The sequence below is a fragment of the Ranitomeya variabilis genome, chromosome 3, assembly GCF_051348905.1.
Source record: "Ranitomeya variabilis isolate aRanVar5 chromosome 3, aRanVar5.hap1, whole genome shotgun sequence".
Lineage (NCBI taxonomy): Eukaryota > Metazoa > Chordata > Amphibia > Anura > Dendrobatidae > Ranitomeya > Ranitomeya variabilis.
The window spans coordinates 633,517,615-633,589,703 of NC_135234.1; the positions used below are offsets into that span (position 1 = coordinate 633,517,615).

Below are 72,089 nucleotides of genomic sequence, written 5' to 3' on the forward strand. Positions count from 1 at the left end.
GGGCGACCCTCAGGATTGGGCTTTCTCGCTGGCGCCAGGAGATCCGGCATTGGCTGATATTGATGCGTTTTTTCTGGCGCTCGGTTTGCTTTATGAGGAACCCAATCTTGAGATTCAGGCAGAAAAAGCCTTGCTGGCTATGTCTCAGGGTCAGGACGAGGCTGAAGTGTATTGCCAAAAATTTCGGAAATGGTCCGTGCTGACCCAGTGGAACGAGTGTGCATTGGCTGCAAATTTTAGAAATGGCCTTTCTGAAGCCATTAAGAATGTGATGGTGGGTTTTCCCATTCCCACAGGTCTGAATGATTCCATGGCCCTGGCAATTCAAATTGACCGGCGGTTGCGGGAGCGCAAAACCGCAAATTCCCTCATGGTGTTATCTGAACAGGCACCTGATTTAATGCAATGTGATAGAATCCTGACTAGAAATGAGCGGAAAATTCATAGACGCCAGAATGGCTTGTGTTACTACTGTGGTGATCCTACACATGTTATCTCAGCATGCTCTAAGCGTCTTACTAAGGTTGTTAGTCCTGTCGCCATTGGTAATTTGCAACCTAAGTTTATTCTATCTGTAACTTTGATTTGCTCACTGTCATCGTATCCTGTCATGGCGTTTGTGGATTCAGGTGCTGCCCTGAGTCTTATGGATCTGTCATTTGCCAAGCGCTGCGGTTTTGTTCTTGAGCCATTAGAAAATCCTATCCCTCTTAGGGGTATTGATGCTACGCCATTGGCAGAAAATAAACCGCAGTTTTGGACACGGGTTACCATGTGCATGACTCCTGAACATCGGGAGGTGATACGTTTTCTTGTTCTGCATAAGATGCATGATTTGGTTGTTTTGGGTTTGCCATGGTTACAGACCCATAATCCAGTCTTGGACTGGAAGGCAATGTCAGTGTCAAGTTGGGGCTGTCATGGAATTCATGGAGATTCCCTGCCCGTGTCTATTGCTACTTCTACGCCTTCGGAAGTTCCGGCGTATTTGTCTGATTATCAGGATGTCTTCAGCGAGTCTAGGTCAAGTGCATTGCCTCCTCATAGGGAATGTGACTGTGCAATAGATTTGATTCCAGGCAGTAAGTTTCCTAAGGGAAGACTGTTTAATCTGTCGGTACCTGAACATACCGCGATGCGTTCATATATCAAGGAGTCTCTGGAGAAGGGGCATATCCGTCCTTCTTCTTCCCCTCTTGGTGCGGGATTCTTTTTTGTGGCCAAAAAGGACGGATCTTTGAGGCCTTGTATTGACTATCGGCTTTTAAATAAGATCACTGTCAAATTTCAGTATCCTTTGCCGCTGTTGTCAGACTTGTTTGCCCGGATTAAAGGTGCCAAGTGGTTCACCAAGATAGACCTTCGTGGTGCGTACAACCTTGTGCGCATTAAGCAAGGAGATGAATGGAAAACCGCATTCAATACGCCCGAAGGTCATTTTGAGTACTTGGTGATGCCATTTGGGCTCTCTAATGCACCTTCAGTTTTTCAGTCCTTTATGCATGACATTTTCCGGAAGTATCTGGATAAATTTTTGATCATTTATCTGGATGATATTCTGTTTTTTTCTGATGATTGGGACTCGCATGTGGAGCAGGTCAGGATGGTTTTCAAGATTTTGCGTGAAAATTCTTTGTTTGTTAAAGGCTCAAAGTGTCTCTTTGGTGTACAGAAGGTTCCCTTTTTAGGGTTCATTTTTTCCCCTTCTGCTGTGGAGATGGACCCAGTCAAGGTCCGAGCTATTCATGATTGGACTCAACCCTCGTCAGTTAAGAGTCTTCAGAAGTTCTTGGGTTTTGCTAACTTCTACCGTCGTTTTATCGCTAATTTTTCTAGCGTTGTTAAACCGTTGACGGATATGACCAAGAAAGGCTCTGATGTGGCTAACTGGGCTCCTGCTGCCGTGGAGGCTTTCCAGGAGTTGAAAAGCTGGTTTACTTCGGCGCCTGTTTTGTGCCAGCCTGACATCTCACTTCCCTTTCAGGTTGAGGTGGATGCTTCGGAGATTGGGGCAGGGGCCGTTTTGTCGCAGAGAGGTCCTGGTTGTTCTACTATGAGACCTTGTGCCTTTTTCTCTAGGAAGTTTTCGCCGGCAGAGCGAAATTATGATGTGGGCAATCGGGAGTTGTTGGCCATGAAGTGGGCATTTGAGGAGTGGCGTCGTTGGCTCGAGGGTGCTAAGCATCGTGTGGTGGTCTTGACTGATCACAAAAATCTGATGTACCTAGAGTCTGCTAAACGCCTGAATCCTAGACAGGCCCGCTGGTCATTGTTTTTCTCCCGTTTTGACTTTGTGGTCTCGTATTTACCAGGTTCTAAGAATGTGAAGGCCGATGCTCTGTCTAGGAGCTTTGTGCCTGATGCTCCTGGAGTCGCTGAACCTGAGGGTATTCTTAAGGAATGAGTTATCTTGTCAGCTATTTCTCCAGATCTGCGACGTGTGTTGCAGAGATTTCAGGCTGGTAGGCCTGACTCTTGTCCACCTGACAGATTGTTTGTGCCTGCTAAATGGACCAGCAGAGTCATTTCCGAGGTTCATTCCTCAGTGTTGGCAGGGCACCCGGGAATTTTTGGCACCAGAGATCTGGTGGCCAGGTCCTTTTGGTGGCCTTCCTTGTCAAGGGATGTGCGGTCATTTGTGCAGTCCTGTGGTACTTGTGCTCGAGCTAAGCCTTGCTGTTCTCGTGCCAGCGGGTTGCTCTTGCCCTTGCCTGTCCCGAAGAGACCTTGGACACACATCTCTATGGATTTCATTTCGGATCTTCCGGTGTCTAAGGGCATGTCTGTCATCTGGGTGATATGTGATCGTTTCTCCAAGATGGTCCATCTGGTTCCTTTGCCTAAGCTGCCTTCCTCTTCTGATCTGGTTCCTGTGTTCTTCCAGAACGTGGTTCGTTTGCACGGCATTCCTGAGAATATTGTGTCGGACAGAGGATCCCAGTTTGTTTCCAGGTTCTGGCGATCCTTTTGTGGTAGGATGGGCATTGATTTGTCGTTTTCGTCCGCGTTTCATCCACAGACTAACGGACAAACGGAACGAACTAATCAGACTCTGGAGGCGTATTTGAGGTGTTTTGTCTCTTCTGATCAGGATGATTGGGTGACCTTCTTGCCGTTGGCTGAATTTGCCCTTAATAATCGGGCTAGTTCTGCCACCTTGGTTTCGCCATTTTTCTGCAACTCCGGTTTCCATCCTCGTTTTTCCTCGGGACATGTGGAGCCTTCTGACTGTCCTGGAGTGGATTCTGTGGTGGATAGGTTGCAGCGGATCTGGAATCATGTGGTGGACAACTTGAAGTTGTCACAGGAGAAGGCTCAGCATTTTGCCAACCGCCACCGCGGTGTGGGTCCCCGACTTCGTGTTGGGGATTTGGTATGGCTGTCTTCTCGATTTGTTCCTATGAAGGTCTCCTCTCCCAAATTTAAGCCTCGCTTCATTGGTCCTTACAAGATATTGGAAATCATTAATCCTGTATCCTTTCGCCTGGATCTTCCGGTGTCGTTTGCCATTCACAACGTATTTCATAGGTCCTTGTTGCGGCGGTACGTTGTGCCTGTGGTTCCTTCTGCTGAGCCTCCTGCTCCGGTGTTGGTTGAGGGCGAGTTGGAGTACGTGGTGGAGAAGATCTTAGATTCTCGTCTCTCCAGGCGGAGGCTTCAGTACCTGGTCAAGTGGAAGGGCTATGGTCAGGAGGATAATTCCTGGGTGGTCGCCTCTGATGTGCATGCGGCCGATTTAGTTCGTGCCTTTCACGCCGCTCATCCTGATCGCCCTGGTGGTCTTGGTGAGGGTTCGGTGACCCCTCACTAAGGGGGGGGTACTGTTGTGAATTTACCTTTTGGCTCCCTCTAGTGGCTACTAGTGATTTGACTCTGGGTATGTCATTCATCCCTTGTATTCTCACCTGGGTCGTTAGGTCAGGGGTGTTGCTATATAAGCTCCCTGGACCTTCAGTTCAATGCCTGGCAACGTTGATATCAGAGCTAATCTGTAGTGCTCTTGTCTACTGATCCTGGTTCCTGCTTGATTAAGCTAAGTCTTCTTTCTTGCTTTTTGCTATTCGTTTTTGTTTGCATTTTTTGTCCAGCTTGTATATAATCTGTATCCTGACCTTGCTGGAAGCTCTAGGGTGGCTGGTGTTCTCCCCCTGGGCCGTTAGACGGTTCGGGGGTTCTTGAATCTCCAGCGTGGATTTTTGATAGGGTTTTTGTTGACCATATAAGTTATCTTACTACATTCTGCTATTAGTAAGTGGGCCTCTCTTTGCTAAACCTAGTTCATCTCTGTGTTTGTCATTTCCTCTTACCTCACCGTTATTATTTGTGGGGGGCTTGTATCCAACTTTTGGGGTCTTTTCTCTGGAGGCAAGAGAGGTCTTTGTTTTCCTCTTCTAGGGGTAGTTAGCTCTCCGGCTGGCGCGAGACATCTAGCGACCAACGTAGGCATGTTCCCCGGCTACTTCTAGTGTTGGCGTTAGGAGTAGATATATGGTCAACCCAGTTACCACTGCCCTATGAGCTGGATTTTTGTACTTCGCAGACTTGCTGATATCTCTGAGACCCTCGCCATTGGGGTCATAACAGGATAGCACAGTGTTTCAGTGGAAAAAATTGAATTTTTTGTTTGCACCACTAAATGTTATAAACTTTTGTGAATCACTGGTGGGTTATAAATACTCAATGCACTACTAGATGAATTCTTTGAAGGGTCTAGTTTCCAAAATGGGGTCACTTATGGGGGATTTCTGCTCGTTTGATATGTCAGGGGTTCTGCAAATGCTTCATGGCATTCACAGTGTATTGCAGACAAATTTACGCTCCAAAAATCAAACAGCTATTTTTTGTGCCCGGCCACGTGCCCAAACAGCAGTTTTTAGCTAGTTGGGGGAGCTGGGACTGCAACATTATGAGAGTTACACCAAAATAATCCGTATACGTCACTTCAGTTTAGGGCTCAAACTTGCGAGCAAAACGGACGAGTGCAATCAGATAAAAAATCAGATGTGCCAATGTTATTCAATAGGTGACATCTCATTTGCAATTTTTTTTCTCAGCCTAAATCGGACTGAGAAAAAAAATCACAGCATGCTGCGTATTGCTTCAAGTCTCAGAGTCGCCAATGCAAGTCAATGGGTGCGAGAAAAAAACCGCACGGAATACGGACCATCTGTTTTCCGCCCGTTTTTTACAGATACCTTACCATTCTGTGGCATAGAACACTGTAAATGGTCCTGTAAATGATTGTAAAAAAATGGAGAAAAAAACGCATTGCAGACGGAAGTCATACGGATGTAAAACGGATGGTGCAATTAAAAATCGCATTGAATTCGCATGACAATCGCATACTTTGCATCCAATTTTTTCGTTCCAGATTACGGACCGTTTTTTTATCTCGTGAGTATGAGCCCTTAAAAAAATTACAGACACCGTAAAATTGTGTACGTGCAGGACAAGGGCAGCATTTTTCGGGACTGTCCTGGAATTTGTGAACAGTTGGCAGCCCTGAGCACTGACCCCTACAGCCACCCGCGACCATGTGAGCGATGTCCGTCTCACTGGTCCGTAGCATCGGGCAGGCGATAGAGGTTGCAGAGTACTACAGACTGCTGGAGCCGGCGCAGCTGCGCAGTGCGGGGTAGCCCGGCTCCCTCAGTTTCCCGCCCTCCTCCCGCCTTCCCTGACGCTAGCAGCGGCATAGCCAATCACAAATCACCACGGAGTCACGCGCGTCTGAGCCGACACAGCGGGCTATGTGACTGGACATGTGACAGGACCGTGGACTCGCTAACAGCAGGAGTCCAGTAACCTGCGTTACTCCATACTGCACTGTCTGTGACTGTACTGGTAGTCACCAGTGACTGGCAGCTCGGTCTTTCTGACAAGGGGCCGCGCCTACTGCACATTTTTGCGCATGCGTCCTATTGTCAGTCATATTGCTAGAGGAACTATAAGGAGAAACGTTACCCCTTAGGAACTACTACAGTTAGACTAAGTAGTAATGAATAAGGAAAGGTCATTCCCCTGCCCCTCGTAAGATGGCGTCCGTACGTCTGCGTGCCGACACAGGTGACGTCATTAGACAGGGGGCGGGGTTCAAATCCTCCTTTTCAACCTTGTCCCGGCTCCGGCCTTCCAGGCGCCTTCAACTCAGCCATTCTCTGTCAGACGCTGCCAGTGCTCCGGGCCCAGACACGGCCTCCGCCTTCCCCGGGAAAAGCTCCAAACGCCAGCCGCCCTCACAATGTCTCTCATCACCGCCGGACGCCTGTGCGCTCGTATTCTGGGGGCTAAGGTGAGTATAATAGTCCTGGGCTACAGCCGCCATAATCGCACAGTAACCGGGAGTCCCGTAGTTTGTGCGGCCGCCCTCCCCCTGTGCCATCATTACAGCCGGAGCTGTCACCACGGGGCACGTCCGTTACCGAGCACTGGTGGCGGCGGTGTACGGGGAGCCGCAGGGAGCTCACGTGTGACGGCTCCGGCAGCCCTGATCATGGAGGTCACACAGGGCGGCTCTGCAGCTCCGGTGTGGGGGAGTTTGCCCTGCAGCCCCTGAGTGCACTGTGTGGGGAGAGTCAGTGGAAATCATAATTTTGCTCAGCACATAAAGTTATGAAACTCTGCCATTTGCTTTATTGGGGGTTTTGTCTAATTCATGTAGCACTCCCCAGTCTGTGCCTGTATTGAGGTGAGGGGTCTCCTTTGGAGCACAGATGATGGTAGTGAGGGTCCGCACCTGTGTCCATATACCTGTCTGATGGCAGGAGACAGGCGCGGACCCATCACTGCCACATCTGTACCCTAAAGTGTATGTACTGATATCAGTACGGCTGGGGACAAATAGTATGAGGAAAAGCTGCATCTTTACTTACATGAATGAAGACAAATCCTGTAATAAAGCAATTGTGCCATAACTTTACAAATCACTCATAGAAAACAAAATGAAGGTTTAGTTACTCTCTAAATGGAGTCTGTCACTCACAAAACTATTTTTAAACTAGTTATATGGAGGGCTGTGGTCCCGTGGAGGGCTTGTCCCCTGTGAAGACATGTATGAAGTCCAACTTTTTTTTTTTTGCTCCGAAAATGCTCTTTCTTCCATATACTAATTAGCGTTGTCAGCGCCCCGTTCTGCTCTCCACCTTGTGGATATATGGTGAGCAGCCATAGCTGACAGGATGATTGTGCTCGGCTCCTGCGCTGCCTGTGTTGGTGTATGCGCTCTAGGCCGAATAGTTGGTGCAGGCAGCGCTCACCCAGGGCCGCCGAGCGCTGTCAGGCAGCATGGAGAGGCGCTAAGGACTGGGAGTGCTCTGCATCACATCGGCTTCTGGATAACGGTCATGGAGGGCTACACTAAGGTGTGGTTCTTATAGTGGCTGGATTTTATTAGTCTCCTTTTATGACCATTATCTTAGTACAAATTGCATTTTGGGTGTGACATTTCACTCTTTATTGTACATGTATGTGACTGTTTTAACTTCACAGGGAACCGATCTGTTTTCTGTTGGTGCAGCATCTTGCCTTCAGTATTGGTTCAGAGCTGAAATCTCTGGTCATTGAAACGGAAAGACCAGAGACTTTATCTAGCCATACGGACCAGACAAATGTCACCTGAAGATGCAGATTGCGACAGGGCAGACCGCCATCTATTGTGTGCGAGGTGGTCTGATTTTCTCCTGACCTCAAATGTTGGGGGGGGGGGGGGAGGAGTATTGGACTGTTGGAGGTTACTATACCTGCCCACTATGTTCTCAGGGGAGATGAGCACCTGACATGTCTGGCCGCGCCTGTTTGCTCTCTCCCAAGCCAAGTATGGGTTTGGGAGTTGGTGGGTTTGGGCATTGTGTGGTCTAGATGAAGGCTATATAATCTGTCCCACCATCTTTCCACAGTTCCTGCTGCTGGGCACATGAGATTTTGTAGATACTTCAGCATAACTGTTAAGGCCCCGTCACACACAGCGACGCTGCAGTGATACAGACAACGATGCTGATCGCTGCAGCGTCGCTGTTTTGTCGCTGTGTGGTCGCTGGGGAGCTGTCACACAGACCGCTCTCCAGCAACCAACGATGCCGAGGTCCCCGGGTAACCAGGGTAAACATCGGGTTGCTAAGCGCAGGGCCGCGCTTAGTAACCCGATGTTTACCCTGGTTACCAGTGTAAAATGTAAAATAACAAACAGTACATACTCACCTTCGCGTCCCCCGGCGTCCGCTTCCTGCACTGACTGAGCGCCGGCCCTAACAGCAGAGCGGTGACGTCACCGCTGTGCTGTACTTTCACTTTCCGGCCGGCAGTTAGTCAGTGCGGGAAGCAGACGGCAAGGGACCTGACGGACACCGGAATGTGAGTATGTACTGTTTGGTTTTTTTTTTTTACATTTACGATGGTAACCAGGGTAAACATCGGGTTACTAAGCGCGGCCCTGCGCTTAGTAACCCGATGTTTACCCTGGTTACCAGTGAAGACATCGCTGAATCCGTGTCACACACACCGGTTCAGCTATGTCAGCGGGACCTCAACGACCAAAAAAAGGTCCCAGCCATTCCGACACGACCAGTGATCTCACAGCAGGGGCCGGGTCGCTGGTACGTGTCAAACATAGCGAGATCGCTACTGAGGTCGCTGTTGCGTCACAAAACTTGTGACTCAGCAGCGATCTCGCTATGTGAGACGGGGCCTTTACATGCGATTCCTTCACTCCGTAGGTCAGATGTCACTTGATTAATCATAGTGTACTCAGTGCACTTTCACAGTGGAGTCTCTACTTGGTATAAAGATAAAAATGATGAGTCCTGAGCAGCTGATACCTTTTAATGGTTAACTGATATCATAACGACAAATTGTAAACTTTACAGACGGCTGTGGATTTCTTCATCTGCTTTGGTTTAGGCGAGAATAATAAATCCTGAAGAAAACATTTGCTTTACTGCATAGTGTATTTGGCCTTCATAGGTCAGTAGAGGTGAGGTAGACGTGTGCAGTGCGACCTTTCCAAGGGGACAGGATCCTACAGGTTATCCTATGAAATGGCTATGGTCAGCACATGATGCATGTCCACAGCTGGGCACCTCATACATAGGTTATAAATAATGACATGTAATATCCTGAGCTGCCCATGTTCTGGCAGCAGTGTCCCGAGTGTTCCTGGGCAGAAGCAGCCGCTCCTTCCATCTGTCAGGTTTGATGCCACAGGGTTTGATCAGTCCCACTCTGTACAGCATTCCTAAGGGAAGTATTTGCATCTTGTCACACTCTTGCTGATATCTTGTGTATTCCATATACCATTAATTATCCTAACCTTACAAGAAGAGTTAAGGCCCCGTCTCACATAGCGAGATCGCTAGCGAGATCGCTGCTGAGTCACAAGTTTTGTGACGCAACAGCGACCTCAGTAGCGATCTCACTATGTGTGACACGTACCAGCGATCAGGCCCCTGCTGCGAGATCGCTGGTCGTGTCGGAATGGCCTGGACCTTTTTTTGGTCGTTGAGGTCCCGCTGACATCGCTGAATCGGTGTGTGTGACACCGATCCAGCGATGTCTTCACTGTTAACCAGGGTAAACATCGGGTTACTAAGCGCAGGGCCGCGCTTAGTAACCCGATGTTTACCCTGGTTACCAGCGTAAATGTAAAAAAAAAAAAAACAGTACATACTCACCATCTGTTGCCCGTCAGGTCCCTTGGCGTCTGCTTCCTGCTCTGACTGCCGCCGTAAAGTGAGAGCACAGCAGTGACGTCACTGCTGCGCTCTGCTCACTGTACAGCGGCTCAGTCAGAGCAGGAAGCAGACGGCAAGGGACCTGACGGGCAACAGATGGTGAGTATGTAGTGTTTGTTTTTTTTGGTAACCAGGGTAAACATCGGGTTACTAAGCGCGGCCCTGCGCTTAGTAACCCGATGTTTACCCTGGTTACCCGGGTGCTGCAGGGGGACTTCGGCATCGTTGAAGACAGTTTCAACGATGCCGAAGTCGTTCCCCTGATCGTTGGTCGCTGGAGAGAGCTGTCTGTGTGACAGCTCCCCAGCGACCACACAGCGACAAAACAGCGACGCTGCAGCGATCAGCATCGTTGTCTGTATCGCTGCAGCGTCGCTGTGTGAGACGGGGCCTTTAGATGGGTCCCCACTGCAAATCTGCAGCAATGTACAGTACAATACAGGTAAATGGGGTTTTAAAAATCCCATTTATACGACGTACATTGAGGAAAATAATTTGCAGGAAAATGAAAGTATGGTGCGGATTTGAAATCTAATTATTAAGGGTCATATTTATCTGCATTTAAATCAGACTAGTGTAATCTGATAAAAAGTCGTATTGCACTCTGACTAATGTTACTCACCGAATCAATGGTCATCTGCAGTTTTTTTTTCTCAGATCATAGTGAGAAAAAATCTCAGCATGCTGCAATTGTCCTTGTACCTCGGATGAGACTCGCCAATGCACGTCAGTGGGAGCCAGAAAAAAATTACCGTATATACTCGAGTATAAGCCGAGATTTTCAGCCCAAATTTTTGGGCTGAAAGTGCCCTCTCGGCTTATACTCGAGTCATGATCGGTGGTGGGGTCGGCGGGTGAGCACTGTCATATACTTACCTAGTCCCGGCGATCCTGGCGCTCCCCCTGCCTGTCACACTGTCTTCGGTGCCGCAGCCTCTTCCCCTGAGCGGTCACGTGGGACCGCTCATTAGAGAAATGAATAGGCGGCTCCACCTCCCATAGGGGCGGAGCCGCCTATTCATTTCTCTAATGAAGCGGTGCCGGTGACCGCTGATAGAGAAAGAGGCTGCGGCACCGAAGACAGGCAGGGGGAAGGAGCGGGACGCCGGGAGCAGGTAAGTATTACATATTCACCTGTCCTCGTTCCACACGCCGGGCGCTGTCTCCATCTTCCCGGCGTCTCTCTCTCTCCGCTCTGACTGTTCAGGCAGAGGGCGCGATGACGCATATAGTGTGCGCGGCGCCCTCTGCCTGATCAGTCAGTGCGGAGAGACGCCGGGAAGATGGCGCCGAGGAGCTGCAAGCAAGAGAGGTGAGTATGTTTTTTTTTTTTTTTTATTGCAGCAGCAGCAGCACAGCTATGGGGCAATAATGGACGGTGCAGAGCACTATATGGCACAGCTATGGGGCAATAATGGACGGTGCAGAGCACTATATGGCATAGCTATGGGGCAACGGTGCAGAGCACTATATGGCACAGCTATGGGGCAATGGTGCAGAGCACTATATGGCACAGCTATGGGGCAATGGTGCAGAGCACTATATGGCACAGCTATGGGGCAACGGTGCAGAGCACTATATGGCACAGCTATGGGGCAATAATGGACGGTGCAGAGCACTATATGGCACAGCTATGGGGCAATGGTGCAGAGCACTATATGGCACAGCTATGGGGCAATAATGGTGCAGAGCACTATATGGCACAGCTATGGGGCAATAATGGACGGTGCAGAGCACTATATGGCACAGCTATCGGGCAATGGTGCAGAGCACTATATGGCACAGCTATGGGGCAACGGTGCAGAGCACTATATGGCACAGCTATGGGGCAATAATGGTGCAGAGCACTATATGGCCCAGCTATGGGGCAATAATGGACGGTGCAGAGCACTATATGGCACAGCTATGGGGCAATAATGGACGGTGCAGAGCACTATATGGCATAGCTATGGGGCAACGGTGCAGAGCACTATATGGCACAGCTATGGGGCAATGGTGCAGAGCACTATATGGCACAGCTATGGGGCAACGGTGCAGAGCACTATATGGCACAGCTATGGGGCAACGGTGCAGAGCACTATATGGCACAGCTATGGGGCAACGGTGCAGAGCACTATATGGCACAGCTATGGGGCAATAATGGACGGTGCAGAGCACTATATGGCACAGCTATGGGGCAATGGTGCAGAGCACTATATGGCACAGCTATGGGGCAATAATGGTGCAGAGCACTATATGGCACAGCTATGGGGCAATAATGGACGGTGCAGAGCTCTATATGGCACAGCTATGGGGCAATGGTGCAGAGCACTATATGGCACAGCTATGGGGCAACGGTGCAGAGCACTATATGGCACAGCTATGGGGCAATAATGGTGCAGAGCACTATATGGCCCAGCTATGGGGCAATAATGGACGGTGCAGAGCACTATATGGCACAGCTATGGGGCAATGGTGCAGAGCACTATATGGCAGAGTTATGGGGCAACGGTGCAGAGCACTATATGGCACAGCTATGGGGCAACGGTGCAGAGCACTATATGGCACAGCTATGGGGCAATAATGGTGCAGAGCACTATATGGCACAGCTATGGGGCAATAATGGACGGTGCAGAGCACTATATGGCACAGCTATGGGGCAATGGTGCAGAGCACTATATGGCACAGCTATGGGGCAATGGTGCAGAGCACTATATGGCACAGCTATGGGGCAATGGTGCAGAGCACTATATGGCACAGCTATGGGGCTATGGTGCAGAGCACTATATGGCACAGCTATGGGGCTATGGTGCAGAGCACTATATGGCACAGCTATGGGGCAATGGTGCAGAGCACTATATGGCACAGCTATGGGGCAATGGTGCAGAGCACTATATGGCACAGCTATGGGGCAACGGTGCAGAGCATTATATATATGGCACAGCTATGGGGCAACGGTGCAGAGCATTATATATATGGCACAGCTATGGGGCAACGGTGCAGAGCATTATATATATGGCACAGCTATGGGGCAACGGTGCAGAGCATTGTATATATGGCACAGCTTTATGTGAAGTATCTATGGGGCAATGGTGCAGAGCATTGTATATATGGCACAGCTTTATGTGGAGCATCTATGGGGCCATAATGAACGGTATGGAGTATCTATTTTTAATTTTGAAATTCACCGGTACCTGCTGCATTTTCCACCCTAGGCTTATACTCGAGTCAATAAGTTTTCCCAGTTTTTTGTGGCAAAATTAGGGGGGTCGGCTTATACTCGGGTCGGCTTATACTCGAGTATATACGGTACATACGCCACACAGACCATCCGTATGGCGTCTGATATTTTCAGATACATTACCATTCTGTAGCATAGAGCACTGTAAATGATTGTAGAGTAATAGTTGCAGATAAGAAAATGCATTGCACTGTGATGCTGGCTGTCAGTCAGGGCCAGGGACACTGTCTGTATTCTCAGCGGTGAATGAACCCACGCCCTGACTGACAGCCAGCCTTAAAGGGCACCTGACACCCCGTTTTTTCCGTATGAGATAAAAATACTGTTAAATAGGGCCTGAGCTGTGCATTACAACAGTGTATTTTGTGGACCCCGATTCCCCACCTATGCTGCCAAAATACGTTACCAAAGTAGCCGTTTTTGCCTGTCAATCAGGCTGGTCTGGTCAAAAGGGCGTGGTGTCTTCCCCCAGATCTTGCTTAGTTTTCCGTTGGTGGCGTAGTGGTTTGCGCATGCCCAAGGTCCCAAATCCACTGCACAGGGGAGAGAAAAGAGCGAGATGTGCGTTATTTCCCTGTTGATCGGTGGGGGCGGCCATCTTCCTTTGGCCGCGCGTGCGCAGATGGAGCGCTCTGCTGCCCGCGGCTTCAGGAAAATGGCCGCGGGATGCCGCGCGCAGATGGAGATCGCGGCGGCCATTTTCCTGAAGCCGAGATGCGAATTCTGCTTCAGGAAAATGGCCGCCGCGATCTCCATCTGCGCACGCGCGGCATCCCGCGGCCATTTTCCTGAAGCCGCGGGCAGTAGAGCGCTCCATCTGCGCACGCGCGGCCAAAGGAAGATGGCCGCCCCCACCGATCAACAGGGAAATAACGCACATCTCGCTCTTTTCTCTCCCCTGTGCAGTGGATTTGGGACCTTGGGCATGCGCAAACCACTACGCCACCAACGGAAAACTAAGCAAGATCTGGGGGAAGACACCACGCCCTTTTGACCAGACCAGCCTGATTGACAGGCGAAAACGGCTACTTTGGTAACGTATTTTGGCAGCATAGGTGGGGAATCGGGGTCCACAAAATACACTGTTGTAATGCACAGCTCAGGCCCTATTTAACAGTATTTTTATCTCATACGGAAAAAACGGGGTGACAGGTGCCCTTTAATGCAGAGCCAGTGTCCGTGCCAGGTGTGCTGTTTCAGTTATGGGGGCCAGCGTAATAACACTACTAACATGCAGGATAACAGCGTTTTTTTTCTTGTCAAAGGCTCTCTTTAAATGGAGTGGGGTAAAATCCACAGCCTAACACATGCAAATTCATTGCGGATTTCTAACCAAATTCATCTGTAGCATGAGACTTCTTTCTCTGCCGAATTGACCAGTTGTCATAAAAATTTTGGATTTTGAGGTAAAATCTGTGCTCTGTGAAGACGGCTGCTACTGAAGAGATTTCTATGTACCGTAGGTGGGAGTGAGGAGCTGTTTAGATAGAACCTTATCAGTAGCCACTGGCATTGCCTATCTCTGTAAGGACATTCACATGTCCAGTAAGAAATGTGAACGCAGCCTAATGGGAGAGTCTGTCTAGTCTGAATACAGATTTTTTTTTTTTTTTTTCCCCAGAATTATAATATGCAAATTATCTCTTCAGAGAGGAAGAGGGCTAGAACTCTATAGCGCCACCTGTTGGAAGCAGCAATCCTACAAGTCGTTACCAACCCTTTAATATGACTTAGGATAAAAGCCAAATCAGAATTTCAATTTGCATCCATGATGTTTCGTGGTAATACCCCTCATCAGTGCAAAGTATGAATTGAGAATTTTAATAATGACCAATTCTGGCAGAGAGAAGCAGATTTCTCTGATAAGGCATCTTACAAAGTTGCTTATTTTCACTTGTACTATTGATTCATGAAATAAAAAGTAAAACGACGGTTACATTTTAACGTATCTTACCCCATAGGACCCTCCTGTATGTGCCCTCACTGAGGCTGTGCAGCCAACAAAGGTCACTTTCTGGCACATGGCTCCTAACAGGAAGTGTCAACTTGCTTTGGGTGTGGTGTGGGGATGGGCAAGGGAGCTTTTGCACAAAGGAAATCAATTTTGCTATATGGGAAAAATGGCCAAATATGAACTATAGAGAAGAATAAAGCTGCTAGACCTTGATGCAGAGCTCCAGATGAGACTTGTTTATGGGGAAAATCCAGTTCTGGAGCACATGCAACCATTCACATGGCTTCCATACATAACCTATTCATGAAAAGTGAAGGCTGAAATATACGGTAATTCATGTTGTAATTGTGACTTATTTTTTAGAATAGTTTTGATGCACATGGCTCTTGCTATAATGTAAATTTTAAAAAATCGGTGTAGGGTGAGCTTGGCCCGTTGACAACTTCTGAGCAGAAGGCATTGCAGTGCTGCGTCATGTCCCCTAGGAGCTGTCACTGGAGATGCACAAGGGTGCAGTGGTAGAGAGGGGTCAGGAATATGCGGTGATGACAATTTGTGACTAGCTCTGTGATTACAGAGTCCTCAGTGACTGGGACATATCCAATACTGTAAAAAGGCAAATGGTAGGGAGTAGAAGTTATGAGCTGACTGGTGATGAGGATGGATGTTCCCTATAAGTCAATAGCCCCTTTGTAGAATCCTCCGGTCAGACTAGTCTCAGCCGGACATGGTCTCTGGCAAACAATAGACTGAATATATCCATTTAATTTTTTAATCTGCAGAGAAACTTTCACGCATTTCCATTTCTCTGCAGACACGGAGATTTTCATGACCTAACAGTTGCAGCCTTAGTTTTGGACTTTTTTTGCTGACAGCATAGACAAATCTTTTCATAGGATTTGCTTGAAGCTTATTTGTTAGCGGTCTGATGTATGAAACCTTTTTCTACCGAATACTATAATTTATTTTGATTCCTTCTCATTTTTTTTTTAAAGATTTAATTATAAGTGAAAAAAAAATTGGGCTATGTGATGAATCATATGACAGAGTTTACAAGGATGCATTGTGACATGGCAAGTGATGATTGTAACTGTTGCAAAATGTGACTGCGATGCAATAGCTCCAAAAATGTCAAATCTGCTAGGTTGGTGGTGCAAACTGATTGTGACTGCTCAGGTATGGATTTAAAGGGAATTTGTCAGCAGCATTTTAACCCACAAACTTATTTTTCTGCACATGTACCGTATTTTCCGGACTATAAGATGCACCAGACTAGAAGACGCAGCCAGGTTTTAGAGTTGGGAAAATAGGGAAAAAAATTAGTCAAAAAAATGTGTTAAAACATTTAATAACATAAATAACATACTATTATATGTGGTGTTATTATATAATAGTATGTTATTATGTTGGAAGCTGCGGGTAGAAGATGGTGCTGCGGGACCAGTGTGTGGTGTAAAGTACTATATGAAGACGCTGGAGGGTGAGTATAAGAATGGGGGCACAGGGCTTATATTTAAAGCACCACTCCAGCACTGAAAAATAACACGAGTGCTGCCTTAAGAACCCATGGGAGAACTATAACTCCCAGCCTGTCCTGCAGATCCTATGACATGTTGGGAGTTATAGTTCACCACAAGAGTGGTGGAGTGCTTTATTGTGTGTTGTATTGACTAACCTTTAAAGTATTTCTTAGTTGTTCAGGCTGTGAGCAACCCATGGCCGCACAGAGCCCTCCCTCTTGTTGCCTTTCCACAGCACAGGTCATAAGAGGAAGCGTGCAGATTCTAGTGTAGTGTCTGAAGGACCTGTGATGACATCAGAAGAGGGAGGGCTCTGTGCTGTCATGTGATGCTCCAGCGCGCCCTCTTCATGACATCACACAGGTCCTTATGCACTCAGCATCCAGCACAGCCCAGGCAGATATGCAACGATCTTGTCCCCTCTGGCCCCTGCTGCCTCCTCCACCAGACACACAGATCTCCCCAGCTGCTGCAGGAATCGGGCACTGGGGAAACCATGTGTGTCCCTGTTTAAGTGAAGGGGTATTCATTTGCTGCTCCCCCCTCACTGCTCAGCACTGACAGGTGGGCGGGGAAGCGGCTAATGAATATTCACTGCACTTTAATCATCGTGATTAGGGTTGAGCGACCTTTAGTTTTTTAGGGTCGAGTCGGGTTTTGTGAAACCCGACTGTCTTAAAAGTCGAGTCGAGTGAAATCGGCCGACCACAGTGAAAAGTCGGGTTTCGGCCGAAACACGAAACCCAGTGAAGATATATATTTTTTTTTAAATCTCTCTCGATAACATGACGATAGGCGTTCACTCCCCTAACTCCTATGTCATCACTCTGCCCACGCTCATTCATTGGCTGAAAAAATGGCGCTAATCGCGTCATACGAAACGCGACTTTGGCGCCAAGATCGCGTACCGCATGGCCGACAAGCACAGGGGTCGGATCGGGTTTCATGAGACGCCGACTTAGCCAAAAGTCGGCGACTTTTGAAAATGATCGACCCGTTTCGCTCAACCCTAATCGTGATCACTTGGTTTCCCCAGAGCTGCAGCCAGGCGGCTGGGACATTTTTCTGCCTCCTGTGAGTGGGATCACAGTGGATACCACTCGCCGCTGCCCCCCTCTGCACGTTACATCCGGACCATAAGACGCAACCACACTTTCCTCCCAAATTTGGAGGAAAAAGTGTCTTATGGTCCGAAAAATACAGTAACTCCACCAATACCTTTACATGGCTTGTGCTTTCTTCCTGGGAAATCGGCATTTCATGTGTAAACAAGTCTGTAGATCTGAAACCTGTCGCTCCAGCTTTATTTCCTGCCCAGTGCCGCTGCCTCCTGCTTGCCTGACATCACACAGCATAGAGGCTGTCAGTCTCTCACTGGTAACTCCTCCTTTAATTTAAAATAACCTCTGGAGGCAAATTATTGGGGAGATCTATGTCCCGCCCATAGATTTTTCTCATTTTCACATTAAGAAAAACATGAATTTCTTTGGAATAAGACAGTACATTGCAGATATTGAGGTATCATTTTATCAAGCTTCCTATGACCCGCATGCCCACATAGTCAGTGTAGGAGGGCTGATCCTGCTGACAGATTCCCTTATAAAGAGGTTGTCTGAGACCAAACAATCGCTGACCTATTTTCTGCTTTAGCACTGCCAGAGCTGATTTCAGATGATTATTGCGGTTCTGGGCATTAGGTCATCGACATAAGATTGTGGGGTTTATCGGGTCCATTTTTTAGACCAGGACATTTCCTTTAACTGTGCAGCAGCATCATTTAAAGTCCGCGGAACTATAGATGATGAGCACATTGCCTCTCCATGTAAAATCCTCCACACTGCAGCAGTGTTTTTCCAGGAGGGATAGGCGGCTAAGGACTCTGGCCCAGATGACTTCTAAGCACAGCATACAGACATTTATTCTTTCCTATGGATAGATAATAAATGGCAGTTTTGGGAAACCCTTTTTGGATGTTTTCACATATTGCAGAAAATTCTCCTTCTGAAAATTGGTTACATTTGTTTGCATGGAGTTGTTTCAGATAAATAGGACAGTCTGAAAATGAATCATTCTGTTGGCAGTGATCGCTCCCATACACAAAAGCACTTGTTCAGTTGAGCTCTGCTATGTTATCTGTCTGGTGGCAGTTTGTCTGGCTGCTGGATTGAAGGTGCGCCTCCCGGGAGGAAACTAACTTTGTCTCCCAGGAGCTCCCGGCTTCAGTCATAAAGGCATGCTGGTGAGGCTACAGCCCAGCACTGGAATCCTACACTGGCACTGTGCATTGATGCAGAGCTGGCTGTCAGTCAGTGCTGTAAGTGGTACCTACCGTAGTTGCCTGTACACCTCTATGACTGAAAGCTGGTGCCTCCTGGGAGGAATGAAGTTCATTTTCTGATTGCCACATTTTCAGTTTAGCGGCTGGGCACCTAATGATAGTAACCTGCCGATTAACCCTACACCTGCAGCTAATAGCTTTATCAGATGTAATGAATGCAGTGACATAGAAAACGTTATAATGGCAATATACAACAGTGTGACCGTGCACAACTACTGAACGTCATAATGGAGTCTCATGGTTTGCACCAGTGTTATACACAAATGTTGTTTGTATATTTTTTGGTGCAAACAAGATTTGAGTATTTTTTTTTTGTATGCAGTAAGTGGGCTAGGGTCGTACCAGACGTGACTCTTTATGCCGCATATTCACCTGGTTACTCAAGATGCTGCAGCTTATTTGACTGATGTGCCCTTGGCCCTTAAGGTCGGGCTGCAGATCAATCAGTGTGTTGTTGGATAAGGGAGTCATGTGGCTCATTTGTTATGGAACACGAGGGCAATGTCGGCATCTCCGCAGTATTGAACACTTAGCTCCTGTGCACATATCCAGTATTCACTTCTGCAGGTTTCAGTAATGCAGCAGTCGTGTTGGTATGAGGACCTTGGCTGTATACATTACGTATGGTCAGAATATATACGGACATTTCCCGGGAGCACTTCTGGTCATATGATGCTAAGGAGCATGTGTGAATGTTGTAAGACCCCTCTCTCCTTGGTGTTGCATAATATAGAATAGCAGGTAATATAGGGTACAGAGAAGACTTTTCCACTACAAATTCCATGCTGGCTTTTGCCTCAAATCTGAACAATTCTAGTGACCCCTTCATCCCAGTAAGGCAGGTTGGGTTGTGTGGATGCTGGATTATTGGGATTGTACAGTAATTTCTATTAAACCAATGTAACCTCTTTGTGCTCGGATGACCAGGAGGCTGAGCGAGGTCGCTCTGAGCAGATTAACTGTGTGAAGTTGGATATTCTGAGTGTTAGTGGTGCGAGTGATTGGAAATGTTATAGTTGTCTGAACTAGTTAATAAGTGTATTGGATGGGTGTTGTCTTGTGCCGCCTTTGTTACAAACCTTTAGTTTCTAGGTCAGTGGGTGTGTGTGTGAATAACGTGTTGCATTTGTCACCACTTTGATTTGGGGAATGTTACCAGTATAAAGCCTCTGTGCTCCTGAGCTAGTCACTTCTAGTTACACAATTTTACATTTGGCTATTTTTTTACACTTTCTAAATGATTTCCTGTGTACATAGGTATAACGGGTGAGGATTGGTACCTTATACTATCCCTTATGCTAGTTCTGTAGTGCAGTGGTACACACCCAATCTAAGCTGGCAGAGATGGTCAGTGTCCCCTACAGCAGCCCTCTGTATGCCAGTGCTTAATTGGAGATAAAGTTTCGCAACAGCTTGAGAGCCCCGGGGTTGGGAACGGTGCCCTAAGGCTATGTGCACACGTTGCGGATTAGGCTTAGGAATTTCTGGTGCGGATTCTGCCTCTCCTGGCAGAAAAAGGCACCTGCGTTTTTTTGTGCGGTTCCGCAGCGTTTTTTTTGTGCGTTTTTGCTGCGGTTTTCTTGCGGATTTGCTGCGGTTTTTACCCCTGCAGTTTTCTATAATGGAGTGGGTACAAAAACGCTGCAGATTCACAAAAAAGTGACATGCTACTTCTTTTAAACCGCAGCGTTTCCGCAGCGGATTTTCCGCAAAGTGTGCACAGCATTTTTTTTTTCTCATTGATTTTCATTGTACTGTTAATCAATTGCGGATCTGCAGCGTTTCTGCACCTCAAAAAACGCTGCGGATCGGCAGCAAGGCCGCAACGTGTGCACATACCCTACCCTAAAGCTCCTCGTGTACATACAGATATCAATTCATGGTCACTTTTATACTTGGTGACATCCTTATTGGTTCATGTGTGTAGTAAAATGATTATCTGCTTCTCTTACTTTCTGATACTTTTTTTGCTCATTTTATAATCTGGAAGCTTCATTGTAAAGAGAGATTATACAGGGGGCCATGCACCTTGGATAGCTGGTAGCTGTTACACCTTCTCCTCCCATCCATCCAAACTTGTAGATGTAAATAACTGCTGCCAGACTCCTCAGGTACCAATTTATTTTCCTTGTAGAACCAGAGATCGGGCATAGTGAAATCCAACATGCCCAACCCCTTAGGAAAGAGTCCGTACCCTCCCATACAATGTAGATGTGGCCGACATTCTTGTGGGGCCACCTTATTGATGGTCGAGATGGGAAGATCTCGTGACATGGCGGCAGGATTCTGGAAGTGGTCAATCAGTTTCCGCTAATGTGCCCGAAGCTCCTGTTAAAGTGAATGAGCTACTCTTTCCTATATCGTTCTATGGAAGTTACAGAAATGGCAAAGTACATAGTCATGACTGTTGTCCCAAAGCCGCCCTTCTGTGGCTGATGTAGGGAGACGGAGGGAATAACTATGGTCCTGTTACGACATTAGTGCCCATCAGCTGCCATAGTATGAATACGGCATGTATATGTGTGTGTACAGGTGAGCATGTTTCCTATTCGTAGTATATGGACTGATGAGTAAATAGTGGCTGTCTAAGAACTGACATTACTTTGTCATTGTTGTGAAATATCTAAAGGTTGTGCTGATAAAGTACTTTGGAAGATGAAACTGTAAAGTGACAGGTTCGGTTTCAGACCTGCACGATGCTGCAGTCATTTAGTGGTCAGGGATCGGGTCAGTTGGATGGAGGAGGAATGCTATTTTTCTAGCACACTCAGCCCATACGTACAATAGAAGGAAAGGGCGGAAAACCCCTTTTTGGTGTGTTCAAAGAAAGCATTTTCCACCATGAATTGGCACCAGTGTGCAGTAAAATCTGTATTGCAGGCGGATTTGTCCTGGATATAGATGGCGTTTACTACATATTTCATCTTCGGTATTGCAAAAAATTTGAAATCTGCAGTGAATATTTACTGCATAAACTGATTTTCTGCAGAATGAAAATTTGCACTGAAATTTGCCTTCTGCAGCATGGTTTGTTTCCAATATGTAGGTGAGATTTGGTGAATTGCAAATTGGTAAATCCACTTGCCAATCCATTTGGAAAATGTGCAGTGTATCCTTCCTGTGTCATGTACTTTAAATGTTAGCTAACGTATAGGGAAACTACAATATCCTCTTCCTGGGACTCGAATGCTTGATAATGAGAAGTGCTGCCTTTCCTACCTCTTACTTACGGTGTATTTACATGTGCAGTAGTAGCCATTAAAGCATAAAGCCAACAGATGGACAGATACCTCTACTGTACTAGATGCCCCCACTAGGTGTGACAGGCACGTTTCTTCTTTTTACACATTAGTTCATCAGCTCCAACACTAACACGTAAATGTGTGGACGGTGCCCTCGTCCAAAATCCTTAATGTGCTCTGTATAAAGGTCAATTGTCATAGTATATGTATAAACCAATCTGTGGTATGCAAATGACTTTTTTTAAATTAATATTTCTTCATCTTATTCATCAGATTTATAATAACATTTTAAGCTGTAAATGTCCTAAGAAGAAAATAAGAAATCTCTAGATGATATAAAGGGATGCCCTATACTATTAAATATATTACCGTACTATTTATTGTAGAGATCATTCTCTGCTTCCAGAAGGGGAAGGAGACGGATTCTGGCCAGAGCCCAGGCCTAGTCACAAAGATTAGCAATAGCACAAACAAAATGATGCTAGAAGCCCAGCAAATTATTTTCTTTATGAAATTGCTCATCTATAAATATGAAGTTGTCCTTTACACCGCCATAATACTGCTGTGCATCAGGCCCAAAGTGGAGGAGGCTGTGTAATGCACTCTGTGCTGAGGTCATCTCTTAGCTACAGGCTGCACTGCGCTCATTTCTGACACCACATGTTATGTCTGCAGAGACGTTATACATCTCATACTAATCCTGGAATCACAGAAAGAGGCCATAGTCACTGATACAAGCGGTACATCCACCCACCCACCCCAGCAGTGACTATGGCCTATGTGTATATTATATATGTGTGTCCCAGTGTGCTATAATGCTGTCATGTTGGTATGGTGCATACAAAGAGTCTGGATATGTGGCAGCTCTGGATATGTGGCAGCTCTGGGTGTGTGATCAGATAAAGCTGCCGTACTCCTGCTCCCATGCTGGCTATTGCGGATAAAACCAGATTGGCTTTTACTAAGCCAGTTTTTGTTTTTTTTTCTCTAGGAAAAGCATGTGGTATTTCAGGTACTCAGTATCCAGTCCTTGCTAGGCGTTCTGTGCCGAGTGTTAGGCTTCATCAGTCTCATTTAGGCCTATTGTAAAGGAGTCCTCACTCTAAAGGGTTCTGTAAATGTGTAAACTATGTATGGACTGAAACAGATCTCTGATTTCCAGGAGATGCGGTGAGATGTAGGCTGAAACAACTTATCTGCTTTCTTACATAATGGTATGTTGGTTTGAGGAAAAAGACCCAATTACTGCAATATTCTGTTTGTCAGGGTATGCCCGTCTGCTGTTTTTCTTTGCTGTTGATGTCACTTTGACAGCACTGCAGACAGTCAGAGAGCTCAGTGGGTTGTGCTGTCTACAGGGGCAGTGTGGCTGAATCCATTAACTTCAGAGACCTAAGCAATGGAGGAGGGTAAGAAATACTTGTGGTGGGTTTTGTGGGTTTTTTTTTTTATAGGTAAAACTGCCTATGTGAACGTTTTCTAAAAAGAGACAGCACACTAGTATCACAGTGCTGTCCTATAGAAGATTTTCACCAAAGGGCTTTTACCACGGTTAGAAATTATGGCATCTTACTTGGCTACGTAATACCTTCCTAAGGGCTCTTTTTTATATGCATTTTTGGCCTGTGTCTGTTTTTGCCATCAATGCGAGATCAATTTTTCTAGTGTGCAAAACAAAAAAATCAATCTTCTGTCTATTGGGCCTCCTTCAGACATTTATGAATCACGTACGTGCATGGAAATCACGAATGAAACTGATAGTAAAAACTGACACACTGAGGAAAAACACACACTTGGACCATTTTTTGCATATGGGTTAAATCACTGTCATGTGAATGAGATGTATATTATATACAAAAACAAATCTGCACTATATCGTGCTAAAGCATGTCAATGTGAAATATGAATAGCAATACTGCTTCTGAATACCTGGAAAAAATAAGATGCTTTGCACATAATGTGGCTAATTCATGCATGCCCATCAACCAACGTCAAGGTGGTCTCAAAACTGATGGATCCCTACATAGGTAGGATCCTGCTGTAATTAAAACCATCACATGTTGAAGGGCAGAGTGCTCAGACAGAGAGCGAACATAGATTTTACATTGACATTCTGTAGCACGATAGAGTGCAACTTTTTTTTGTATATTTTATATGGAGGTGGCTACTTCTAGTATGCACCTATTCACACACTAGCTTGGATGTGCCAGTCAGTCTTTGTATGTTCGCTCTCTGACCAAGCACGATGCCCTTCGACATGTGGTGGTATTAATTACAGCAGAATCCTACCTACCCATAAATGCAGGCATTGCTGAGAGGTGTCCACATTCACCCAGGAATTCATACATCAGTCTAAGAGAGGTATTCACATTTATACGTAGTGACCCATCAGTTTTGAGACTACCTTGACATTGGTTGATGGGCAGGTATGAATTGGTCAAATTATTTGCAAAGCATCTAATTTTTTCCTAATATTCAGAAGCAGTATTTCTATTCATTTCTTAAATTTCACGTTGACATGCTTTAGCACCATAGAGTGCAACTTTTTTATATTTTATATAGAGGTGGCTGCTAGTATTCACCTATTCACGCTAGCTTGGAAGTGCCATCAGTCTTCTGTTATGTCATGTGAATGAAGCCATAATCCATTTTTTTTTCACAAGTTCCTTGATCTCAGTAGTTTGATCCTTGACTATTGTATACTCAGTCCATAAAGAAACATGGATATATGAACAGCCCCATAGATCATAGTCTGAATATATGCTCTCCTGACGTTCAGTTACTGTTGGTGTACTCTACATACTCTGGGTCATGGGACACATACGCTGACAGTAGATTGGCGTACTTACGCTAAAAGTCCGTTTTAGTTGCATACCTGGATGTTCCGCACCCTCCCCTAGCCTCCAGTTCCAGCATTTGTATGTAGCAAGTTTAACAAGTTGTCTTCTGGTTTCATATGTGGTGCTGGGTGAAACCTACAGGTGTCTTCCATGGTTACCTGTGTTGCCTTCAGCTCAGGTTTCCTTCTATGAACCCCAAAGCAGATGGGAGGTGGCTTTTTAGGTCCATATTGTGTGAATGAAATTAGAGACTTGGAAGTGCTGCAGTTGAGCTGCAGGTATTGCTAATTCCTCAGAGAATGGTTACGTATTTGTGTATGGAGGCTACTCCATCCCTTGGGTTTCCTAGACTGCTTTTTATAATCACATTGGCAGGCAACAGCATGTTATTTTCATTCTCCGCAGTCCAAACAGCTGAATAATGGGCACAATCTCTTCTTTCTTCTCCAAACAGAAATCCCCTTGTGTTTTGGTTGCCACTCGCCATGCCAGCTCTTCCACGGTAAGCTCTGGGTCTTTTGTTTCTTTGTTGGGTTGATCTTGGGCACATTATTTAGTGTGATTGGTAACTCCCATTTGGTAAATGGCCAGGATTTCCTGCTTGGTTTCTTTTAACTTTTGTTTCTTGTTTCCATAAAGAATCTTAAAGATGTCCTGTCAGACCTCATTCCAAAAGAGCAAGCAAGAATTAAGAACTTTAGGCAACAACATGGGAAGACCGTCATTGGCCAAATCACCGTTGACATGGTAAGCCGGAAAAGTATCTGCACAGATTTTAATTTGGGCTAATGGGGACAGATCCATTGGGGACAGATTTATGCAATTCGTTTTTTTTTTCTTTTTTTTTTTTGTGATAACCCACTTAGTGCAAAACTTTACAGTGTGCCTGTCATCAGGTTTTCCCTTTTTAATCTATAACCTGTCACTACATTATTTGCATCTTAATGCCCATCTTTTTGTCCTCTTTATATCGTAACAGTAGCACAGAATACCTTTTCAAAGGGGCAAATATTAAGATGCAGATAAGGTGTTTTCAGCAGTTTATAAAGGGGGATACCTTTAACATGGGACATGCATTTGCCATATACTTTGTGGTTATTTTATAGTACAGAGTGGGCCTTGTTCACATCACATTTACAGCCCACATTGGAGGCTTCTGTTGGAAGTATTTCTTGACATATTCTTGAGACAGAAGACTGGGACATATTCACAGTGAAACATAAGAAAACTTGGCACTAAAAATATGCAATCCAACAGTAAAGGGTCATAACCTTTCTGTTCTACATTAGTCCTTTCTCAGTGTGCCTATTATTATTGAAACTATATAAGATTGTTTTTTTTTTTTTGTTTGTTTTTTTTTTTTTAATCCCCTGGGCCAGAGGCGGCAGTGGAGCCTGGTCTCAGGAAGCAGAAGTAGGGTCACATTTGTGTAATTTTACAGCAGGAGGAAGGTGGGGTCTCCCAGCGATGTACGGCAGGAGCTGCGCACATTGATCTCCCAGCAGTCTTCAGTAAAATGGTGAAGGCGGCGCATGCACAGATTGAGATCTCATTATTGAGCGGAGATCTAAATCTGTGCATGTGCAGACAACTGGTGTGTGCATTGAGTACTAGTCTCCTGCCTCTCGCCAACAGGACACCCCCTTCTAGCCCAGGGCTCGCAGCATTGCCCCACTCCTGCCGCTGCCAGCTTCCTACTGTGGCTACCCTACTCCTGCCTCATGTGACCCCCGCTTCACCACCGCCCTCCCGGTAAGCTACATTTTGATTATAAGACACCCCCTCCATTTTCCTCCAAAATTTATGGGGGGGGAAAGTGGGTCTTGTAATCTGAAAAATATGGTATGTTTTGCCCTATTAGACTGTTCTTAGTTTATACTGTCAGTTTTCAGGGTGACAGGGAAAAGGGAACCTGTCACCATGAAAAGGCACCATGTTATAGGGCGGGGGAGCCAAGCAGATTGATATATACCGTATTTTTCCGACCATAAGATGCACTTTTTTTCTTCCAAATTTGGAAGGAAAGTGTGGGTGCGTCTTATGGTTGCAATGTAGCATGTGGGGAGGGGACAGCAGTGAGTGGGATCGCACTGTGATCCCACTTTCAGGAGGCAGAAAAATGTCCCTGCTGCTGGAATCCAGCACTGGGGAAACCATGTGATCCCCATGATTAAAGTGCAGTGAATATTCCTTAGCCGCTTCCCCGCCCACCTATCAGCTGAGCAGTGAATAGTCCTTCACTGAAACACGCATGGTTTCCCCCGCACTGGATTCCTGCAGCAGCTGGGGAGATCTGTACCCAGTCAGTTAAAGAGGGGGCAGCAGCAGGGGGCCAGAGGGGACAAGATCGCTGCACACCTGGCTGGGCTGAATGCTGAGGCATAAGGACTTGTGTGATGTCATGAAGAGGGCACAGAGCCCTCCCTCTTCTGATGTCATCACAGGTCCTTCAGACTCCCCACTGGAATCTGCTGGCTTCCTCTTATGACCTGTGCTGTGGAGAGGCAGGGAGAGCTCTGTGTGTGCAGTCATGGGATGCTCCATGTGGCTGGCTGGCACAATTAAAAGGTTAGTCTTTACAACACACAATAAAGCACTCTGCCACTCCTGTGGTGAACTATTACTCCCAGCATGCCATAGGATCTGCAGGACATGCTGGGAGTTATAGTTCTCCCAATGGGAACTTAAAGCAGCACTCCAGTGTTATTTTTCAGTGCTGGAGTGGTGCTTTAAATATAAGCCCTGTGCCCCCATTCTTATACTCACCCTTCAGCGTCTACATATAGTACTTCAGACACCACACTGGTCCCGCAGCGCTATAGTCTACCCGCTGCTTCCGACATAATAACATACTATTATATATAATAACACCACAATAGTATGTTATTAAATTTTACCACATTTTATTTTTTTGCGTCAAATATTTTTTTCCCTATTTTCCACCTCTAAAACCTGGGTGCGTCTTATAGTCCGAAAAATATGGTAGTTTTGTGAGTAAATATTTAATATAACGTTTTTAATACTTTTATCCTTTGCTCTTTCAGGGATTTTCAGTCACTGATGGGCCTGCTCACTGGACTGAAAATCCGTGAAACTGCAAAGGATAAAATGATGGAAATACAAGTTATAAACAGTATCTTTTTTCACAAAACTATATCAATCTACTCTCCCCCTCCCCCCTTCCTTGCTCTATAACAGGGTGTCTACAGATTAAACTGCATTTTCATGGTGACAGGTTCCCTTTAAATCTTTTCCTCCTCAGCAATTTTTTTTATTTATTTTTTTTATAGCCATAACATTTTTTTTTTTTCTTTAAACACTGATCTAGACATGAGGACTTGATTTTTGCAGACTCCTAAAATAGTTAACAAATTGGGTGCAGTAGTACAGTGCAGGATGTGCTGTAAATGTTTCCATAAGAATATGGGAAAGTTATGAAATGTCCTGTAAATGTCTGTTTTGTTCCTGATCTGAGGATCTCTGCTTTTAGTTGAAAGGAATCTGTGCTGCACTTTGTCCATGCTCAGTAGTGACCAGTGCTGTGGGGGTCGGAGTCAGGGAAATTGAGGAGTCAGAGGTTTGGCTTACCGACTCCACAGCCCTGCTACATACAGCTGTATATAGTGAAAATTACAGTCTCCTGTGATGCCCAAACACAGGCTGGATGTCAAAGAAAAAAAATCACATTACCGATACAAGGGGCATTCAGCCAGCCCCATTTGTCATGGCAACCTATCGGCGATCACGGTGCAGGGGGAGCTGATGGGCCACTGTCGGTGATTGACAGAGCATTTTAATAGGTTGACAGCAGCAATCATTGGGAGCGCCGGTCGCTGCTGTTAAAGGCAGATGCTAGCTACTTACTACAACCCCTGTCACAAATTATGGAATCACCGGCCTTGGAGGATGTTCATTCAGTTGTTTAATTTTGTAGAAAAAAAGCCGATCACAGACATGGCACAAAACTAAAGTCATTTCAAATGGCAACTTTCTGGCTTTAAGAAACACTAAAAGAAATCAAGAACAAAAAAATGTGGTAGTCAGTAATGGTTACTTTTTTTAACCAAGCATAGGGGAAAAATTATGGAATCACTCAATTCTGAGGAAAAAAATTATGGAATCATGAAAACCAAATAAAAACCACTCCAACACATCACTAGTATTTTGTTGCACCACCTCTGGCTTTTATAACCGCTTGCAGTCTGAGGCATGGACTTAATGAGTGTCAAACAGTACTCTTCATTAGTGATGAGTGAGTATACTTGGTACTCGAGATTTCCCGAGCATGCTCGGGGGTCCTCCAAGTATTTTTTAGTGCTCGGAGATTTAGTTTTCATCGCCGCAGCTGAATGATTTACATCTGTTATCCATCATAAGTACATGTGGGGGTTGCCTGGTTGCTAGGGAATCCCCACATGTAATCAAGCTGGCTAACAGATGTAAATCATTCAGCTGCGGCGATGAAAACTAAATCTCCGAGCACTACAAAATACTCAGAGGACCCCCGAGCATGCTCGAGAAATCTTGAGTAACGAGTATATTCGCTCATCAATAGAAATGACTGTTGTTTTGTGCCATGTCTGTGATCTGCTTTTTTTCTACAAAATTAAACAACTGAATGAACATCCTCCAAGGCCAGTGATTCCATAATTTTTGCCAGTGGCTGTATAACCAGCATCAGGCCTGTGTGCGGCTGACATTTTTTCTGTTCAGTGTTCAAATTCCATGGGCGTTAAGAAGTTAAATTAAATCGTAAAAAAATTCTTCAAATAAGCTTATTCAATGAAGACCTCTGTACACCTGTTTGTCTTTGTGTCTCTTCTCTAGGTATATGGAGGCATGAGAGGCATGAAAGGATTAGTGTACGAAACATCTGTGCTTGATGCTGATGAGGTAAGATCTACAGACAAAGTGAGTTACACCATTGTGCTTCATTTCTAGAACTCAGAATGCCATATTTGTTTCTAGGGCATCCGCTTCCGTGGTTACAGTATCCCTGAATGCCAGAAGCTGCTGCCCAAGGCACCAGGAGGCGCGGAGCCCCTACCTGAGGGACTTTTCTGGCTCCTGGTCACCGGGGAGGTGCCCTCACAAGAACAGGTGAGCTTCTTGTAGAAACCTTCCTGTAATCTGTTGATCGTGCCATTAATGAGAGCTTCGCCTATATGACAATACTAGTGCTCCAGCCTGCACATGCTTTACTGCCATTTCTCACTGTTGGGTATTTTCTGATTTACAGGTTAATTGGCTCTCTAAAGAGTGGGCAAAGAGAGCTGCTCTCCCCTCACACGTCGTAACCATGTTGGACAACTTTCCCACCAATCTGCACCCCATGTCCCAGTTCAGCGCTGCAATCACCACCCTAAACAGTGAGAGCAACTTTGCTCGGGCTTATGCTGAAGGTGTTAACAAGGCCAAGTACTGGGAGGTAAGAATCTGGCCAGACATGGCTGAATGCCGTGCACACAGACCATAGTGCTCCCGACACTCACTCTTATGCTGTGCACATACTGCATTTTACACTTTAATTTCAAGGAAATTGTCAGTCATTCATGGAGTATAAGTATTTTTAAAACGATGATATTTTGTAGCGTTATTGGACTATTAAATTCTAACTTTGGAGTCATTATAATTAAGTGTTTGAAAGCATGTTGTATCTCGAACATCCTTTAGGGGCAGCCTATTCCTAAATGAAGCGTGCATTCTTCACTCTATTTCTGCTAAACTTTCCCACATATAAACCATTAGCCAAGGGGGGGGGGTCTTACTACAGCCCTCATCTTTTAGCATAAAAAAGTTTAGATTAGCGGGGTATACTTGTGGCCAAAAACTTTAAGATTGTGCATACCAATGTTTGTGTCAGTTTGGTGCTTCAGTGTTCGTACAGCTTTAGTCAGCTGCTTCTATAGTTCTATAGTTATTGTAAGGCCATGTTCACACAGTGCGTTTTTTACTGCAGAACCGCAGCGGTTTTGCCGCTGCGGTTCCGCAGCTGTTTTCCATGCAGGGTACATTACAATGTACCCCTATGGAAAACAGGAACCGCTGTGCACACGGTCCTGAATTTCCCTTAAAAAGCCGCGATGAATCGGTGCGGGAAAAAAGAAGGAGCATGTCACTTCTTTCCCCGAAACTGCAGCGGTTCTGCACCCATAGACCTCCATTGTGAGGTCAAACCCGCAGTAAAACCCGCAGATCAAAAATATATCTGCGGGTTTTATTGCGGTTTGTGGTGCAGAACCGCTGCAGCCGGAAGTGCGGGGAAGCGGCCGGAAGTGCGTGGGCGGAAGTGCTTGGGCGGAGAGACATGGAGGCATACCGTCGCATGGGGATCGTGTCGGCCGTTTGATTGAATTGGTATGTGTGTGTGTGTGTGTGTGTGCGTGTGTGTGCGTGTGTGTGTGTGTGTGTGTGTGTCCCCATGCGACGCTAGTGCCACCATTGTGCTAAGTCGCCGTATGGGACTACTACTCCCATCCGGTATTAGGATGGGAGAGTTGTCCCTGTGTCCGGCGACTTAGCACAGTTGTAAAGTTACACAAAACACCTACACACAATACACATACATGACACACAGTACAGTACATACAACACATAACACAGAGTATATACTCACCAACAGCACACTTGTAGGCGAAGCCCTCGATCCTCCAGGAAAAAATCACAAAATAAAAAATCAAATTCATACTCCCTGTCCGCAGAATCCATAAAACGAGTGTCCCACGCCGATCGGCTGCTCTCCGGCGATACACTGCCAGGAGCGAAGCTCCTGGCAGTGTATCGCGTACTGTTCCGGAGTTCAATGACTCCGGCGTCTCGGTTAACGGCAGTACAGCTGCGTTGAACTTTCCCATGCAGCACTGCCGTTAAGCGAGAGTGCCGGGGTCAATGACCGCCGGTAAACTCGCTCGCGCATGCGCAGTGACACACCGACAGGAACTATGGCTCCTGTCAGTGTGTTGCTGCAGCCGTGGAGAGCAGACATGTCTCTGGATGTGTCTGTTCTCCATGGAAAATCTTCGTGGGATACGTGGCACTTAAATACGTGGCAATTAAATACGTGACACGTGGCACTTATACGTGATACGTGTCACTTAAATACGTGATACGTGTCACTTAAATATGTGGCACGTGGCACTGAAATACGTGATACGTGGCACTGAAATACGTGGCACTTAAATACATGGCACTTAAATACGTGGCACGTGGCACTTAAATACGTGGCACGTGGCACTGAAATACGTGATATGTGGCACTGAAATACGTGATACTGAAATACGTGGCACTTAAATACGTGGCACGTGGCACTTAAATACGTGGCACGTGGCACTGAAATACGTGATACGTGGCACTGAAATACGTGGCACTTAAATACATGGCACTTAAATACGTGGCACGTGGCACTTAAATACGTGGCACGTGGCACTGAAATACGTGGCACTTAAATACGTGGCACTTAAATACGTGGCACGTGGCACTTAAATACGTGATACGTGGCACTGAAATACGTGGCACTTAAATACATGGCACTTAAATACATGGCACTTAAATACGTGGCACGTGGCACTTAAATACGTGATACGTGGCACTGAAATACGTGATACGTGGCACTTAAATACGTGGCACTTAGGCTATGTTCACATTTGCGTTGTGCGCCGTGGCACTGAAATACGTGGCACTTAAATACATGGCACTTAAATACGTGGCACGTGGCACTTAAATACGTGGCACGTGGCACTTAAATACGTGGCACGTGGCACTTAAATACGTGGCACTTAAATACGTGGCACGTGGCACTTAAATACGTGATACGTGGCACTGAAATACGTGATACGTGGCACTTAAATACGTGGCACTTAGGCTATGTTCACATTTGCGTTGTGCGCCGCAGCGTCGGCGCCGCAACACACAACGCAAACAAAAACGCAGCAAAACGCATGCACAACGCTGCGTTTTGCGCCGCATGCGTCCTTTTTTTGATTGATTTTGGACGCAGCAAAAATGCAACTTGCTGCGTCCTCTGCGCCCGGATGCGTGCGCTGCAGTGACGCATGCGGCGCAAAACGCAAGTGCGACGCATGTCCATGCGCCCCCATGTTAAATATAGGGGCGCATGACGCATAGCTGGATAGAGCTGGATCCGCGGGCTGTGATCTGGCCTACGCTCCGCACTCTGCGGAGCGCTGTCATTCAAAACACGTCCACTCATTTTGGTGTTTAGTCCCAAAATGGAGGATGGAAGAAGAAAAGGGTTGGACAAGGAAATGACATCATTTCTTTTTTTTTTTCCCCCCACTGCAGTTAAAGCTTTATTTGTGTCAAACACAGACAATCTGCAGAGAAAACTGCATAAAAAACCGCATCAAAAACGCGCCAAAAACGCACCAAAAACGCACCTGCGTTTTCTGCCAAGAGCTGTGGTTTTTGTCCTGAAAAAAAAAGGATTGAAATCAGGATCGTGTGAACATACCCTAAGGGTTTCAGACGTTTTTTGACTTCGATAGAGAAATAGATGAAGTTCAGGTAGAGACTGAATATTTACAGTGCTGACACTTATTCTTAAAGAATTCTGCAGCTCACCCTGACAGCTGGATATCGGTTTTTGGGCTAAGTCCTGATTGATGGCAACCCATTCTTGACAAATCAGTGCTTAGTTTATCACAATTTTTGTGTATTTTTGTCCATCTGGTTTTTGAGGATTAACCACAGGTTCTCAATTGGATTAGTTATCTAGCCAGTTAGTGATCGCTTTTCCCTTGTGATATGGTATCATCATGCTAGAAAAAGCATCGTTCGTCACCAAATTGTTCCTGGATCATAATTACAGGCTGCTCTTAGAGGATGTGTAGATCACTTTATTTATTCATGGCAGTGGTTTTAGGCAAAATTGTGAATGAGCACACAGTATCGGATGAAAAACACCCGCACATGAATAGTTGCTTTACCGGGATGCTTTACTGTTAGTATGACACAAGATTTACAGTAGAGCTCACCATTGTTTCTCCTGATATTCTTCCAGATGTCCCAAACAGCCTTAGGGGGGCTTCATCAGTCCGGTACTACCTGCAAAGTTACTTTATCCCAGGAAGCTCTCATCTGACTGGGACATCTAGAAGTTTGCAGAAGTCGTTAAGGGTCTACACTGTAAATATTGAGTCTTTGCATAAATCTTACGAATTTGTCAAAGTATAAAAACCTTATGAAATGCTTACAATTGTACTTCAGTAACCACAGAAACATCTGACTAAAGATCTACAAACACTGAAGCAGCAAACTTTGCAACAGAGAAATTTTTTGGTTTTCACAATTTTTAGCCAGGACTATAGTTTGCAGGGCACGTGTCCTGTAATTGGATTGCACACTTCAGTTTGGAAAAATCACTTGGTGAAACTGAAAATGGAATAATGTGTATGGGGGAGTTGGGCAAGATAGTTGCTGGCCAAACAATCGACTGAACAATTGTTTGGCTGACAGCTATATAATTTCAGAAACTCCTTATTACCCAGACAGTTCTTAAGTGCCCAATTCCTGCCATTACAGTTTTGTGCATGAATGACATGTAGCACATTCTCCAACATTTGTTTCTTTACCAGATATGATGGGTTGTGAATGCATCCTGGATATCACACACATTGTAATGTTTAGACTGAAACCTAGCAGGCCATTGGATTTAGGGAAGCTATTGTGGCTGAATTCTTTCATCCATCTTATGCCCACAGTTCTAGCCTGAGCACTGGGCTCAGAATCGGTGGCAATATGAAGTATGTTTGGGTAATTAGTAATGAGCGAACTTGCCCAGATATTATGTCAAAGTCCATTCCCCCCCCGCCACATGATTCGTGGCTGCAACATATGCGGGGATTGCCTGACCTATACCGTATTTTCCGGCGTATAAGAGGACTTTTTAACCCCTAAAAATTGTCCCAAAAGTCGAGGGTCGTCTTATATGCCGGGTACGGCATGTGCAGGGAGCGTTCCTGGATGGTGCCCAGGGTCTGGAGGAGAGGAGACTCTCCTTCAGGCCCTGGGATCCATATTTGTGTAAAAATAAAAAATATGGATATACTTACCTTCCGACGGCCCCCGGAGTTCTCCCAGCCGTCAGCGGTGCATGCGGCGGCTTCCGTTCCCAAGGATGCATTGCATCTTCTTTTACATGAAGATGGATCCCAGGGCCTGAAGGAGAGTCTCCTCTCACCCAGACCCTGGGAACCATCCGGAACCGCTGCCTTCACACGCCGTATAAGATGACCCGTGAAAAGTTGGGGGTCTTGTACGCCAAAAAATACGGTAGTCGATCCCCGCTTGTGTTGAGGCTAACAGCCACAAAACATGCAGCCAAACGGACTCGGTCATATTATCCGAGCACGCCCAAGATACTGGGATAGCACGCTATTTATCCGAGCATGCTCGCTCATCACTGGTAATGAGAACTGCTACCATGTCTGGAATTGCAGCTATAATTCTAGTGAGAAAGCACAGCCACCGTAATATTGCAACCCTTCTTAGAGATTTCAGCACCCCACACTGCAGACGATGCCTCTCAAAGGAAATGCACACATTGCAGATTCACATTTGGGAAACCTGAAGCATAATACAGCACAGGTCAGTAGATGCGGGAAACCCCGTGTGTTACTGATTATGGGTTTGCACAGTGATGTGCCAGGTAAATCTACAGCTAATATGCCTGTGTACATTTACCCTTAGGCTATGTGCACCCGTAGGAAATGTGGTGCAGAATTTTCTGCACTAAATCTGCATCTCCTGGCAGAATCCGCAGGTGCAGATTTTGTGCAGTTTTTACCACTGCGGATTTTTATCATGGAGGGGTGCAGAAACGCTGCGGAACTGCACAAAAGTGACATGCACTTCTTTTAAATCTGCAGCAATTCCGCACTGATTTTTCTGCACCATCTGCACAGCTTTTTTTTTTTTTTTTTTTTTTTTTTTTTTACCATTGATTTACATTGTACTGTAAATCACAGTGCGGAACGGCACCTTTTCTGCGCAGAAAAATCCGCTGCAGTTCTGCAGGAAATCTGCATCGTGTGCACACATCCTTAAAGTCTGCACTGATCAGATTTGTTGCAAGGTTTTTTTTTCTGTAGGATGCGTGACGCTTCCCCATTCACCTGAAAGAGCTGCAGCAGCAAACATTACTAGAGCTGATCTTCAGTTGTATGCATTATTTTGCATCCCCTCTGCTTCATGATCATGTAGGCCTAGGCTTTCTTTTCCTCTAACTCTTTACGTTTCTACTCCACAAGGTCACACACATGTCCTTGCATTACCTTCTACAATGCTGTAATGTTTATGAAGGAGGTGCTTGAAGTTTCCATGAGTGTCTCCTCTCCACCCATCAATGTCCTTGGCTTTGTGACAGATCTGTGATGCACAGAGCTGCGGGGTTCTGGGACAGTAGCGCTCTGCTGGAATAGGTGGAGATCCCTGTGCTCCGCTTGCTTTGGCTTTCTGTTCTATAAATGCAGAGCTGAGTTGGCAGAGGAAACCCTTTGTTAGGTGAACCAGCTCTGGAGCTCATGTGACTTCTCAATGTCAGCCAGCCCTTGGAGTCTGGGGTAGAGGCCCTGCCATCAGCTTGTATGTGCAGACTCCATACGGGGCATGCAGAGTATTTCATGTATGCTCTGGGCACGAGGGCTGACGTATTTAGTGCTGAACTCCTTGACGCTGTTCTATAAAGGACACATGGAAATTTCTCTAGACATCTATGATAAATATGCCGCCTGTGTTCAGGAAAGTGCTGTCTCGATCTCCCTGTGTAAATGGTTTCTATTTCATAGGCCACAGTTGGTTAATTTTTAATGCAATGGCTGCTGCAGTGTGAGCCTGATCATGCCTCTAAAGGTAAATGCACAAGTAGCACATGTTCTGCAGAACTACTGCTGTTTCTGTAGCAGAATTAACTTGTCACCATTCATTGCAAAGGGAGATGTCCTCAATTAATTTTTCACAAAAATCACCAACATGGGATCACACATCAATAGCAGTTGTTGATTTTTCACACAAAATACAGAAGAGAAATTCCTATGCAGTAGCAGGATTGTTTATTAAAGGCAAGCTGCGGTGCCAATTTTTTTTTTTTTCGCAGGACAAGACTGAAATTTTATATTTTTTTGTAGTTAAGATGACGTCTGTCAGTTTTTTCATACGTAAAAATATTATTCACTGTTTATCAGTGTCGTTTATCGGATTTTCATCATTTGGTCAGTGTCAGTTTTTACCATCAATGATTTTCTAATATAAAATAAAATAAATTGCGAGTCATATTCAGTGTTAATCACAGACAGTACGTGGACTGCCATGTGATTTTCATGGGTATGTTTTATCTGACTCTGATAAATTGCAAACATCTTCTTGGTCTGCAGAAAAGCAGGGTCATGTGAGCACTGTAATGGGTTTATGTTGTATCTATTATTATTATTATTATTATTATTATTATTATTATAGCTCCATTTATTCCATAGCGCTTTACATGTGAGGAGGGGTATACATAATGAAATACAAGTACAATAATCTTAATCAATACAAGTCACGACTGGTACATGGGGAGAGAGTCCCTGGCCGCAAGGTCTCACAATCTATGAAAAATACCACAACACATATATGTGACTCACGGATGTCTGAATGAGGCCTTGGTTGTCAGTTTTGCATAATTGAACTTGGAATATGCCGGTCATGGAGACAGGTGTCTAAGATGGGGTAAAAGCCATAACGATAGTGCAAAGCTAGAAGAATTGAAAATGCGTTTGAGTATTTGGACAATGGATTTTTGAGTATTTGGACAATGGATTATATCAGCTGCACATTTGACCTCCATCTAGATGCACTTGTGATTTGTAGCAGGCCTTAATGTAGATATTGCATGCCACAGTAGTACATCTCCTAGGAATGACCTTCAGGACGATAAGGGATATGATTTACCATTTACATTTGCATCTTTTGTCATGTCATTGGTTATGTAAACAGTATTAGATCATAGAAGACTTGTGCTGCCTGAACAGAGAATCAGGTATGCAAACTACAATATTCCTAATCCCATTTTCCCATGGCATTTGCCATCAAGAGTGAGTTGGCACCTGTAGACTTCATATTGCTCCAGATTAATTCAGTGTGTTTGGCTGACTCTTCTTATTTGTATGGCCAGCCTTATGCTGTAGCCGAGCACTGTCATAATTTTTATAATGCACAGCGGGTGAAATAAGTATTGAACACGTCACCAATTTGGTTAGAAACTATTGACGTTAAATTCTCACCAGATGTCCAGTAACCCATCCAATCCACACAGGGAGAGAAATCAAACCATGGATGTCCATAAATTGTGTAATTATGAGAAATTACAGAGAAAAAGTATTGAACACATGACGGAAGAGAGATGCAAAAAGCCATGGGAAGTCGTGACTCCACCTAAAATCTTTCAGAATTGGAAAACCATCCTGCCACTTAATGAAAAATATCAACTACGGTAGTTCAACCGATGGTCTATAAAAAGGTGTCTCATTACCAGTGTGCCACAAAAGAAACACCTCATGATAGTTAAAATTGGTGAGTGTCTCAAGATTTTCGGAACCTTATTGTTGTAAAGCATACTGATGGCATTGGTTACAGAAGAATTACTAAACTGCTGAATGTTCCAGTGAGCACTGTTGGGGCAATAATCCAGAAGTGGAAAGAAAATAATTTCACTATAAACCGGCCATGACTAGTTATTTTCTGCAAGATTTCAGACAGAGGAGTTCAAATTGTCTCTTCAGAGAGGAAGAGGACTAGAACTCTAGTGCCACCTATTGGAAGTAGCAATCCTAAGGGTACTGTCACACTCTGCAACTTTCCAACGATCACGACCAGCGATACGACCTGGCCGTGATCGTTGGAAAGTCGTTGTGTGGTCGCTGGGGAGCTGTCACAGACAGCTCTCCAGCGACCAACGATGCCGAAGGCCCCGGGTAACCAGGGTAAACATCGGGTTACTAAGACCCGATGTTTACCCTGGGTACCATCGTAAAAGTAAAAAAAACCAACAGTACATACTCACATTCCGGTGTCCGTCAGGTCCCTCGCAGTCTGCTTCCCGCTCTGACTGAGTGCCGCCGTAAAGTGAAAGCACAGCGGTGACGTCACCGCTGTGCTCTGCTCTTACTTTATGGCCGGCAGTCAGTCAGAGCGGGAAGCAGGCTGCGAGGGACCTGACGGACACCGGAATGTGAGTATGTACTGTTTATTTTTTTTTACTTTTACGATGGTAACCAGGGTAAACATCGGGTTACTAAGCGCGGCCCTGCGCTTAGTAACCCGATGTTTACCCTGGTTACAAGCGAACGCATCGTTGGATCGGTGTCACACACACCGATCCAACGATGACAGCGGGAGATCCAGCGACGAAAGAAAGTTCCAAACGATCTGCTACGACGTACGATTCTCAGCAGGGTCCCTGATCGCTGCTGCGTGTCAGACACCGCGATATCGTATGGATATCGCTGGAACGTCACGGATCGTACCGTCGTAGCGACAAAAGTGCCACTGTGAGACAGTACCCTGACAGTCAATGTCAACCCTTAAACCCCTTTCTGTCCTCGGACGGAATAGTACGTCAGAGGTCAGAACCCCTGCTTTGATGTGGGCTCCGGCAGTGAGCCTGCATCAAAACCGGGACATGTCAGCTGTTTTGTACAGCTGACATGTGCCCGCAATAGCGGCAGATGGAATCACGATTCACCCGTTTCTATTAACTAGATAGGTGCCGCTGTCAAACGCTGATAGCGACATTTAACTAGCGCTCCCAACAATTGGGCCAGAAATGCGTGCATCGCTGACCCAGTCACGTGATCGGAGGTCAGCGATGTGTCGGCATGACAACCAGAGGTCTACTGAAGACCTCTGTTGTTGACGCCGGATTGCTGTGAGCGCCACCCTGTGGTCGGCGCTCATAGCAGTGCAGCAATTCTACTACATAGGAGCGATCTGAGCTTCGCTCCTATGTAGCAGAGCCGATCAGGCTATGCCAGCATAACAAAAGTAAAAAAAAAATGTTTTAAAAATATATGAAAAAAATAAAAATATATGAAAGTCTAAAAAAAAGTCTAAAAAGTCCCCCTTTCGCCCCATTCAAAATAAAACAATAAGGAAAAAAATCACACCTTCACATATTTGGTATCACCGGGTTCAGAATCGCCCAATCTATCAATAAAAAAAGGATTAACCTGATCGCTAAACTGCGTAGTGAGAAAAAAATTAAAAACGCCAGAATTACGTTTTTTTGTTTGCTGCAGCATTGTATTAAAATGCAATAACGGGTGATCAAAAGAACGTATCTGCACCAAAATGGTATCATTAAAAACGCCAGCTCGACGTGCAAAAAATAAGCCCTCACCCAACCTCAGATCACGAAAAATGGAGACGCTATAGGTCTCAGAAAATTGCGCCACTTATTTTTTAACAACGTTTGGAATTTTATTTGCTACTTAGACAAAAAAGAACTTAGACATGTTTGGTGTCTACAAACTCATAATGACCTGAAAAATCATAATGGCAGGTCAGTTTTAGCATTTAGTAAACCTAGCTAAAAAGCTAAACAAAAAACAAGTGTGGGATTGCACATTTTTGGGGGAATTTCACCACACTTGGATTTTTCTTCCCGTTTTCCAGTACACAACATGCTAAAACCAATGATGTCGTTCAAAATTACAACTAGTTCTGCAAAAAATAAGCCCTCACATGGCCATATTGATGGAAAAATAAAAAGGCTATGGGAAGAAGGGGAGACAAAAATGCAAAACCGAAAAAAGCTGGGGTCATTAAGGGGTTAATAAGCCTTGTCACATGACTTAGGCTACTTTCACACTACTTTCGCCCCCTGAGGAAGGACATCGCCGAAACGCGCGTTGGGGTGGGTCTGGAGTGGATGCGCTCTCCCCAGGACAGCAGCTGGTAGGACTCCTTTAGTTTACATTGTATACTTATATCATGTGATACGTACTGGCTGGTTCACAATTTTTTTTTTTTTTTTTTGTGTTCCATTTATGGCATACTTATTGAGTCCTAAAAATGTAGCAGTAAGCAAATTATGTTATGCTCTGCCTGTCTGCTGACTTGTGGTGAGGTGCCATTTATCTCCAGACATACGGTACATGTTACCTGCATCTTTTATCCACCATTTCTGCATTCCTTGTTGTTATATCTTTTATATTTATTTAATAAAGATTTTTGTACATTTTGGACATTTTCTTGCACCATTTTTTTGGTAGTTTGTTACTTTCACACTAGCGTCGTACTCGGCCCGTCGCAGTGCGTCGGGCCGACGTACCGACGCTAGCAGTGAATGCGCCGCACAACGGGGTGCGGGGAGGTGGGGGCGGAGTTCCGGCCGCGCATGCGCGGTCGGAAATGGCGGTCCGTCGGCAGCAAAAAACGTTACATGTAACGTTTTTTGCAGCCGACGGTCCGCCACAACACGGCGCAACCGTCGCACGACGGTTGCGACGTGTGTTAAAGCGTCGCAATGCGACGCTAATGCAAATCAATGGAGAAAAAACGCATCCTGCAAGCACTTTTACAGGATGCGTTTTTTCAACAAAACGACACATAGCGACGTGCAGTGCACGACGCTAGTGTGAAAGTAGCCTTAGGATAAAAGCCAAGCCAGAATCTCAATTTGCAGACATTGTGTTTCAGGGTACTGCCCCTCGTCAGTGCAAAGTGGAGATTTGGTTTGGCTGATTGAGAGGCGTCTGACCGGGATCCAAGATGTATCGTTTCTCCTTGCGGAGAGTGACATGTTAAGCATGTCGAGGTGAGGAGACTTAAAGCCGCAATGCTCCTCTGGGAAATATGCAAATCGTCTCACCCCAAACAGTGTCTGCAAATTGAGATTCTGGTTTGGCTATTATCCTAAGTCATGTGACAAGGCTTGTTAAAGGGTCGACATTGACTGTTAGGATTGCTACTTCCAATAGGTGGCACTAGAGTTCTAGTCCTCTTCCTTTCTGAAGAGATGATTTGCATATTTCCCAGAGGAGCATTGCGGCTTTAAGTCTCCTTACCTCGACATGCTTAACATGTCGCTCTCTGCGAGGAGAAACTATACTTCCCAGACAGAGGAGTGAAAATAATTATTAGAAGAGTTGTCCAGGCGCCAAGGACCACTTGTGGAGAGCTATAGAAAGACCTGGAAATAGCAGGTACAATTATTTCAAAGAAAACTATAAGTAATACACTCAACCTCCATTGTCTGTATGCACACTCACCACACAAGACTCCATTGCTAAACAAAAGCATGTTCAAGTGCTTTTAACCCCCTTTCCAATATGTGGTGTAATAGTATACCCATGTCTGACTCCCCCTGTTTGGCGCAAGCTCCGGCACTGAGCTTGTGCCTTTCCGGGCACATGACAGCTGATCTATACTGCTGACATGTGCCCACAACAGCTGCGGGTGGAATCACGATCCACCCACGGCTGTTAACCAGTTAAATGCCACTGTCGATCTCTAACAGCGGCATTTAACTCTCGCTTACAGGAAGCGCTAATCGCGCCCATTGGTCACCCTGTCACATGATTGCGGGTCACCAATGGGCCAGCACTGCAGCAGACCTCTGGATGTCATTGCTGTGAGCGCTGCCCAAAGGTTGTCGCTCATAGCAAGTGAGCATTTCTGCTGCACACAGGCGATCTGATCATGGCCTGTGTGTACCAAAGACGATCAAAGTACTGCAGCTTCTAGTCTTCGATGGAGAGCATGCAAAAAATGAAAAAAAAAAATTAAAAATATAAGTTAAAATCCCCCCCCCCCATCCTCGCTCCTCAAAGTAAAAAAAAAAAAAGAAAAATATACACCCATTTGGTATCGCTGCCTTCAGAATCGTCTGATCTGTCAATATTAACCCCTTCATGACCTTGGGATTTTTCGTTTTTCCGTTTTCGTTTTTCACTCCCCTCCTTCCCAGAGCCATAACTTTTTTATTTTTCCATCAATTTGGCCATGTGAGGGCTTATTTTTTGCGGGACGAGTTGTACTTTTGAACGACATCATTGGTTTTACCATGTCGTGTACTAGAAAACGGGAAAAAAATTTCAAGTGCGGTGAAATTGCCAAAAAAAGTGCAATCCCACACTTGTTTTTTGCTTGGCTTTTTTGCTAGGTTAACTAAATGCTAAAACTGACCTGCCATTATGATTCTCCAGGTCATTACGAGTTCATAGACACCTAACATGACTAGGTTATTTTTTACCTAAGTGGTGAAAAAAAATTCCAAACTTTGCTAAAAAAAAAAAAAATTGCGCCATTTTCCGATACTCGTAGCGTCTCCATTTTTCATGATCTGGGGTCGGTTGAGGGCTTATTTTTTGCGTGCCGAGTTGGCGTTTTTAATGATTCCAATTCGGTGCAGATACGTTCTTTTGATCGCCCGTTATTGCATTTTAATGCAATGTCGCGGCGACCAAAAAAAGTAATTCTGGCGTTTCGATTTTTTTTCTCGTTACGCCGTTTAGCGATCAGGTTAATGCTTTTTTTATTGATAGATCGGGCGATTCTGAACGTGGCGATACCAAATATGTGTAGATTTGATTTTTTTTTTATTGATTTATTTTGATTGGGGCGAAAGGGGAGTGATTTAAACTTTTATATATATTTTTTTTTTTTTTCACATTTTTTTTTAACTTTTTTTTAAAACTTTTGCCATGCTTCAATAGCCTCCATGTGAGGCTAGAAGCAGGCACAGCACGATCGCCTCTGCTACATAGCAGCAATCTGCTGTTCGCTGCTATGTAGTAGAAAATCAGGTGTGCTGTGAGCGCCGACCATAGGGTGGCGCTCACAGCTACCGGCGGTCAGTAACCATAGAGGTCTTAAGGACCTCTATGGTTACAATGGAGAAGCATTGCCGACCTCCGATCATGTGACGGGGGTCGGCGATGCCGTCATTTCCGGCCGCCCGGCCGGATGCGGTAGTTAAATGCCGCTGTCAGTTTGACAGCGGCATTTAACTAGTTAATAGCGGCGGGTGAATCGCGATTTCACCCGCCGCTATTGCGGGCACATGTCAGCTGTTCAAAACAGCTGACATGTCCCGGCTTTGATGCGGGGTCACCGCGGAGCCCTGCATCAAAGCAGGGGAGCTGACATCTGGCGTACTATCCCGTCCGATGTCAGTAAGGGGTTAAAAAAATAATTATCCCGATCGCTAAACTGTGTGTAACGAGAAAATTATTAAAATGCCAAAATTACATGGTAATTATCAATAAAAACGTCAGCTGGGCGCCCAAAAAATGAGCCCTCGCCCAGCCCCAGATCACGAAAAATGCAGACACTATAGGTTTTGGAAAATGGCACTTTTTTTTTTTTTTTTTTTTTTTAATACAACTTTTTTTTTTTTTTTTTCATCACTTAAATAAAAAAAGAACCTATGCATGTTTGGTGTCTCTGAACTCGTAATGACCTGCAGAATCACAATGGCAGGTCAGTTTTAGCATTTAGCTAACATGGTAAAAAAAAACTGTGGAATTGCACTTTTTTTTTTGGCAATTTCACCGCACTTTGAATTTATTCCTGTTTTCCAGTACACTATGTGGTAAAACCAATGGTGTTGTTCAAAAGTACAACTTGTCCCGAAAAAAAACAAGCCCCCACATGGCCTTATTGACAAAAAATAAAAAGTTATGGCTCTGGGAAGAAAGGGAGCAAAAAGCTGAAATTCAAAAACTGAAATATCCCTGGTTAAGGTGTTAAAGTTTGCTCATCAACATTTAGATAAGCCTGCGAAATATTGTGAGACTATAGTCTGGTCATATGAGACCAAAATTGAACTCTTTGGATACCATAATACCCACTATGTTTGGAGACCAAAAGGCACTGCATATCACTGCAAGAACCGCATACCGACAGTGAAGTTTGGAGGTGGGTACATAATCGTGCGGTGCTGTTCTTCAACATACGGCACTGGCCCACTTCATATAATAGAAGGAAGGATGAATGCACAAATATATACAAAGACATTCTTGATAAAAATCTGCTGCTATCTACCAGGATGATGAAGATGAAATGTGTGGACATTTCAGCAAGACAATGATCCCTAACACACAGGCAAGAAAACTCTCAATTGGTTTCAGAGAAAGAAAGTAAAGCTGCTATAATGGCCAAGCCGATCACCTGACCTGAATCCAATAGACAATTTATGGAAGGAACTAAAGCTCAGTTCATAGGAGTCGCTCACAGGACCTTCAGGATATGAAGTGTTTGTGTGGAAGAATCGGCCAAATCACACCTGAGCAATGTATGCGACTAGTTTCTCCATACAGGAGACGTCTTGAAGCTGTCATCACCAACAAAGGCTTTTGTGCACGGTGGCTCAGTGATTAGTACTGCAGCCTTGCAGCGCTGGAGTCCTGGATTCAACTCCCACCAGGACAACATCTGCAAGGCATTTGTATGTTCTCCCTGCGTTTGTGTGGGTTTCCTCCGGGTACTCCGGTTTCCTCCCACATTTCAAAGACATACTGATAGGGAATTTAGATTGTGAGCCCCATCAGGGACAGCGATGATAATGTGTGCAAAATTGTAAAGCGCTGCGGAATATGTTGGCGCTATATAAATAGAGAATAATATATTTCCGTGTCCTTTCTCATTATTTCACATCTTAATTTCTGGACATTATAGATTGATTTCTTTCCGTGTGTGGATTGGATGAGTTGTTACCGACATCTGGTGAGAATTTCAGATCAATATCAACTTTAGGAATATATTTTCTTAGAAAATTGGTGACTTGTTCAATACTTATTTCACCCACTGTATGTACGTTTTTGTATTGTAATAATGTAAACCTTTTTTTTTCTCTTTAAAGCTGATTTATGAAGACTCAATGGATCTGATTGCAAAACTCCCATGCATTGCAGCCAAGATCTACCGTAATCTTTACCGAGAAGGAAGTAGCATTGGAGCCATAGATTCCAACCTGGACTGGTCCTACAACTTCGCCAATATGCTGGGATACACAGACGTCGAGTTCACAGAGCTCATGAGACTTTATCTCACCATCCACAGGTACTTGGGATTTCTACAGACGCAGATATAGCCGAGCTGGCCAATGCCCCAGTGCAGGAGTTTTCATTTAACTAGCGACCTACAGCGGCAGCAGGCTCGGGAGCTGCGGTGGCTGTTATAGTTGGCAGCTGCTATACATTAACCTTTTAAATAACGTTCTCAATCACGGACACTGGCATTTTAGTAATGGTGGTCCCGCTGTACATGTGCACCACCTTTCATTGGCCCTCTGTGACACGACCACTGGGTGCCAATGACTATCCTAGTACTGGAAGTGGTTTTGCTGTGATCGTATTGACCTGGACAGTCATGTTTTCAGGCCATTTTGCCACACTACGAACACCAAAAAAAAAACCTAAGAAACCGCAGCATTATGGGTTTTATTTCACAATTTCGAAACTAGGATTTTTTTCCCTGTTTTTCTATATATTGGTGAAAGGAATGGGAGTTATTAAAAAATACTGCTTGTCATGCAAAATAACAAGCTCTCATACAGAGACCTGTCAATGGATAAGTTAATAAAACTTCCTATGTCTTTAAGGGGTTAAAGATGACCTGTTGTGGTCAAGTGTCCAGTTTTTGCTTTTATAGTATTTCCTCCGGACTAGTCACTTTTGTTTTTTAAATTTGCCATAGGGTTTCAGAGATGTGGGCTTTTCATTATTCAGTGCTAGTTTTTATTGTCCGAAGCAAAGTGCTGTGGCTCCCTGGGTTCTCTAAGTAGAGTGTTTTGTCTGTTCTGTTATTACCCTAGAAGCCACAGGAAAAGACAATGGACATTAGTACAAAGTAAAAAAAACAAACATTTTTCTGTAATCCGTATTATCTATACTTTGGTTCCATTAAACGTTGAGTAATAACAAGTGATGAGCAAACATGCTCAGATATTTTGTTATATGAACATGTTAACTGGCTTCATCACGGGACTGGGTATAGACTGATAAAGCCAGTTATGGCGAAACATGTTGCATTTGAGATGTATGAATTGCCCTAGAAAAACCATCGTAGCGAGTGGACTGCAGCCATTAACTCCAGTGGCTATTTTCCCAAAGCCCAACGTAGTGAAACCAATGAGAAAAGGAGTGTTCATCGGCGCCGACGACTTCTGAGAGCACAGGCACCATAGCATTGTCCCACTCCTGCCACCGGCCTCCTGAATAAGCAACCCTGTGACCCCCGCTCCGTAAACTGCCGTTGAAATAGGCAATACGACACGCCACCATTTTAGTTACTATATATATATATATATATATATATATATCTTTTTTTTTTTTTACTATTCTCCACCCCGCAATTTGGGGTGAGTCTTATGGTACGATGTGTCATACAATCTGCAAAATACGGTAATCTGATTGTAAACGACGTAACAAAAAAGAAATATCAACTGCTAGAATTAAATTTTTTGGGCCTCAGCAACATTGCAATAAGAGGCAATCAAAACACTGTATCCAACCCAAGATGGTATCAATAAAAATGTTAACTCGGTGTGCAAAAAAGTATGCCCTCCCAAAGTCCCATATCCCAAAAAAAACAAACGTTTCAGGTCTCGGAAAATAGTGACAAAAGCAAAAAATTGTTTTTCTTACAAATTTTCCCCCCAAATTATTCACCATTTATTGCCAGGTCAGTTTTACCATATAGTGAACATGGTAAATAAAAAATAAAACACAATTCTGGAATTGAACTTTTTTTTCAATTTCACTGCACTTAGATTTTTTTTCTTGCTCTCCAGTGCATCACATGATCAAATAAATAGTATCATTCAAAAATACAACTCGGCCCTCGTGAAAGGGTTAAAGTATTATTCCCATCTTCATAAATGAGTATTGTAAAAAAGTGCTTGTAAATACAAGCAATTTTGCTGTTTAATGCTTTATTTTTTCAGCCATTTTGAGGTACTAACACTTTTATTCTTTTGTTTACAACTTGGAGAGCGACCACCTCCGCTAGACAGAACATGCACAGTGCTTACAAGTCCTTTACTATTGAGCTTGTAAGCACCACTTTGTAATTGGCCAGGGTTGGGAAGCTCGCATTTACCTCCTATTCCTGACCATCTTTAGTGCAGTGCTTACAAGCTAGACAGCAGCGGTGGTCGGTCTCCTAGGAGTTGTAAGCAAAAGTGTTATAAACACTATCCATCTATGAAGATGCAGATGGCCATTAATGGTACCTATGGATGTGGTGATTTTGGCCAATTAAGTGTTTTGCCAGTTTGTCAGGTAATCTGCTTTTTTACACTGGTCGATGGTTATCATTGACAGTTCTTGTGAACATTCATTTACAGAATTTTGGCCTGTTTAAATACTCCTTAAACTCAATTTTTCCTACTGATCAGAAGGTCTGAGAACTTACAAAGCAGTGTAAGGCGAGTACAGAATTTACAGATTCTCGCTGTCATCAGGCAGTGTGGCATCTGCTGAGGATTAGTATGTGGGCCACATCTGTGTGCTGCCAACATGATCTTCCTTAGAAAACTTCTGCATCTTCTTGGATTTTAGTTGTATATAGCAAAGAAAAAAAACCCTGACCAGCACCTCCGGGCAGAATACTGCAAGTGTGAACAGGTGCAAGCTTCTATGATTGTATATAATCTAGTAATAAAATACAGCAGCATTCTGCAAGTGACAAGATATATGAAAATGTCTGAATTACTGCTATATAGAATATTCTTATAAAATGAAGTTACTTGGTACACAAATTGGCCAAGTTCCACCAACCGTGACAAGACGACCTCTTTCTGGTAGGATCCTAGACCTGCTGTTTAACAAACATGCTTTTGGATAAAAGCCTCCAAATTTAAAGGCACTTTGGATCCATTACTACTTAAATCGATCTTGGTATACAAAAAATGAAACAGACCAACACGGCCGAACAGAAAAAAAAAATTGTGAACAGGTGCAAGCTGCTATTACTGCATAACATACATACAAAAGAACAGACTAAGATGTATGCAACCATGCTCCCTTCCCATCACCAGAAGGCTATTTTATTTAGTGCTGGGTCCTACCTTCCTTTCAGATTTTAGCTTCTAGCTATGTTCTATAAGGTTAGTTTCATATGTTCAGTCTTTGCATACACCTTAGTGCTTACGTAGTGCTTCTGTTTTCTTTAGTTTTTAACTATATGCTGTGAGAGGCAGTTCTACTCAGGGCTGTAGAGTCAGTACACCAAAACTCACTCCTCAATTTTCCTGACTCCACAGGACTGCCTGACTACTGAGCATGAACATAAAGTGCAGCACAGATTCATCTCAGCTAAAAGACGAGATCCTCAGATCAGGAATAGCACAGGCATTTATAGGACACTATAACTTCATAACTTTCCCAAATTCTTATGAAAACATTTACAGCACATCATTATATATTTTTAGAAGTCAGTCCATTTTAGGCTACGTTCACATTTGCGTTGTGCGCCGCAGCGTCGGGCGCCGCAGCGTCGCCGCATGCATCATGCGCCCCTATATTTAACATGGGGGCGCATGGACATGCGTCGCACTTGTGTTTTGCGCCGCATGCGTCCCTGCGGCGCACGCGTCCGGGCGCATTGGACGCAGCAAGTTGCATTTTTGCTGCGTCCAAAATCAATCAAAAAAAGGACGCATGCGGCGCAAAACGCAGCGTTGTGCATGCGTTTTGCTGCGTTTGCGTTGTGCGTTGTGGCGCCGACGCTGCGGCGCACAACGCAAATGTGAACGTAGCCTTATGCAGGCTACAACTCCACAACCTTGATTTTACTTTCCCTTATTCCCTTGTATGGCTGGTGACAAGTAGAGATTTGACATTTATGGTGTTTCTTTTTTTTTTTTTTTCTGGTTTTAGACTGACTGATATGTTTTCTTTTCATTCCAGTGACCATGAAGGAGGAAATGTAAGTGCACACACCAGTCACTTGGTTGGCAGTGCTCTATCTGATCCTTACCTTTCTTTTTCTGCTGCCATGAATGGACTTGCTGGTCCTCTCCATGGTTTGGCCAATCAGGTATGTAAGTTATCGTACATCTAGATCTACACTTGGGGAAACCTTTTTTTTTTGTATAGTTTTTAAAAAGTTTCTTACTTACAGGAGGTACTAGTTTGGTTAACAAGTCTCCAGAAGGATTTGGGTGGTGAAGTGTCAGATGAACAGCTCAGAGACTACATCTGGAACACCCTGAATTCTGGCAGGGTATGTATAGGCTGTCTTGATGTATAAATTCTTAAATGGGCAGTTTGCATCTAGTTGCTTTTCTAATTAATGTCTTCTATGACAGGTGGTCCCTGGCTATGGTCACGCAGTCCTCAGAAAAACTGATCCTCGCTACACATGTCAGAGAGAATTTGCTCTAAAACATCTTCCTAATGATCCAATGTTTAGGCTGGTGGCTCAGCTTTACAAGATTGTGCCTAATGTGTTACTGGAGCAGGGAAAAGCCCAGAACCCCTGGCCCAATGTAGACGCTCACAGCGGTGTCCTCCTACAGGTAAGAACAAGACTAACCTAAAACGGTTATTCTCCTGTGCCACATTTGTTGCAGTCTCCCATCTTTGTTCTGTTTACAGGAAGTAAATATATAGGAAGAAATGGTTATAATGGCTGACCTGTAACGATCTGGTCCGGCTCTAGTTCTGCATTTTCTTTGGCTAAGGTGGCAGGTCTGTTGCAGCAGATAACTGAATAGTATTTTTCCTGATAATGGAGTATTGCGATAATTTATAAAACACACAGGATGATTATAGTGGTAGCGCAATGTATAATGTTAAAAATTGGTTTGTCATTTATCAAGTGATAGTATTAACTGAGCATAGTGTTGGTGCACAGATTGCTCATGGTCGGGGTTCTCAATTGCTGTCAGATTGTAGGGGAATGTGTATAATGTGATGACTTGTTGCTCATACATGTCAAACTCTGGCCCATACGTGGTTTTATTTAGCTCATGACACCAGAACCACTATCCCTATATGGGACACATTATTCTGTATGGAGGAATATGTGGTGCCCATAATAGTGTATGGAGGATTATGTGATGCCCATAATAGTGTATGGAGGGCTATGTGGGGCCCATTATACTGTATGGAGGGCTATGTGGGGCCCATTATACTGTATGGGGGGCTATGTGGGGCCCATTATACTGTATGGGGGGCTATGTGGGGCCCATTATACTGTATGGAGCTCTATGTGGGGCCCATTACACTGTATGGAGGGCTATGTGGGGCCAATTACACTGTATGGAGGGCTATGTGGGGCCCATTATACTGTATGGAGGGCAATGTGGGGCCCATTATACTGTGTGGAGGGCTATAAACTAACAGCGAAAAACAACCCGAATACACATCCAAAATTCAAATAAAGAAAAATATTTATTCAAGGATACATATACCATAAGGAGGGGTGGGAAAATACCAAAGAAAGGGCAACATAGGGGATAATGATTATTCAAACTCCATACAATGTGGCCGAAGCATCATATCATAGTATAGTTATCAAGAAAATCCAATCAAATAGTCATTATGCCACAGAAATGCAAGTATCATAAGATCTAAGCAAAGAGAAAGTAAGTATAAAGATGTGTGCAGGCATTTTAGGAGTTAATGTGAGATGCACAAAACACCGGATTACGTACCGGTAATGCTCTTTTATAGAGCCACGACAGCACCCACTTGAGAGAGGGGATCCGCCCCTTAGGAACAGGAAACCCTATGGAGAGAATAAAAGGGGCGGTCCCCCTCGCTCCCACAGTTGGGTTACAGAGAATGAGAGGAACCGCCCACCAGTATTAGTAGGCAATCCAATATCATCGTTTATCTTTAGTTAACATAAGTATAGCTAACTACAAGAACCATTCACCCTTATCAGTGCTCATATATAAAATTTACTTATTAGGGTGGGAAGTAAAGGGGTGCTGTCGTGGCTCTATAAAAGAGCATTACCGGTACGTAATCCGGTGTTTTCTCTTCGCCACGACAGCACCCACTTGAGAGACTTACAGAGATAGTCATTTGGGAGGGATCACCGTGTTAAGAACAGATCTACCGAAAGACAGGTCAGATGAGGAAGACAAGTCCAATCTATAGTGAGTATAGAAGGTAGTAGGAGAAGACCAGGTTGCGGCCTTACATATCAGTTCTATTGGAACCTCCGCTCTCTCAGCCCAGGATGAAGACATCGCACGGGTAGAGTGTTCTTTTACAGTCTCGGGCGGATTCTCCCCTTTGCTGAATAGGCCAGACAAATTGCGTCCGAAATCCATCGAGACAACGTGTTCTTCGTGACACCAGAACCTTTCTTGTGGCCCTGGAAGGAAACAAAGAGAGCCCTGCTCTTCCTCCAGGGGCTAGTTCTGTCTAGGTAAGCTATTACTGCTCTTTTAACATCTAAAGTATGGTACCTTTCCTCTTCCTGATTTGTGGGATTACTATAGAAGGAAGGAAGGAAGATCTCTTGGGATCTGTGAAACTTGGTCCGTACTTTAGGTACGTAAGAAGGGTCTGTTTTTAAGACAATCCTATCCTGGAAAATTGACAGAAAGGAAGGATCTATCGATAACGTCTGAATATCGCCTACTCTTCTGGCTGATACTAAAGCAACAAGGAAAGCTGTTTTAAGAGTAACATACTTTATATGGGCTGAGTGTATAGGCTCGAATGGTCCCCCTGTTAGGGCCTCTAGAACTAGATTAAGATCCCATGGTGGTATGTGGGGAATCTGGATTGGTTCTGCCCGTTGGCATGCTGAGATGAACTGTGCTACCCATCTGTCTCCTGCAATATTGTGACTATACAGAGCTCCTAGAGCAGAAACCTGCACTTTTAGTGTACTGACCGATAAGCCTAAGTCACGTCCTTTCTGAAGAAATTCTAAAATTGCAGAAATAGGAATTTCTTCTGATAGAGCTGCAGGGTAGAAAGTTAGAAATTTTTTCCCCATATTCTCACATATATGGTTGTTGTAGACCTCTCTCTACTAAGTAGAAGGGTATCAATCAATCAATCAATCTCTCTGAAAACCCCCTTAGTTTTAATAGTTGCCTTTCAAACACCAGGCTGTCAACCGTAGGCCCTTCACATGATGGTGGTTGAAGGGACCCTGAGAGAGAAGGTCCTGAGTCTCTGGAAGGATCCATGGATCTGCAAGCGACATGGCCCTGAGGCACGAAAAACATGGCCTCTTGGGCCAGAATGGTGCTATTAGGATTATGCTCGCTTTGTCTTCCCTTATCTTCCTGATTACGGTCGGAAGGAGTATTAATGGAGGGAAGGCATAAGCTTGTCGGAATGTCCATGGAACTTGGAGAGCATTTAGGATATCTGGGTTGTCGGACAGGAACAATGAAGCGAACTTTTTGACCTGTCTGTTGCCTCTTGTTTCAAACAGGTCTATGTCGGGGGTGCCCCCCCTCTTGGCTATCCTTGGTGGAGAGTGACGGCTGAGGAAATCTGCCTTCGAATTTTCCACTCCTCTGACATGCAATGTCGACCAAGACCGGAGATGTATCTCGGCCATAGATAGGATCTTGTCTGTTTTAGACATGAGAGTTCCCGATTGGGTTCCTCCTTGATGGTTTATATATGCAACGGATATCATGTTGTCTGACAGTATCCTTGTGTGAGTTCCGTGTAACTGTGGAAGGAATTTACATATGGCATGATAAACTGCTTTCAGCTCTCTTTCATTAAAGGAATCCTTCGACTCACTAAGAGACCATTGGCTCTGAACTATCTGGTCTTCCAAATGTGCTCCCCAACCAGTAGGACTGGCGTCAGAAAAAAATTATTCTTGAAGGTTTAATCACCCAGGGGACTCCACCGATCAGATGGTCTGGTTCTAACCACCAGTGGAGAGACTAACACATTTAATGGGAGGCAGAGGCGACTACTCAAATGGCCTTGCAATTTTTCATCTTCCCGTAAAATGGTGTATTGTAACCGCCTAGCGTGAAACTGAGCCCATGCAACCGCCGGAATATATGATGTAAAGGAACCCAAAAGAGACATACCTTCTCTAAGGGAAATTACCGGGTTATTAATAACTGATTGTACTTTCTTTTTTATTTTTAACTGTTTGGATTCTGGGAGGAAGCATCGCTGACATTCAGAGTCTAGGATAAGACCCAGAAATGTCTGACGGGTTGTTGGAGATAATCTGGATTTTTCCCAGTTAATTAACCATCCCATTTCCTGTAGAGATGAGATCGTATCAGATAGGGGCTGTTCACATTGTGAGGGGGAGTTTCTTACCACCAGAAGGTCATCTAAATATGGAACTATGAGGGTATCTTTTAATCTTAAAAACGACATTACTTCCGACATTAGAAAAGACTCCGGGAACTATTGACAGTCCGAAGGGCATTGCTGTGTATTGAAAATGACGTATTTGCCCCTTGATCATGATTGCTACACGCAGATATTGCTGATGTTCAATATAAATTGGTAGATGGTAATATGCATCTTTTAGGTCGAGGACTGCCATAAAGCACCCAGGGAATAGAAGTTTTACTGTGGACCTAATTGATTCCGTCTTGGAGGTTTGATTTACTAGAAAGAGATTCAATTTTTTTTTTTTTTTTTTAAGATTTATTATAGCCCTATATGATCCGTCAGGCTTTGGGATCAAAAATAAAGGGGAGTAAAAACCTTTTCCCCTCTGATGGAACGGAACTTCCACTAATACTCTCTTGGATAGGAGATGAATTATTTCCTGTTCCAAAAATTGTTGTTGGGCTTCAGACTTTAAAGAAGTCAATAGGAATGAGTCCGGAGGGACTCGGGCAAACTTTAATTTTAAGTCTAAAGTTATGAGGCTAGTTGCCCAGGAGTTATATGTAACTGCACACCATTGTGTGGTGAAAAAGGACAATCTGCCACCTACTGGCAAATCTGCACTAACGCGGTTTGTCTTCCATTTTAAATGGACGTTTCCCGAAAAAGGTGCCTCTTTGTTTGTTATCTCTATTGGCCCAGCGGTCTTGGTTTTTAAAATCCCTTTTATTAAGGATGGGTCTTCGGAATGCTCTCCTATAAGATGGAAAAAAGCTATTAGGGAATCCCTTTTCTCTTTCACCCGCCTTAGTTAGAATCTCATCTAACTTTGTACCAAAAAGGTACTCACCCTGGCATGGAAGGCCACATAATTTGATTTTTGTTTGGGCGTCTCCCTTCCAACCTTTTTAGCCACAGGGCGCGACGGGCCGCGTTAGTGAGGCCTGCTGACTTGGCAGCCAACCTGATAGAGTCTGCAGATGAGTCCGCTAAAAATGCTGTAGCGCCTCTGATTAGGGTTAAAGAGATCAGTTTTTCTCTAGACAGGCCCCCTTTTTAGACCTTCCTCCAGGTCTTTAAGCCAGACTAACATGGACTTTGCCGTACATGTAGCTGATATAGCCGGTTTGAATGCCCCAGTACATGATTCCCATGCCCGTTTTAACAAAGAGTCAGCTTTGCGATCTAGGGGGTCTTGTAAGGAACCAGAATCTTCCACAGGCAGCAAGGATTCTTTGGACATAGATGCCACCGCTGCGTCTACCTTCGGGGCTTTAACCCACACAGACATGTCCTCATCCTTAAAGGGATAACGCCTCTTTGATGACGATGGTAATCCTCCCTGCCCCTGACTCTCCCACTCTTTCTTAACCAGATCTTTGATTGGTGTTATTACGGGAAAGGTAGGCCTTTTCTTTTCTGACAATCCTGCGATCATTATATCTTGCGGTGTCCTAAGGTCTTTACTTTCTTTTATACCCACGGTGTTAAATACAGACCTGACAAGATTATCTATACTGTCTGTAGGAAAGCACATATCTTGCTCCCCTTTCGAGGAATTATATTCCAGGGACACATCCGTATCTTCCTTATCAGAAGAATGATCTGATCTTGGAGAATTATACTTCCTGCTCTTAGTTTCAGGAATACTTTCTGAACTACGGAACGCTCGTAACTCGTCCCTGATCACTCTCAATACAGACATAACACATTTTCTTTGTGTAATTATCCGGGAGGGGCTGGGTACATAAGGCACATTGTCTGTGCTTCGATTTCGATCTTTTTGTCTAGGGTATATAAATAAGAGGGGCCATGATTAGCTTAATAGGGAGGGTACACACTCACCCCAGTGAAGCAGATGGTCAAGGTACCGGCCGTAGAGGAGGAGATGCAAGCACAGGCTGAGATGAAGATCGGTCAGATCTCTTCTCTTTTGTGCTCTTTGAGGAGGAATTTCGTCCGCTGCATGCGCTGCTGCGAGGGAAGTTAGCTGTGACCTCTGAAAGCACCGCTGAGTCCTGAGGTGGCGTCGCCATGCTTGGACGCCAAGGAATCAGAGCCGGCGTCATTCAATGCTGGGCGCAGCCATCTTCTTCCTGTTGAACCCGGAAGTCCTCACCACTTCCGGGTCGCGGCCATCTTGGATCTTGTGTGCACTGCCCGGCGTCATCTCTCCTCTGCTCTCGCCCTGGACGCTTCCATATCACCTCCAGGGGAGCCAAATGGCAGCTACACACTCGCGCATATCGCTAGCAGCAGCGTCGCGCATCGGAGCATGAATATCTGCCGCAGGCCCGCTGATGCGTCCTCCTGCCCGTGATCCATGTGACCTCCTGCCCTGGCCTCACGGAGCCTGCCAGCAGAGGGGGGAAAACTGACACCAGGACCCCCGACGCTGCTTCCAGCACTGGAGCCCCTGCCGTCCTCACAGGCAAACCGCACAGGCGGCATCCAGGCTAGGCATCCTCTTCTCCATGGGTTCCCTTAGGAACAGGAAACCAACTGTGGGAGCGAGGGGGACCGCCCCTTTTATTCTCTCCATAGGGTTTCCTGTTCCTAAGGGGCGGATCCCCTCTCTCAAGTGGGTGCTGTCGTGGCGAAGAGAAAAACAATCATACGATGGGGCTGGAATGGGACCAATTGTCTAAAAGTATATGTATGCATCCATCACTAGAATAAAGTAAATACATTAGATGGCCACCCAGTAAATTACCTTGTGCCGGTATGTCCAGAGTCACCCAGAATGCGCCCTGCCCCGACACGCGTTTCGGCGTCTGCCTTCGTCAGGGGTGGCCAAAACGCGCGTTGGGGCAGGGCGCATTCTGGGTGACTCTGGACATACAGGCACAAGGTAATTTACTGGGTGGCCATCTAATGTATTTACTTATTCTAGTGATGGATGAATACATATGCTTTTAGACAATTGGTCCCATTCCAGCCCCCTTGTATGATTGTTTTTGTGCATCTCACATTAACTCCTAAAATGCCTGCACACATGTTTATACTTACTTTCTCTTTGGTTAGATCTTATGATACTTGCATTTCTGTGGCATTATGACCATTTGATTGGATATTCTTGATAACTATACTATATGATGCTTCTGCCACATTGTATGGAGTTCGAATAATCATTGTCCCCTATGTTGCCCTTTCTTTGGTATTTTCCCACCCCTCCTTATGGTATATGTATCCTTGAATAAATATTTTTCTTTATTTGAATTTTGGATATATGTTCAAGTTCTTTTTCGATGCTAGTTTGTTCTATTTCCGAGTTGTCCATTCGCATTGTCCATTGGTGCACTTATTATATCACTATTTGGTATTTTTCTATTTATTTAATTAATTTTTTCTTTTGTGCACTTTGCCTTGGAATTTTGTATTTAATTGTATGGAGGGCTATGTGGAGCCCATTATACTGTATGGAGGGCTATGTGGGGCCCATTATACTGTATGGAGGGCTATGTGGGGCCCATTATACTGTATGGAGGGCTATGTGGGGCCCATTATACTGTATGGAGGGCTATGTGGGGCCCATTATACTGTATGGAGGGCTATGTGGGGCCCATTATACTGTATGGAGGGCTATGTGGGGCCCATTATACTGTATGGAGGGCTATGTGGGGCCCATTATACTGTATGGAGGGCTATGTGGGGCCCATTATACTGTATGGAGGGCTATGTGGGGCCCACTATACTGTATGGAGGGCTATGTGGGGCCCACTATACTGTATGGAGGGCTATGTGGGGCCCACTATACTGTATGGAGGGCTATGTGGGGCCCACTATACTGTATGGAGGGCTATGTGGGGCCCATTATACTGTATATTGGTTGGCCCGCGACTTTGCCAAAGGTTTTTATTTTGGCCCTCTGTGTGAGTTTGACAGAGCGACCATTAACAAAAGTAACAAATTTTCATGTGTTTAACCGCTGCAACTGTTAGGGTATGTGTCCACGTTCAGGATTGCATCAGGATTTGGTCAGGATTTTTCATCAGTATTTGTAGCCAAAACCAGGACTGGAACAATTAGAGGAAAAGTATAACAGAAACATATGCACCACTTCTGCATTTATCACCCACTCCTGGTTTTGGCTTACAAATACTGATGAAAAATCCTGACCAAATCCTGATGCAATCCTGAACGTGGACACATACCCTTAGATTAATCTTAGAATAAATGTGATGCATGACTTCTTTTTTTTTCTCTCTCTCCAGTATTATGGCATGAAGGAGATGAATTACTATACAGTCCTCTTTGGTGTGTCAAGAGCATTGGGCGTCCTGTCTCAGCTTATCTGGAGCAGGGCACTTGGATTCCCTCTGGAGAGACCTAAATCCATGAGCACAGATGGCCTCATGCAGCTAGTCGGAAAAAAATCTGGTTAAAAATGAAAAAAAAAAAAAAGGAATACAGAAAGCTGCACCCTTTCTGGGTGAAAAGCCAAGTTAAAGACAGTACAACTTTCGTTTCAACAGACTGCTTTGCACCCCATTGTTTTCTGAGCGCTGGCAAGGAAACAAGTCTGATTATTTATGCTGAAATCCGTTCTTTTCACAACATATTCTGTTCATCTTCCTTCACTGCTGGAGAGATTCAGATCTCCGCCAGGAAAGGTTTATGTGCTGCCGGTAGGGATCAAACATGTGATTCAGTGGTTACCTGTACCCTCCATTTCCTTATTTATAACCAGCTGTGCAGATGTATAGCCTTCGGGACCTATGCACACAATGCACCTTTCTCTGCTCCACTCATACTGTGAAAATGCAGTGGCCTTAGCAATTGCTCTAATGGAGGGTTTCCTCTTCACAGAAGTAATATGATCATCACACATCACAAAGTTGGTGTTGTACCTTATATACTTTACCCAGGTCACCTCTTAGCATCTTTAAGGCCCTCTCAGACGGGGTTATGGGAAGCGCACACAAGCCTGACAGTGCTGCTACACTCATGTGCATGGGAGACATATCAGTGCTGGACAATTGACTCCCAGCTTGGCTGCTTGGTCTATGATTGATTGATTTTTTTTTTTTTTTTTTTTTTTTTTTAATAGCGTCTGAGAACGTTCCCCTCTGTTTTCACCAAAAAGCAAAACTGTCCCACAGCCGTTTTTTTTTGCGGGGATGTGCAGATCTTATTCCTGGTTCTGGTCTTTTCTTAAATTAAGTTAAGCTTTTAATTTGCTGTTTTTTATGTTTAGATTCCTGCTTTAGAAGGTTATCGATCATGAATGTGGGAATGTTTTGTCTTTTTTTTTTTTTTTCTTGTGTGTGCGCTAAGAGGTAAAACCACTGCGATGGAGATGATCCGGGTCTTTTACAGTTCTGTCAAAGTCTGGATTTAGTCATTGCTTCCTTATTAGACTCCCAGCAATATAGTTTGAGCTTGCATAAGCTGCTGCTGGTTTATTTTTTTTTCTTCTACGCTGCATCTTCAACTAGTATTTCTAACAAAAGAAAAAAAACTGGTGGACTCATTCAGACATCCATGGAACATGGTGCGAGTACAGACCACAATGCACAGACCTGACTGGTCGCCCGACTGAAAATCAACAGCTTTATATTTGCCTATAAATTCAAGTCAGGAAATCCGCGGCAAGTCCGTGCGTCACGGTCCGCACACAGACCATGTTTTATGGTCGTCTCAATGAGGCTTTACTATGTCAATAAGAAAGCGAATGAGAAGAAAATAAAACGTGCAGCAGAAAGTTATTTGGCATTATCTAGCATTACTTTATGCTGCTATCATCTTTTGCAATCAAACTGCAATAGCTCCAAACCTGGTAAAGACAGCATCCTCGGCAGCACTGGACATATCCCATAAGCATCTAGAGAAAGGGAATCAGTGCGACTTAACTATATAATACACTCCTCCACCTCCCTCTAACTGTGATATTCCTGCCCCTGTTGTCCGTGCAGGCAGACATGCCAGCGAATGCTGTGCAAATTACAGACGGATGTTCAGATTCACAATAGACTTAAGGTTGTTCTGTATAAATGCAAAATAAATGTTTTTATGAACTACATCATATCTGTGTTCGCTTGCCATTTTGAAGCCGTTTCCTTTTTAATGACTTTCATTGTGTTTGTCTGAACTCAACCTTCGTGCAACTAACACCTGTTAAATCATCCATTTTTCACCCAGGGAAAAAAAAACCCAGTATATCAGTATATCAACGCCAACCTGACAGCGCCTGTAGTTTACTTTGCAAAATCCTGCTGACAGGTTCTCTTTAAGGCTATGTGCGCACGTTGCGGATTTGCTTGTGTAAATTCCTGCGTGGTTTCTGCATCTCTTGGCAGAAAACTGTGGAAATTCTGCACGTTTTTGTGCGTATTTTATGCGTTTTACATGCAGATTTACATGAGGATTTGTTTGCGGATTTGTTAGCTAAATAAAGATATAGTATTTAAAAAAAGTGATGCAATTTCCTTGTCCAACCTCCATTGTTGATGTGCTTCAACCAAGATGGGCACTATTCTATAATTTCCACCCATACACTCTTCCTCATTCAGACATCATTTCTTTTGACAAATATGCTGCGTTTGTGGCACCAAATTTGGAAACCTTTTTACTTTTTTTGCTGAAGATTTGAGTGACTCAATGGGTGGAAAACGCTGCAGATTTGCAAAATGAATTGACACACTGCAGAAAATAAAACGCTGCGAATAAGGATGGAAATTTCCACATCATGTGCACAGCAATTCAGGATTGTCATTGATTAATCTTGCTTTAGTAATCCTTTGTGTGTTTGGTGCATATCCGCGCAGAAAAAAACGCTGCAGAAACGCAACAAATCCGCATCGTGTGCACATAGCCTAAAGACTTTTGCTTGGAAAACTGACAATTTGGGTCACCTAAAAAGTGTGCACATACCCTTAGGTGGATCCTTCAAATATTAGTGCATTAGTGAAATACTGTGCAATATCCATGACTATATAATAATGGATTTTTCCCATTCTTGTGTCCTAATGCTCATCCTGCAAACCTACTAGATTTTTCAAATTTGAACAAATGCAGTCACTTGTTGATATAGTGTTGGCTCGTCTGTTCAACACAACAAAATATAAATGGGACCTGCTCCTGTTTTTTTGGAAAATATATATGGGTCTAAAATGTAACAAAAATACAGACGTTTGAGTATACCATATAATCATATCCTGCATGAAACCAGACCTTTCCCAGCACCTGCACTCTGCAGTATTTTCCTCTGCCCTCAATTAGGCAGATAAGTGCCTGCTCAGGAGCGCGATGCCGGGGAGCTATGAAGAAGCAGGAGGGCAGTGTTGCAAGAAGATGGGAGGTGCCAGACCCGGACTGCCCCCCAGGGCTAAGTTATTATTTTTCACTTGCAGGTCGGACCCGGGGCTTATCTGCAGCATTATAGAATGCCCTTTTTCCAAGAGCCATAACATTTTTATTTTTCCCGTCTCCCATGACAGCACACCTGAGAGAGGGGATCCGCCCAGTCAGGACAGGAAACCTACTGAAATAAAAGGGCGGTACCTCTCCCTCGCTTCAGTTGGGTTTCCTGTCCTGATAGGAGCCCTAGTTCTGGAATCACGGCGGTTTTGAAGACTCACCCACTCCTGTCCCGGCACTGGAAGAACAGGCAGAGAGCCTGTATGCCGGCCTTCAGGCTGTGGAAGCGCCGTTCGTAGGTCCTGGGGCCTTTGCGCACGTGCGGGCGTCAGGTCAGCGCAGTCCGGAGTCCTGTGGCTCTTCTGCAGCTGCCACATCGCTCTCTGCCCCCTCTGCTGCTGCCTTCGGCCCTGGGCCTAGCTTCTGGGTGCGCGACAGGCGTTTCGAGCAGGCCACGCTGGGAATGGGCGTGCCCGCGTGACGTCACTGCTGCGCGCCGGATCCAAGATGGCGGCGCCCATAGACTAACGCTGGCCGGGTCACAGGGATCTTCTGGTGGGCGCAGAGGCGGGGGAGGAGCAATTTCTGAACCGGATGAGGCAGTGAGCAGAGTGGATCACCCTTCAAAAGGGGGTGAGTCCACAGTGGAAGTGCTCACATCTACAGAGCTCTACTATGGAGGATTGTATGGAGCAGCAACCACAACAGCCATTTCTACAGCAGCAGCAAATGATCTTACCAGGTGCTATGTCTGCTCACCAGCATACTAAGAGGAGATGCGGCAGTCGTCCGGATCGAAAGTCGCAGGATTCCTCAGCTTCTAGGAGGGACGTTATCCGTACTCCAGATCGGCCTCAAAATCCGGTACCCTTGATTGTCAGCGGGTGGTGAGTGATCTTCGTGAATGTCACATTGGTGGTAACGGTCTACATTTCTCTGCTTACTTGTCAGGCGCCGAGGAAGGCTAGTGCCAAGTCAAAAAACAAAGAATGTGCCCTCTGTAAAGCCCCGCTAGCAGTCCAATGGCAGAAAAGCCTCTGTGTGGACTGTATTCAAAAGACTATTCAGGCTGAATCCCGTAGCCGTGGCTACTTGGCTGAAAAAGCAGAGGTATCGATTGATCAGATATGTAAGGCCGCTACCTGGTCCTCACCGTCTACCTTTAAACACTACCGACTGAATTTATCTGACTCTACTGACCTTACCTTTGGTAGAAGGGTGCTGCAAGCGGTGGTCCCTCCCTAAGGTGTTCCTTTCTCCAAAAATCTCTCAGGTGTGCTGTCATGGGAGACGGGAAAACACCGAGGTTACTTACCGGTAGCCGGTTTTTCCGGAGCCCATGACAGCACCTGTATATTCCCTCCCTTCTTTTTCACCCTTTGGTGCGCACTTTTAATTGGGTGTTTTTTTGTTATTATAATGTGGTAGATTGCCATGTGAACTAACCAAGGGGGCCTCTCATACTCTGAAAACCAACTGAAGCGAGGGAGAGGTACCGCCCTTTTATTTCAGTAGGTTTCCTGTCCTGACTGGGCGGATCCCCTCAGGTGTGCTGTCATGGGCTCCGGAAAAACCGGCTACCGGTAAGTAACCTCGGTGTTTTCTAGCCATATGAGGGCTTGTTTTTTTGGGGGGACGAGTTGTGCCTACATGCAGAATCATTTTTGTTCTTATTTTTAACCCTCAACTGGTGGTGGGGTTTTTGTCACGCAACTGGTGATGTGGGGTTTCCTATAACCCAGTGTTTAGAAATCTTATTTTTACAGAAAATGCAAAGATCACGTTTGTTTTAATCGTTTTCTTTTTGGCGATTGATTACACATGAGTATAACAAATTTTTGACACCCACATGTATTGGAAAATGTAATACTTTGATAAAAATAAAATAGTTTTAAAAATTTGAAAATGTATAAAAAAAAATGACATGAGTGGTGATGTGGGATTCAGCAAGGCCAAGACAGCACTTAGTGACAGCTAGCTCTGTTATGCGTGGCCAGAAGAGAGGCCTTGACGACGTCCTGTTGACAAGGAAATTGATGGAAGCTAGTGAGACACGTATCCTCATACCAGCATTTTTCAATGAATGGCAGCCGAACAAAAATTCCCTGGGGTGTGGCAAACCCCACCTCACCAGTTGAGGGTTAAAAACGCCATAAAAACAAAAGCAAAACTACAGTGGTGGAATAGTAGGATTTTTTTTTCCCACTTGAAAGTCTTTTTTTTCCCCCTCTTTTAGTCCATTTTAGGTTAAACTGAATGTAACCATTCAAAATTACAACTCATCCTGCTAAAAAAACTCACAAAGTTATAGGTCTTGGGAGGGTGGGGGAAATCAAAAAAGGAAAACTTTATGGGTCCTTAAAGGGAATCCGTCATGTCCCCCCCCCCCCCCCGTACCCACAGAAACATTATCAGTTGTAGCCAAATTCCCTGCCTAACAGTCCCTTTCTTGCATTACACACAAATTGATCTTTAGAAAAATTATTTCTAACGTCCGTTTATGATATGTAAATGAGGGCTTTGACTATTCAATCGGATGCTGGCATCCCCAGACTATCATTGGATGATGATCATGGGAGGCCTGGGTGTCTGATCCTGAGCAACCTTATTTTATTGAACCATCCTATCCATAGGTGGATCAATGTTAGTCCTGCACAAACTCCTTTAAGCCATGGCTGTGGAGTCGTAAGCCAAACCTCTGACTCCTGTTTTCCCCGACCCCACAGCACTGGTCACTACTAAGCATGTACATAAAGTGCAGCACAGATTCATCTCAGCTAAAAGCCCAGATCCTTAGATCCGGAACAGGACAGTTATAAGACATTTTGTAACTTTCCCAAATTCTTATGGAAACATTTACAGCACAACTTGCATTGTACTACTGTACCAATTTATTATATATTTTAGGAGTCGAAGTTAGTCCATTTTATACCGACTCCACCAAAATGGTCACTGACTCCACAACTCCGACTTCACAACCCTGCTTCAAGCACTAGAAAACTCATCAAGAAATTCAAAAATGAAAAAAAAAAAAAGTGGCCTCTCTCAATAGACTGAGTGAATAGGTTGAAACCATCAGCGTAGAGACACACGAAGCTGCTGCTGTCTGCCCGAAACTGCACAAGTCTCTTATTTTAAGAACCGTGAAAATTTTGGGTAAAATGACATGTTGACACTGTGTATGGCTGCTACATATCTACGCTTATGGGATCGTCTTCTAATCACAACACCTGGGCGAAATGGATGAATTACTGGTACCACAGCAAAAAAAGAGGGAACAGGTTATTAAAATGTGCACTTTTTGTTTTAGATTTGCTAATTGCTATCACATCTGTAACTACCTGTACTATAAAAAAAATGAACACATTTATCCTATTTGGGTAATGCTGTAAAAATGTCTCTAACAAATATATGGAAAATAAAAAAATATATATATTACACGTGTGTGCATAATGTGTATATATATATTTTTTTAAAGGGTGGATGAAAAAAAAATTAGTATTAAATAACATGTATCCCAAAATAGAAGCCCTAAAAAACACGCCATGTGACCTGAAAATGTTATAGCTTTCAAATTTAATGATTAAAGGGACACTGTCACCTGAATTTGGAGGGAACAATCTTTAGCCATAGGGGCGGGGTTTTCGGGTGTTTGATTCACCCTTTCCTTACCCGCTGGCTGCATGCTGGCTGCAATATGGGATTGAAGTTCATTCTCTGGCCTCCATAGTACACGCCTGCGTAAGGCAAGATTGCCTTGTGCAGGCATGTACTACGGAGGACAGAGAATGAACTTCAATCCCATATTGCAGCCAGCGGGTAAGGAAAGGGTGAATCAAACACCCGAAAACCCCGCCCCTATGGCTAAAGATTGTTCCCTCCAAATTCAGGTGACAGTGTCCCTTTAAATAAATCCCTGAATGGAGCTGTAAAGATGAAGCACTATAGAACATGCTTCCCAAGGAATGTTGTGCACTGTTACTATACACAAGAAATGTAAGAGACAGGAGGACAATTTTTATAACATAATTTGAATAATTCTTCACTCTCTTATGCATGAATGACAGAGGGAGAAGATTGCACAACACAGATGTAAAGTTCAGGATTGGCTTGGCTGCTGCATGGTTCTGTCCTGGAGCTGACTGATATCATGTTTCTGTACAGTATGTCCTTCAGCAAAAAATTTATTTGACGTCTAAGTTTAGTCCATACCCTCCCTTTGCAAGAACTACAGCTATAATACAAAATGCTATTTTATGAGAAAAAAATCGTACCAAGAATCATTTCATAACTTTTATGTCACACATAATCTGCACAAATAAATAAAAAAAAATCCATCAGGTGGAAAAAAAAATGGCTATATAAATATGCACACCCTTAAAAATTACTATTGCGCTTTAAACTTATGACAAACTTCTACCCAAAAATACTAACCATTGGTATGACACATCTAGAATTGGCAATCTTTGTCCAATCTTCCTTGCAACAGGTTGTGAGAGCATTTCCTGTGCATAGTGCCCTCTTCAGGTAATCCCATAGATTTTCAATAGGATACAGGTCTGGGCCACTCCAAAACTTTAGTCGTCTTTTGAGGAATGCTTTCCTTGTTGTCCTGAAAGGTGACAGCTTTTTAGCAGAGATCTGGAGATTTTGTTGCAGAATTGATGGATGTTTGGAACTGTTGCATTTGTAATTATAGCCAAAAAGGTCAACATTTGTCTCAACAGATCAGAACACATGTTCTACCAAGCTTTTGGCAGACTTGATCTGCAGTATACAGCCAATAATTGCCAGAAATTCCTGCAGCTCCTTTAATGTTGCTGTATGCCTCTTGGCAGCCTCCTGGACCAATTTCCTTCTTTTTTTTTTTTTTTTTTTAAATTCGTTTACTAAACAGCAGGAAAAAAAAGATAACACATACATGTTTACATACAGCCAAGCCAAGCCAATACAATCACATCATGTTATGTTTATAAGGAGAATACAAATGAATACAAAAAGGAAGAATATCCTCATAATGCAGATAAAACTATCTAGGCCTGGTCCAACAGAACTGGAAATATGTTATGTTTAAAATATTTGCAATAAACCTTAATAAAACCTAGACAAAACAAAAACCAGGCCCGTAAAGCCTTAACTTGCCGCCAATAACCCTCCCCACCACAGCAATTGTTTAGTAGTGAATCAAGGCGCGAGTCATTACATTCTCCATCCCTACCACATATGACGGAATCGGGTTATCTGCCACGCGTCGACATAGTGGAATATGATGAATTCCAAACATCCCAAATCTTGTTAAACTTTCCTAAACAGCCCCTGTTCTGGTATAGAGTTCGCTCATAAGGTATAATTGAATTTATTAAGTCAATCCAGACCCTAAGAGACGGGTGAGTACCCCCCATCCAACACAAAGCTATTACTTTCCGTGCCATAAACAGTGTCTCCCTTAAAAACATCTGGGTGTGTTGTCCCCACATCTCTTCCTCCATCACCCCGAATAAGCAAACCAGTGGGTTGAGGGGAACAGGCATATGAACAAGGGATGTCAATAACGAAGTTATCTCGCTCCAAAAGGATTGAATGACTGGACATCCCCAGATCATGTGTGTAAAATTAGCCTCCGCAGCATGGCATCTCAGACATTCTGGGGAATTAGACCACCCCATTTTAAATAATCGTGACGGTGTTAAATACGATTGATGTAATATATAAAATTGAATCATCCTGTTATTGGCCGAGGACGATACCCCCAGTGGGGACTCCAAAACCATCTCCCAGTCCTCGTGAAGATCAGGAATTAAGGTCTTCCATTTTTCCTTAACTGCCAATACAGTGGAGTCAGTACCTACAGATAACATATATGTGTACAATGCGGAAATAAGACCACGGGGTCCCTGGGATTTAAGGATACCTATTAATGGGAAGGATGATATCATTTGCCCAGTATTTACCCCACGTAGGTGCGACTGTATTGCTGACCTAAGTTGTAAAAAACGAAAAAACTGAGACCTTGGAATGTTATATGTGGTTTGAAGTTGTTCAAATGACATTAAAGTATCTTGTTCATAACTGAAATAACACCATACGAGATCCAGAACTGTGTGGATGGGTGTTCCACCAATCCCGAGAAGTATATGTTATTCCACAGCGGCATCTCAGCCACAGCACCCTCAAAGCGAATCACCCTCCTTACTTCCAGATCAGCCTCGCCAATCGGAGTAATGGTAGCATTCCGGATACAGTGGGCCTATCAATTTCCAAAAAGCCTAACAGACAATCAAACTTTGCAGCTTGGATTAGATGGCTCTCTGAATTTGGTAACCGACATCCAGGCATCCATGTGCTCAGGGCCCTGACCTGTCCGGCCAAATAATACAGGAAAAAGTCAGGTAACGCCGCTCCTCCCATTTGTTTAGATCTACGTAGAGTAGTCAATTTGAGTTTAGGTCTAGCTCCCCCCCCATATGAAGGATGAAGTTAGAGAGTTTAGTTTTGAGAAAAAGGACTTGGGGACAGGAACAGCACTATGTTGAAGGGAGTACGGTAATTAAGTTTCGGGAGCAATATCATCTTCATTAAGTTTATGCGCCCTGAGACAGATAATGGTAATTTACCCCACATATCAAATCTATATTTAACCAAGTCTATAAGTGAGAGAATGTTAAGTTGTAAATCAAACTTACTATTTTTTGGTATAATTATCCCTAAGTATTTAAAGCTGGACACCACTGGTAACAGGGACAACCCGTCAAGATGGTCTGTTGAACTATGGGAAAGAGGCATCAAAGCAGATTTATCCCAATTGATGTATAACCCGGAGTGCCCACTAAATCAATTTATAGTATTAATCACCTGTGGCAGTGTCTCCTCCACATCATCCATGAATATTACCATGTCATCCGCATACAGGCCAATAGTATCCTTGCGGTCTGCTATTGTAATGCCCTTAATAGATGGAGTGGATCTCACACGTATTGCCAATGCTTCAATTGCAAGAGCAAACCGGGCCGGGGAGAGAGGGCAACCCTGACGGGTTCCCCTTTTCAGGGAAAACATCTCAGACATTGGATTATTTATAATTATCCGGGCTTTGGGTTTCATGTATATCGCACCGATCCACTCTTTGAATTTAGGACCAAATTGATATTTCTCTAAACATGCAAATAGGAAAGGCCATTCAAGAGAGTCAAATGCCTTGGCCGCGTCCAGCGAGGCCATAGCCCACCTATTCTCCAATACCAACGTACTAAATTGAGCTATTGACTGAACTCTCCTAATATTAATAGACGTACTTTTACCTGGCATAAAACCGGTCAGGTCTGAGTGAACTATTCCCAGGATTATCGCGTTTAGCCTAGTGGCCAATACCTAAAAATCTTGTAGTCAACATTGACCAACGAGATGGGACGGTACGATCCACAATCTAAAGGGTCCTTTCCTTCTTTCTTAAGGACTATGATATTTGCGTCATAATAAGAGTCCGGTAGAGAGCCTCCCTCCCATATCCCCTGGAATACTTTCAAGAGGCAGGGTGCCAAGATGTCTCTGTACTTTCTATACATCTCTATGGGAAAACCATCCGGGCCTGGAGCCTTTCCAGAGGCCATATCTGCTATAGCCTCATTAATCTCATCCAGAGTAAAATCTGCGTCTAGAGAAGCCTGTTGCACAGGGCTTAGGGTGGGAAATTCTATATCTAAAAGATAATCTAAACAACCTGCGGTATCAGTCCCCCTTAGAACTATATAAATCTTTATAATAATTATAGAAGCGTTGAAGTATATCATGTGTTGAAGTCACTATTGTACCATCTAATTTACGGATTTTAAGTATGGTGTTGGATGTATTATGCTGTCGTACCATAAATGCTAAGAGTTTACTATATTGATTCCCCAACTCAAAATATGCTTGCCTAGTGAAGAACAGTTTACGCTTAGACTTAGGTTATATACTTGTCGGGGCCGTAAAACGACAATATACCCTTCCTTCACCAGTCATTCCAAATTAATATGTGTGCAGGGCATCTGGTACCGGATAAGAATAAATCAGACAGGTAGCTGGTTCAAACTTAGTTAATGCCCCGTGCATCCACACATGTCTGCAGCGGTCACACCAACTGGCTTTATTCTAAAATACACAATACTATATTGAGTGTTAGGGGAAGGCGTGCATTAGGCGGGGTTTAAGCTAGCATCCAGTCTTTCTGATTTGTTCTGACGTCTTCTGGTGAATCCTCCCTTTCTCCACATTCCTGAGTTTCGATTCTGAAGAAATGAATCATCCCTCCAGACACAAACCAGAAACGAAACTGAACTCTGGCGACCATCTTTAAATACAATTACATTTGCATTAACTAGCAGATAGGAAAAACTTATTGTTTTACAGTGTAAGATATATAAAAGTACAAAGGTATATAAGAAAGTATATTTTCACCTTGACAATCCCCCCTAAACACTAAGTTTTTCCCTTAAAGAAAGATCCTTTGAGACTGTCCATGTGATGGGAAAAGGGGAGGTGGATTTCTTCATCCAGACACCTCAGAAACTCTCCCCTAGCGAGAGGCCTCCAGGCAGCTGAACCCTTCACTAACCTCACATGGAGTTCTCCCACTGTCCCTAAACTAAATCTCTTAGCATCATCTGAGAATGGGGGGTTTTGTCTACTCTCTTGAGGGGGAATGTACTTCGGGATCTCCCCTGGATCAGTACCATTGTACTCTGGTGGGTCTTCTTGATTGAGGACGGTGCCAGTCGGAGTTGCTTTGGCAATAACCTTTTTGTACAAAGAATAACACAACAGAAAATTATCGATCCAATTATAAGGAGAGCAATCAGTACTAAACAAACTTATTGAAGGAATCCCTTGATCCCACTTAACCAACTGGAGAAGAAAGATGTGTCTGCTCCAGCATACCTGACACGTCGTCTTATTGTCCTAATTTGTTCAACTTCTTTAGAAACCTTCAGGTCTTTTGGATCTACATTTCGCCATTCAGGTCTGGCTGTCTATATTTCGTCTCGTAAGTCTTTGGTCATACCGTCAATGAATGTATTTACCAATACTCTGACATCAAGTGGGTTTATGGGACTGTATTCCATGTCTTCCCATTTCAGCTGTAACCGTCCAAAGTATAGCTCTACACTCTCTCCCTTTGTCACATCTGCAAAAAGATCTTAATTTGCGTCCTAGCATGTCACCTGTTTTTGTGCTCACTAACTACCTAGGCCTGCCCAGGTGCACTGATACGTCCAACATATGATCATTATTTGTCTGTAGAATGAGAAAGGTTGGTTCTCAGGGTCAGCCAAATGTTTTTTGCGTAGCTAGCTAGTCAGAGGGCCTCCAGGGATAATACTCCTGTATCTGTCTTACCCTACCTGATGTGGTTGGTTCTCTGGTGGTGGGGGCGACATGACATGCTGGTCTACAGCTCCTTCCCAAAAGGATTACTGTCAGCCTACTCCTAAAAGTTAATGTCCCCACTATCCGCCAACCACAATCCTGTGTCAGCTTCTTATATCACTGCATGTGATCTTGTCTGGACAGGATTCAGTGTAATTCTCTTAGGTCGGGTTGCAGCACGGGTCATACAAGTGTTAGGGCCCAAGTCCTCAACTATACCCTTAAAGGCATCACAGCTATAATTAACAAATCTTTGTTCACTGTAATATATATATTTGATCCATTCAACATTTTTATTAATCTGCACCTGTGGGATTATAGAAGCAATGCTGGCATAAATCTGGTTCTGGGCTTTAAACTGGTCAGGCACCCCCCTTGGCACTCCAATGGCATCAATATATACTAGTGGATCTTCTTCATAACTCATGTGGAGCTGATCAAAACTTCTCCTCTTTCTGGTAGGTTCATCATCAGGTATCTTTGGTGTACATATATTGTGTATGTTTAATTAGCAAATCAGTATCTAGAGAACTGTTCTCTTTGCAGAAACCTGTCTCGAAGATCCCTACTGGTGTACCTGTGGTGTCGTGGGAATTATAGCAGGTGTAATTGTCAGCTAACACAGTTACTTCTCCTGGGACCTTTAGTCTGGGTTCCTTATGAATTAGTGGGACGTAATCTGGGCAATCAGTGGACTTCAAACCTTTCAACAGATTCATGACACAGGCAGTAGTGTTGTCATCAGGAAAAAGCAATGCATATGTGTATAGGTGTGTATTCGCAGCAGCACAAGCAATACATCCTACAGAGATATTCTGGACTCTTACATTGTATCTCACCCATTCTAACCATAGGTTTTTCCTTGGGGCTGTTTGTGTTTCTATGGAGAAAACTTCTTGCCAACTGAGACCTGGAATGGGGATCACTTCATTAACTACATTTTGCAAACGCTCACCTGGGCCTGTTTTAGGTGTACTGGTAACAGGGGTCATGGTTGGTCTGAAGCTAATATCCTGGAGCTGTATATGGCCTAAATTCCCATGGTATCCACTACTAAATACATAATTATAATTCCTTCCCAATACGAATGTCTGCAGATCAGCAGATTGGGCGTTCTCCAGATTCAGGAGGAGGGGGTGACAACTTTTACCCCATTTACAGCCCCTAAGTGGTTGCAGAAGGGCTGTTAGATGCA

The 72,089-nt window shown here is 44.4% G+C and overlaps 1 protein-coding gene across 1 annotated transcript; it reads left to right on the forward strand.

Annotated features, from left to right (window-relative positions):
- The first annotated feature begins 5,724 nt into the window (after positions 1-5,724).
- CS (citrate synthase) lies at positions 5,725-60,158 on the forward strand. The gene is made up of 11 exons (XM_077297519.1): positions 5,725-6,292; positions 25,294-25,341; positions 25,479-25,586; positions 29,667-29,732; positions 29,808-29,939; positions 30,079-30,267; positions 45,697-45,896; positions 49,748-49,877; positions 49,962-50,063; positions 50,149-50,358; positions 58,348-60,158. Exons 1-11 carry the CDS (start codon positions 6,242-6,244, stop codon positions 58,516-58,518), a joined length of 1,407 nt encoding a protein of 468 aa, XP_077153634.1. The 5' UTR covers positions 5,725-6,241; the 3' UTR covers positions 58,519-60,158.
- The last annotated feature ends 11,931 nt before the right edge of the window (positions 60,159-72,089 follow it).

Coding starts and splice junctions, on each gene's coding strand:
- CS (XM_077297519.1), top strand. CDS start 6,242: ATGTCTCTCATCACCGCCGGACGCCTGTGCGCTCGTATTCTGGGGGCT. Junction 25,587..29,666: donor GCCAAATCACCGTTGACATG/GTAAGCCGGAAA, acceptor TCTCTTCTCTAG/GTATATGGAGGCATGAGAGG. Junction 50,359..58,347: donor ACAGCGGTGTCCTCCTACAG/GTAAGAACAAGA, acceptor CTCTCTCTCCAG/TATTATGGCATGAAGGAGAT.